The sequence below is a fragment of the Bos taurus genome, chromosome 15 (assembly GCF_002263795.3).
Source record: "Bos taurus isolate L1 Dominette 01449 registration number 42190680 breed Hereford chromosome 15, ARS-UCD2.0, whole genome shotgun sequence".
NCBI classification, from domain to species: Eukaryota; Metazoa; Chordata; class Mammalia; order Artiodactyla; family Bovidae; genus Bos; species Bos taurus.
This window is the reverse complement of record NC_037342.1, coordinates 80,780,658-80,839,635: the sequence shown is the minus strand read 5'-3', so window position 1 is coordinate 80,839,635 and position 58,978 is coordinate 80,780,658. Positions and strand designations below refer to the sequence as shown.

At 53.2% G+C, this 58,978-nt stretch overlaps 3 protein-coding genes, 1 long non-coding RNA gene and 1 pseudogene across 10 annotated transcripts; 2 read left to right on the top strand and 3 right to left on the bottom strand.

Annotated features, from left to right (window-relative positions):
- Positions 1-10,266: 10,266 nt before the first annotated feature.
- Positions 10,267-23,568, top strand: UBE2L6 (ubiquitin conjugating enzyme E2 L6). Its single transcript, NM_001098917.1, is given in 4 exon segments — positions 10,267-10,332; positions 16,400-16,495; positions 19,594-19,780; positions 22,886-23,568. Coding segments are annotated over 4 exon segments (462 nt in total). The 5' UTR covers positions 10,267-10,305; the 3' UTR covers positions 23,038-23,568.
- Positions 23,569-25,607: 2,039 nt separating this feature from the next.
- SMTNL1 (smoothelin like 1) lies at positions 25,608-39,617 on the bottom strand. 4 transcript variants are annotated; one of them, XM_024975927.2, is made up of 8 exons: positions 39,570-39,617; positions 33,558-34,219; positions 33,216-33,348; positions 32,847-32,898; positions 31,076-31,237; positions 30,809-30,923; positions 30,544-30,695; positions 25,608-25,859 (listed from the first exon to the last, which is right to left on the bottom strand). In XM_024975927.2, the coding sequence occupies exons 2-8, from the start codon at positions 34,215-34,217 to the stop codon at positions 25,715-25,717; spliced, it is 1,419 nt and encodes a 472-aa protein (XP_024831695.1). In that variant the 5' UTR covers positions 34,218-34,219; positions 39,570-39,617; the 3' UTR covers positions 25,608-25,714. The 4 variants fall into 4 exon arrangements, with proteins under 4 accessions (XP_024831695.1, XP_024831696.1, XP_024831697.1 ...); XM_024975928.2 differs by having other exon boundaries at positions 31,076-31,234; XM_024975929.2 differs by having other exon boundaries at positions 33,573-34,219.
- A 544-nt stretch (positions 39,618-40,161) lies between these two features.
- LOC100139144 (large ribosomal subunit protein uL4-like) lies at positions 40,162-48,776 on the bottom strand (annotated as a pseudogene).
- Positions 48,777-48,820: 44 nt separating this feature from the next.
- TIMM10 (translocase of inner mitochondrial membrane 10) lies at positions 48,821-51,417 on the top strand. 4 transcript variants are annotated; one of them, NM_001046132.2, is made up of 3 exons: positions 48,821-48,851; positions 49,331-49,447; positions 50,990-51,417. In NM_001046132.2, the coding sequence occupies exons 2-3, from the start codon at positions 49,377-49,379 to the stop codon at positions 51,189-51,191; spliced, it is 273 nt and encodes a 90-aa protein (NP_001039597.1). In that variant the 5' UTR covers positions 48,821-48,851; positions 49,331-49,376; the 3' UTR covers positions 51,192-51,417. The 4 variants fall into 4 exon arrangements, with proteins under 4 accessions (NP_001039597.1, XP_005216595.1, XP_005216594.1 ...); XM_005216538.5 differs by having other exon boundaries at positions 49,363-49,447; positions 50,990-51,403; XM_005216537.5 differs by having other exon boundaries at positions 48,821-49,211; positions 49,363-49,447; positions 50,990-51,403.
- LOC132342372 (uncharacterized) lies at positions 51,273-58,592 on the bottom strand. The gene is made up of 2 exons (XR_009490727.1): positions 58,086-58,592; positions 51,273-54,935 (listed from the first exon to the last, which is right to left on the bottom strand). It is a non-coding gene; the product is annotated as an uncharacterized lncRNA (long non-coding RNA).
- Positions 58,593-58,978: the final 386 nt, after the last annotated feature.

The following is a 58,978-nucleotide window of genomic DNA, read 5'->3' as shown; positions in this document are numbered from 1 at the left end:
GAGTGAAAAGGCAGAGGTCCTGAGCGTGGGGACTGCTCGTGGGAACTTGATGAGCTGCTGAGAATCTCAAGGGATCATGTGTAACCAGCAGGGACAGCCTGGTGTGTGTGTCTGGGAGAGGAGCTGGGTCACTGAGTCTCATGGAAACGTTCCCCACCCAGTGAGAGCATGCCAACTACAAACTCGCCGGGCACCGGCCTCCTCAAGGATGGAGGCACAGCCCCTGGAGCCCCTGGCCTTCAGCACCCCCTGAAAGGGGTTCAGGGAGGAGGTCAGGAACAAGGCACTCTGTGCTCCGGGAAGAACTGGCAGAACAGGGCTTCAGATAGTTTCATGTTCTCAGGAGAAGATTTTATGAGCCCAGTTATTCCTGCATCTCCTCCTATTCAGAAAAGCACTTAAATCATCAAAGGTGGCGTCTGGTGGCACATATATGTAATGGAATATTACTCAGCCATAAAAAGAAGTGAAACTGGGTCATCTGTAGTGATGAGGATGAACCTAGAGTCTGACATACCCAGTGAAGTAAGTCAGAAAGAGAAAAACACATGTTGTATATTAACACATATATAGGAAATCTAGGAAAATGGTGCTGATGAACCCGTTTGCAGGGCAGGAACAGAGAGGCAGATGTAGAGAGTGGACGTGTGGACACATCGGGGAAGGAGAGGAGGGGACGAACTGCCAGAGCAGCATTGATACAGACACCACTGTGTGCTAAACAGAGGCCTAGCGGGGAGCTGCGCGCAGCACGGGCGCTCAGCTCGCCCGTGATCACCTGGAGGGGTGGGGCGGGGTGGGGGGCTCAAGAGTGAGGGGACGTGTACACACAGGGCTGACTCACTAACACCACGCGGTAAAGCCATTCTACTCCAATTAACAAAAGAAAAAAAAAAGGAGGGGACTTCTGCTCTTCGTGGCCAGCAGGAAGCCTTTGCCAAAGTGTGTGCTTGACAGCAATACCCCCTTCGTGGAAATCACGGAGATTACTGGCTTTCCCACTGTGAGTTAAAAATATCAGGAAACAAAGGATGTGGCAGCCGTGAAACCATCATCAGAGCCACCGAACGGTGAGCCCTGAGGTGCTCAGGGTGGAAACGGCAGGCGTGACGTTGCAAGCACTCCCCACACACCCCGACGGTGCACCCTAAGGAGGCTCAGGGGGAAAACGCAGGGCACTGGCCCCAGGTAGCTGGAGTGCGTGTCAAAGGAGTGATTTCTACCCGCCCAGGTTTTGCATCTTCCCAAACACAGAAAGGGCTTCCCTGGAGGCTCAGATGGTAAAGCGTCTGCCTACAACACGGGAGACCTGGGTTCAGTCCCTGGGTTGGGAAGATCCCCTGGAGAAGGAAGTAGCAACCCACTCCTGTAGTCTTGCCTAGGAAATCCCATGGATGGAGGAGCCTGGTGGACTACAGACCATGGGGTCGCAAAGAATCAGACACGACTGAGCGACTTCACTTTCACTTTCTTTCATACATAGAAAAGCACTAAATTAATTTGCGATATCTCGTTTTCTTTCATTAACAATAACCTTTTGATGTCCCAGCTATGTGGTCTTTGTCACAAAAACTCCTGTATACCCTTCCTATCTCCCCCTTGCCTCTTTGAAGCAGTCCCTCAGAGTGATCTGAGAGTCTTGTCTCTGGGCTTGAAGTCCTCAGAATGTCTGCTGAATAAAACACAACTCTCAACTTTTAGGCTGTGGTTTTCTTTTTTTTTTTTTTTCAGTCAACACCTACCTCTTCAGAGCAGTTTCTCTATGAAATTCCATCTTTCAGGCTACAGTCCTCATTTTTTCCAGAATAAAACTGAACTCATGGGATTTCCCTGGTGGTCCCCCGTGACTTAAGAATTCTCCTCGAATTCTCCTTGCGATGCAGGGGACCCAGGTTCAATCCCTGGTCGGGAACTAAGACCCCACATGCCCTGGGGCAATTAAGCCATGACTAGAGCATCCCCATGCCATCTGATACAGCCAAATAAATAAATAAATACAAGCAAGTTAAAAAGCTTAACTCACAACTCTCACATTGTGCACTTTTTTTCCCATTGACCAGGGGATTCCATCTTTCTGATCCCTCCCCATCCTCATGTGAGTTGAAGGAAGACAACCACTCATAAACAGGAAGAGTGGGCGTTAAAGAAGCACGCCAGTGGCGCACTGGTGCCAGCTGCTAACTTCTGCTGCGGCTGGGGGCTAATGGGGTACATTCTCACGGTTCAGAATCAGACCTCTCTCCCACCTTGGAGAAGCTCTGATTCCATTCCTGGTCCACGTGATTTCCTTTCACACGCTGGTACACAAAAGAAACTCAGCAGATATTCCCTGAATGACTGGATGAGCAAGGTGGCTGGACACTGGCCACGATGGCGTCTAGCGGTTACTTCCTCCGGCACACACCCCAGGAGGCATGGATGAGCAAGGTGGCTGGACACTGGCCACGATGGCGTCTAGCGGTTACTTCCTCCGGCACACACCCCAGGAGGCATGGATGAGCAAGGTGGCTGGACACTGGCCACGAGGGCGTCTAGCGGTTACTTCCTCCTGCACACACCCCAGGAGGCGCTTTTGGCAGCTGCTACTGGGAGGCTGGTGACACCCGCTGCCTCCTTGGAAGAACTGATACGGCTAAGAGAGGGGAGACGCAAAGACGGTACACGGAGGTAGGGGTGGAGCGGGGAGAGCATGCCCTCCCCCAAATTCCAGAGAAACGGCTGCGCCAGGAGCTGTAACAATTCAAGGCCAAGGCGTAATCTCTATCCTACCCCAGCCTCGGTACTACACGCTGGAGAAGGAAATGGCAACCCACTCCAGTATCCGTGCCTGGGAAACTCCATGGACAGAGGAGCCTGGCGGGCTACGAGTCCAGGGGGGTCGCAAAGACTCAGACACGACTGAGCACGCACGCACAGCCTCCATACACATCACTCATGCTTTGCTTGTGACCGCAAGCCCTGATTGACTCGCATTTTCCTCCCTTACCAAATACGTAGACATTTAAGCATTACCATGAATCGCATCCATTTACATGTGGGCTACAATAAAAAGACCTTTTGGTAAAAAAATATTTAATGTCACAGATGGGGCTAGATCGATGCTTCCTATCCAGCCCAAACGCATTTTTAATGTCACAGATGGGGCTAGATCGATGCTTCCTATCCAGCCCAAACGCATTCTGTCATCGCTTCACCTCATCCAGGTTTTACTTGTGTTTGTTGAGGATCCAAATCTGGCTGAGTTTTTTCATTCCATCAGAAGCTCCCCACGGCCTTTCCGGCCAGGCTTCAGACCACAGAGCAGCTCGGACTAGTGGCAAACACTCCCAGCTCAAAGGCCTCCGGTCCTGTCCGCATTTCAAAGATGACCGTTTCATCTCCCGCGGTCAGTTCTAATTGCCATCCAGAGAGCTGACCCAGAAAGCTGGCTCCAAGGCTGGGTTCTGCGTTTCCCGTTAGGTCTCTGGACTCTGCCCTGGCCTCTTCTCCTGTGGGCTGAAATGGAGAAAGAACAGGGGACAAAACTCTGGGGGATGGGAGGGCCAGGGCCCTTCTTCCCAGCTGTGGAAGTGTCTCCGGATCAGGATGTGGTTCCCTGGGTGATGAGTCAGGTCTCAGGCCTTTGACACAGCCCGAGCCAGAACGCTAATTCACCCTTCTTCAAAGCTCCCTCATTGCTTTATTATTATTATTATTGTTAACAAGGGGCTGCCAGCTGGATTTCAAGAGGCTTTGTCTTTTGTTGGCCTTTCAGAATAGTTTTTAAAGCAGTGTTCTGATGGAAACAAAATCCATTTCAGACGTAATTTCCTTGTAGGGTCCTCTGCACAGCAGACTCCCCAGTCCCAAGGGCTTGGCCAGAACAGGCTGTGGGGTAAGCCCCCAACTCCTGTGCTGAATGTCCAAGGCTCAGGGATCATCCTATTCCAGGAAATCCCATGGACGGAGGAGCCTAGTAGGCTACAGTCCATGGAAGTCTGCAGGCCAGAATACTGGAGTGGGTAGCCTTTCCCTTCTCCAAGGGATCTTCCCAACCCAGGGATCGAACCCAGGTCTCCCTCGTTGCAGGCAGACTCTTGCCCAGCTGAGGCACAGAGTGCCTTGTCACAGACTGTCCTGAAGGATTGAGAAAGCTGAGGAACTCCAGTCCTGGCCCCACGCGGTTTTAATCCCCAGACCTCTCATCTGTAAAACAGTGGGCCTTTTTTTTTTGCCATATTCTCTCACCGCTGTACTAGTATGTACTTCCATATTTGCTGTGGACCGAGTTGTTTCTCCCCCGTGTGCCCTCCAAATTCATATGTTGAAGCCCTAAGCCCCAGAGTGACTGAATCTGGAGATAATCTTTAGGTGGTAAGTAAAGTTCCATGACCCACTCCAGCATTCTTGCCTGGAAAATCCCACGGACAGAGGAGCCTGGTGGGCTACAGTCCGTGGGGTTGCAAAAGAGCTGGACCCAGCTTAGTGACCAAACAGCAACAGTAAGTCCAGTGAGGGACTTCCCTGGCTCTCCAGTGGTTAAGACACTTTGCTTCTAATGTAGGGGGCTCGAGTTTGATTCCTGCTCAGGGAACTAAGATCCCACATGTCTTGAGGCCAAAAAAAGGTTCCGTGAGGCCCTAAGGGTGAGGTCTTAGTTCAATAGGACAAAGACCTTCTAAGAAGAGGCAGAGAGACACACACACACTTCCTCCCCCCGAGGACACAGAGGAGAGGGACCTCCCTGAGCATCTCCTATGCTGGCGTCCTGATCTCGAACTTCCAGCCTCCAGAACTGTGAGAAAATTAATTTATATTGTTTAAGCCACCTAGAAGAGGGAATTTTGTTAGGGCAGCCTGAGCTGACTGAGGGACTCATTTTGCTTACTTGAATACACATATATAAAAAGGACATTTGACATTGCCTCTGTACCTGGAAACTCAGGAGCCCTCACCAAAGACAGAATGAATCAGGGCCAACCAGACACGGGGCCTTGAGCCCAGAACACTTTCAGGGGTCTGTGAAAAGGCTTTAATTTTAATTTCTTTTAAAATCAGAAGGAAAAAACAGAAGTAGAGTCACAGATGTAGGAAACAAAGTTATGGTTCCCGGGGTGGGGAGCTGGGTTGGGGGTGGATAAACTGGGAGCTCGAGATGGACACACACACACTGCTGGACATAAAACATATAATTAGTAAGGGCCTGCTGAACAGCACGGGGTTCTTCTCAATATTCTGTAATAACCTATATTGGAACAGAATATAAAAAAGAGTGGATATATGTATATGGATGATTGGTACACTTTGCTGTACAGCTGAAACTAATGCAACTTTGTGAATCAGCTACACTCTGATAATTTTTTTTTAAATCAGAAGAAGAAATAAATACAATAACAAATCCAGTCTTGATTACACTCTTTTTTTTTTTTTAGCTTGCAGGATCTTCATTGCATCACGTGGGACGCTTTGTTGCCCAACACGGACTCTCTAGCTGTGGCAAACGGGCCCGGAGCGCTCCAGCTCAGCAGCTGGGGTGTGTGCTCTGAGTTGGCGCAGCTTGTGGGATCTTAGTTCCCTGATCAGAGATCAAACCCAAGTCCCCAACATTGCAAGCGGGATTCTTAACCACTGGCCCACCGGGGAAGTCCCTTGAATATATTCTTATTTATATCAAAGAAGAACAAAAAAATAGAGGAAAACAATGCAATGGGAAATCCCTCTCTTCAAGAAAGAAAGCGATCTCTTCAAGAAAATTAGAGATAGCAAGGGAGCATTTCATGCATAATAAAGGACAGAAACAGTAAGGACCTAACAGAAGCAGAAGAGATTAAGAAGAGGTGGCAAGAATACACAGAAGAACTGTACAAAAAAGGTCTTAAAAACCCAGATAACCATGATGGTGTGGTCACTCGCCTAGAGTCAGACATCTGGACGTGTGAAGTCAAGCGGGCCTTAGAAAGCATGACTGTGAACAAAGCTAGTGGAGGTGATGGAGTTCCAGCTGAGCTATTTAAAATCCTAAAGGATGATGCTGTTAAAGTGCTGCAGTCAATATGCCAGCGAATTTGGAAAACTCAGTAGTGCCCACAGAACTGGAAAAGGTCAGTTTTCATTCTAATCCCAAAGAAGAGCAATGCCAAAGAATGTTCAGGCTACTGTATAATCGGGCTCATTCTGCATGCTAGCAAGGTAATGCTCAAAATCCTCCAAATTCAGCTTCAACAGTACATGAACTGAGAAATTCCAGATGTACAAGCTGGATTTGGAAAAGGCAGAAGAACCAGAGATCAAAATGCCACCATCTGTCGGATCATAGATGAAGCAAGGAAATTCCAGGAAAACATCTATTTCTGCTTCACTGACTACACTAAAGCCTTTGAGTGGATCACAACAAACCGTGGAAAATTCTTAAATAGTGGGAATACAAGACCACCTTGCCCATCTCCTGAGAAACCTCTGCAGGTTGAGAAGCAGCAGTTAGAACCAGACATGGAACAACTGACTGGTTCAAAATTGTAAAAGGAGTAGGTCAAGGCTGTATATTGTCACCCTGCTTATTTCAGTTACATGCAAAGTACATCGTGTGAAAAGCCAGGTTGCATGCATCACAAGCTGGAATTAAGATTGCCAGGAGAAATATCAGTAACCTCAGATACGTAGATGACAACATCCTAACGGCAGAAAGCAAAGAGGAACTAAAGAGCCACTTGACGAAGGTGAAAGAGGAGAGTGAAAAAGTTGGCTTAAAACTCAACATTCATGCCATCTGGTTCCATCTCTTCATGGTAAATAAATAGGGGAAACAGTGGAAACAGTGACAGACTTTATTTTTTGGGCTCCAAAATCACTGCAGATGGTGACTGCAGCCATGATATTAAAAGACGCTTGCTCCTTGGAAGAAAAGCTATGACCAACCTAGACAGCATATTAAAAAGCAGAGACATTACTTTGCCGACAAAAGTCTGTCTAGTCAAATCTGTGTTTTTTCCAGTAGTCATGTATGGATGTGAAAGTTGGACCACAAAGAAGGCTGAGCACCGAAGAAATGAATTGTGGTGCTGGAGAAGACTCTTGAGAGTCCCTTGGACTGCATGGAGATCAAACCAGACCACCCTGAAGGAAATCAACCCAAATATTCATAGGAAGGACTGATGCTGAAGCTGAAGCTGAAGCTCCAATACTTTGGGCCATCTGATGCGAAGAGTTGACTCATTGCAAAAGACCCTGATGCTGGGAAAGATTGAAGGCAGGAGGAGAAGGGAGCAACAAAGGACCAGATGGTTGGATGGCACCACCGACTCAATGGACATGAGTTTGAGTAAACTCCAGGAGTTGGTGATGGTGTGCTGCAATCCATGGGGTTGCAAAGAGTCAGACACGATTGAGTGACTGAACAACAGCATCTACTCTCTAAGCAACTTTCAAATATAAAATACGGTATCATTAACTACTAGTCACTAGGCTGTACATTACTTCTCCAAGACTTACTTATAACTGGAAGTTGGAACCTACTTCCCCCACCTCCCATCCCTCACCTCTACCAACCTACCTGTTCTCTACATCTATGCGCTTGGTTTTCAGTTTGTTTGTTTAGATTCCACAGAGAGGTGACTTAGAGGCCTTTCTCCCGCAGCCTTTTGCTCTCTTTACAGACACACGTCTCTGATTCAATGGTGAAGACAAAGGTTGACCTCAGCCCTCTCCATGTCCTGCAGAGAGCTCAGCACAGGCCTCACAGAAGCAGGCACTGATTAAACTTTGTGGAAGAAATGAATACAAGCCAACTACATTAGAGAAAAGTAAAAACAGTTCTTCTGAAACCTTGTGACTCAGACTTGGACTTGAACCCACGGTCTTTTAGCTGAGATCACACACCTTGATTTCAAGACTTAATGAGGCTCTTGATGTCTCATCGCAGAGAGAATTTTGTGAGACAAGGTGATAGGCAGGAAGTGGATTTATTTAGACGCAGCACACTCCACAGATAGAGTGAAAGCTGTCTCAGAAGAGAGTGGCCCTGAAACCTGGTGTGGTTAGTTTTTATGGGCTGAGTAATTTCATAGGCCAGTGTCTGCAATTCACTTGTAATTCACTTTGTCTCTTCCAGGACTGCCCTTCTCTGAGCCTGGATCCAGTAACCCTCCTGCAGGCTTCCACAGCATCAGATGATTGTCTGTAGCCTAACGCTTATCACTTTGCATTAAAAATGCAGGGACTGTATTCTTTCTCCATCTCAGTAGCCAAGAACTTCTCAAGTACAAGGAAGGACCCCACGTTCTCACTGTGGTCACTGCCTGGTGCTCCCTAGTAAATGCTTATTAACTGAGATGAACAACCAGAGACGGGCTCAAAGGCCTCGGTTCCTTCATTTCTACCTATGCTAAGAGCTTGTGGACAGTGTCCCATTCATTTCTGGCAGAGAGAAGACGCCCTGTTTGGGAACTCCCTGGCAGTCCAGAGGGTAAGACTGTGCTTTCACTGTTGTGGGCTCGGGTTTGATCCCTGCTCAGGGAACTACATTTAAAAAAAAAAAAAAGAGAGAGAGAGAGAAAGAAAGAAAACAAGAAGATTCCCAGTTAAAACTCATTGAATTCAATGAAACAGAGAATAAATCATTCTGCAAACACATCCTGCACACCAGCAGAGAAGTTGTTTGGTATCAAGACACCTAGATAAACAGGAAGTGAGGCCGTGAATTCAGAACTCAAAGTATGTGCCCAAAATGTTTTCTGCCTCCTCTGAGCTGAAAGAGATGAGGGTGAGGGAGACGGGTTCACCCAGTCTCACCGTTACTGGGAGATTACTCCCCAGATGCTGCCCTGTGCTCTGGGGCTCCAAGCCCATGAGAGCCTTACCTTCATGCTGGGGAAAGAGCCCCTGCCCTCGCACAAGGGCGGAGAGCCCTGCCTGCGTTCTGGGGCACACAGTAGGCCTGCGGTGTGTACTGGACCCATGCTAAGATCAGGGAGGGCCCTGAAGTCTGTGCTGGGGTGCCACCACCCAACTGTCTCCCAGATCTGCATGTAATAGGTGCTTGTGAGCGTCCTTAGTCGCTCAGTCGTGTCCGGCTCTGTGTGACCCCATGGACTGTAGCCCCCCAGGCTCCTCTGTCCGTGGGATTCTCCAGGCAAGAGTACTGGAGTGGTTTGCCTGTGCCCTCCTGCAGGGTAGTAGGTACTTCAGTCAGTCAGTCAGTTCAGTCGCTCAGTCGTGTCCCACTCTTTGTGGCCCCATGGACTGCAGCACGCCAGGCCTCCCTGTCCACCACCAACTCCCGGAGTTTGCTCAAACTCATGTCCATTGAGCTGGTGATGCCATCCAACCATTTCATCCTCTGTCGTCCCCTTCTCCTCCTGCCCTCAATCTTTCTCAGCATCAGGGTCTTTTCAAATAAGTCAGCTCTTCACATCAGTTGGCCAAAGTATTGGAGTTTCAGCTTCAGCATCAGTCCTTCCAGTGAACACCCAGGACTGATCTCCTTTAGGGTGGACTGGTTGGATCCTTGCAGTCCAAGGGACTCTCAAGAGTCTCCTCCAACACCACAGTTCAAAAGCATCAATTCTTCGGCGCTCAGCTTGCTTTATGGTCCAGCTCTCACATCCATACATGACCACCAAATACGAAACCTAGAAAAGGACTGAAAGGCCCACCAGACCCCCGAAGCTAGAGGATGGGTCTGAGGGCGCCCCTCGGGGTGCTCTGCACCCAGCGGTCACGTGGGGGAGGCTGCCTCTCCTACCCAGTGCGGGACAGCACAAAGGACCCCAAGGGAGGGCCCTGGGGGCGGACATCGTCTCCGGTGTCTCCCAGCCATCTGTAGAGTTGGGACACGGGGCCAGAGAGGGTTAATGGTTTGCCCAGGGCGGGCTCCGGGAATCCGCTGGAGGGGCTCAGGGCGCGGGTCTGACGGTGGGGACCCCAGGCGGCCGGTCGGGGAGCTGCGCGTGCACGGCGAGGATCTCGTGTTTACTCGGGGCGCGCGCGTCTGGGGCAGAGCGGGCTGAAGACGGGGGTGGAGCCCGGCGCGGCCTCGGGCGGAGGCCGAGGCCCCGCGCCCCGCGAGTGCTCGCTGCCCGGTGCCCGGCGCCCCGCGATGCCGCGCGCTCCCAGGCCCGCCGGGCTTTAGACAAGAAAGCGCTCGAGCTCCCGGCTCCGGAGCCCATCGGGGCCCGGGCGCGCCCCGCTCCTCGGTGGCCCCGCGGCCGCGGTGGGCGGAGCGGAGCGCGGGCGGGGCCCTTGGGGGCGCGGCCCAGGGGCAGGGCGCGCGGGCCCGCAGGCCGCTCCAGAGTCTGGCGAGTCCCCCGGAGCCCCGCTCTCGGTTCTAAGATGACGGCGAGCAAGCGGGTGGCGAAGGTAACCCCTCCCGCGCGGCTCCGCGCGCCTTCCCGGGCCCCCGCTCGTCGCATCCCGCCCTCTGCTCCCCGAGCCCGTTTAGGGGATCCGGGGCCGCTGATCCCTGCGTCCCTACCCCCTCCCCGAGGACCAGTGGGGCTGCGAGAGGGGCTGCGGTTTCGGGGGGTGGGAGGACATGGACGGGGGTGTCGCCGGCTCTCTGAGCTGTGCTGGGGGATGAGCCGCCTCCCCCGAATCGGTTTCAGTTTCATTTCTCCTGCCAGAAACTGTGACAGTTACCTGCGTCCCGGGTGCGGGGCTTCCCCGGGGGCTCAGCTGGGAAAGAGTCCGCCAGCAAAGCGGGAGACCTGGGTTCGACTCCTGGGTTGGGAAGATCCCCTGAAGGAGGGAAAGGCTACCCACTCCAGTCTTCTGGCCTGGAGAATCCCATGGACTGTATAGTCCACGGGGTCGCAAAGAGTCGGACACGACTGAGCGGCTTTCAGTTTTAGGTGCGGGAAGGGTTGGTTGGTTCCTTGGCGTCTTCCTGCAGCCGGGCGCTGTGGTGGCAGGTGCCTGTTAAGCAGAGATAACCAGGGCCCCCGTGCTTTGGTGCCCGCTTTAGAGCCCGGAGAAGGGGGACGTCCCTGGCGGTCCAGTGGTTAGGACTTCCACTGGAGGGGGCACGGCTGGATCCCCAGTCGGGGAACTAAGATCCCTCAGGTCGTGCAGCGACACCTCCGCGACCCGCCCGCCCCCTCCCCCTCCCCGCCGCGCTCAGAAAAAAAAAAGTCCCAAGAAGTATGGGACGCTGAGTAGGAGTTGAGAGCAAAGTTCTCAGGGTTTTCTCCGGAAGAAAAGCTGCCAGGGCGAACCCAGGAGGTTACCTGGAGTAGATGGTGTGAGTTCATTTGGTCTACAGATGTTGTTGAACGCCTCCCATACGCTGGTTCCTGCTCTAGGAAGTACGGAGGCAGAGAAAATGAAAAAAGTCTATCTTTTTTCTGATCAGGGACACAATTTTGAAGTGAGGTCGGGAAGGATGGTGAGGGAGGGATTTTCCCCAAGAGGTGGGAAAACCCAAGGTGTTTGGGGGACTGGGGTGTGGCTGGGATTGGAGATAGATGGGGAAGGTGGGGGAGTATTCCCTGGTGGCTCAGCTGGTAAAGAATCTCCCTGACGGTGGAGCAATTCTGGGGAGGTGGGTCTGACACCCCTGAGGCTTTGAGTCTCTCAAAAGTGCCCCTCCTGTGTGCAGGCATGAGGAGGGTGAACAGGAGGTGCTACCCTCAGCCTCTGGGAAGAAAATGATCACAGGTTGGGGCACAGAGAAGGCTCAGCCCCAAAGGACTGAACTCTGGAGGTTTGGCAGCGATGAGGCAGAGAGTTTTTCCCACCAAGCAGGAAAGCTGGGAGCCAGCCTGTGTCTCCCCGGCACCATTAAATGGCAGGTAGTTTACAGCGGTCATTTCAGCAACCCTGTGAGATGAGTCCTCTACCCCATTTTACAGATGGGGAAGTTGAGGCTCACAAAGACTAAATTGATTGTCCTGGGTCACCCGGCAGGCAGTGATGGGGCTGGGATTTGAGTCCAGGTTGGTGAGGCTCCAAGCCAGAGGTTCTTTCAGCGGCTTCTCTATTTTCATTTTCTGTTCCTCTGAGTCAGGTGATTTCTAGCAGGCCTTGGGGAACAGCTGTGTCTCAACACAGCTGTTGAGACAGCTGTGGGTTTCAACACCTCCAGGCTTTGCAAAAGTCTTGACAGAACTCACGTATGACAGGTAAAGTCCAAGTTCCTTCAGTTTTGGTAAAGTTGGGAAAATGTCTCTTCCGGGGCTTTTCTGTGCACTGTGGGGCTTCCTTGTTGCTCAGGAGTCACAGACGATCCTGGAACTGGTAGCAGCAGATGCTTCTAGTTTGGGGTAGCAGATCAACGAGGGATCATAGACTCTGGGCCCTTTGTTGGCATGAACAGAGGTGGAGTGTAGAAGGATAAGAAACAGGGGATAAGGGTGTGCTTATATTTTGGGGCTCAGAGAAAGTATAGCAGGCGCACAGTGTGAAGGGTTCCCCCAGCCGTGGACCGTCTTTGGGGCCCTTTCTCTCTGCCTTTGTTTATACCAGAGTTTCACAACTTTGTCGCCACTGATATTTGACGTTGAGTCATTTTCTGAAGGATGTTATCACACCCCCGGTCTCTACCCACTGGACGGAGCAGCACTCCTCCACATGTGGCAGCCGGAAAGGGGTCTCAGTTCAGTTCAGTTCAGTTCCGTCCCTCAGCCGTGTCCGACCCCATGAATCGCAGCACGCCAGGCCTCCCTGTCCATCACCAGCTCCCAGAATTCACTCAGACTCACATCCATCGAGTCGGTGATGCCATCCAGCCATCTCATCCTCTGTCGTCCCCTTCTCCTCCTGCCCCCAATCCCTCCCAGCATCAGAGTCTTTTCCAATGAGTCAACTCTTCTCATGAGGTGGCCAAAGTACTGGAGTTTCAGCTTTAGTATCTATCATTCCTTCCAAAGAACACCCAGGACCGATCTCCTTTAGAATGGACTGGTTGGATCTCCTTGCAGTCCAAGGGACTCTCAAGAGTCTTCTCCAACACCACAGTTCAAAAGCATCAATTCTTCGGCGCTCAGCTTTCTTCACAATCCAACTCTCACACCCATACATGACCAGAGGAAAAACCATAGCCTTGACTAGACGGACCTTTGTTGGCAAAGTAATGTCTCTGCTTTTGAATATGCTATCTAGGTTGGTCATAACTTTCCTTCCAAGGAGTAAGGAAATCTTTTAATTTCATGGCTGCAATCACCATCTGCAGTGATTTTGGAGCCCCCCAAAATAAAGTCTGACACTGTTTCCACAGTTTCCCCATCAATTTCCCATGAAGTGATGGGACCAGATGCCATGATCTTCGTTTTCTAAATGTTGAGCTTTAAGCCAACTTTTTCACTCTCCTCTTTGACTTTCATCAAGAGGCTCTTTAGTTCCTCTTCACTTTCTGCCATAAGGATGGTGTCATCTGCATATCTGAGGTTATTGATATTTCTCCCGGCAATCTTGATTCCAGCTTGTGCTTCCTCCAGCCCAGCGTTTCTCATGATGCACTCTGCATAGAAGTTAAATAAGCAGGGTGACAATATACAGCCTTGACGTACTCCTTTTCCTATTTGGAACCAGTCTGTTGTTCCATGTCCAGTTCTAACTGTTGCTTCCTGACCTGCATGTAGGTTTCTCAAGAGGCAGGTCAGGTGGTCTGGTATTCCCATCTCTTTCAGAATTTTCCACAGTCTGCTGTGACCCACACAGTCAAAAGCTTTGGCATAGTCAATAAAGCAGAAATAGATGCTTTTCTGGGTCTAGACATTGCCAGAAGTGCTAGGGGCGGGTAGATAAAGGAACACCCCGGTTGAGAACCTCTGGTTTACACCCATTCAGTGTTCCAGAAAAATATGACCTGCCCTTGAATGTCTCTTTTTAAATACATTTATTTATTTTTTGGCTGTGTCATGTGGCTTACAGGATCTTAGTTCCCTCGCCAGGGATCAAACTCTGTGAAGGCGTGGAGTCCTAACCACTGGACAGCCAGAGAATTCCCTAAATGTCTTTTTATCTATTTTTTTTTAAGGTCTATTGCCAAGGGGAGGGGAAGAAGGGAGGGGCAGCGTTGAGTAGGGGGTAAGAGGTACAAACTATTAAGTATAAGATAAGCCACAAGGATATATATACTGTACAATATGGGGAATATAGCCAATATTTTATAATCACTATAGACAGAGTATAACCTTTAGAAATTGTGAATCACTATATCATAACATATAATATTGCCCAGCAACTATACTTCAATTAAAAAAAAACTTCTTTAAAGAAAAGAAAATACATTTTTGAAAAGGTCAGTTGTCCCACGAAAAGAACCCCAAATGGAGAGCGGGAGTCCTTGGTCTAATACTGACTCTGAGATGTGCTGCACACTGGGGCGCACATCGCCGAGCATGACAACGTACAGCCGAGTGTTAACGGCTTTGGAAAGTCCCTCAGGGAAGAACTCGGTTTAGCCTAGTGTTTCCCAACGTGCTTGACTGTGGAATCCTTTTCCCGTAACAACTGTGAACTTTGCACGGGACACGCTGTGCACATCTGCTCTAACTGGGCCCTGTGCCCTGGGGCTTCGCCAGCTCTCTGCAGGCGGACTCCTGTTCCTGCTGCAGGGCCCAGCTCAGTGTCACCGCTGTGAGGCTTTCCTGCTCCCCACGCCCTCCCCTCTCCTCTCTTCTCCTTTTGAGAGGGTAACAGGCAGGAAGGCCAGGGGTCTCCAAACGGAGGAAGCAGGCTGCAAGCGTCAGACGTTTTTTTATCGCTCTCTTAAGCGGCAGGAGGAAACAAACAAGTGTGGGATTTTTTTCCCTTCTCTATATTTTTCTCTATATTTTCCATTCTCTAAATTTAAAAGGAGGTTTTTCTTAAAATTCTGTGTTGCTATGACGATCCCTGGCTCCACCTGAAGTTAACTTTTCGCAAACCTTGAGTTTACCAATGCATTTTCTTATGGAAATGTTTGTCTTATGCTATGTTAACGACCTGTGTATTTACCCTGGACTCTGTCTGTCTTCAAGTCGGTTCAGCTTAAGACTCAGAACTGATAAGGGCTCGACAAACCTGTGTGTTTTACTCGTGCATTGTTTTCCTCGTTGATGTTAATGAAACTATATATTTCCTTGGAAACCTGTGTTTCTTCAGCATTCATGTCAATTGCTTTATGGCCCGGGATGACTCACCTGGTGCCAAGGTCATCTCAGAACGCACCTGTGGGTGAGGGGCCTGGTGCCAAGGTCATCTCAGAACGCACCTGTGGGTGAGGGGCCTTGTGCCAAGGTCATCTCAGAACGCACCTGTGGGTGAGGGGCCTGTGCCACTCCGAGGTCTGAGACATCTCCTGTCTCTAGTTAGCGGCCTGCCGATAGAGTGTACCATGCTGTGAAGGCTAGCAGGGCGGCACTCTTTCTGCCCTCTTCCGATGTCTATGTCAGAAGCTTTCTCTTTTCATGCTTTAATAAAACTTTATGACACAAAAGCTCTGAGCAATCAAGCCTCGTCACAGGCCTGGGATTGAACTCGGTCTCCTCCGGAGGCCAAGAATCCCGGCGTCTTTCACGACTCGGCGACCACCTTTCCGTTTCCCCTCCTATTACGCGTCCACACTTTATTCATGGAATCACAGCGTCCAGTGAAGCTCTCGAGGGCGGGCCTGTGCCCTAGTGACCTGTCCGTGGAGGACGCTGTTGGGAGAGCTCAGTGGTGCTCAGGGGACGGGCCGCCTTCCTGGAAGGCAAGTCGTTGCTTGTCCTCTGGTTTCCCTGCTTGCCGTGTGGCGTTCTCCTCTGCTGCCGTCTGCCTGAGCGGTGCCCCCTCCCCAGGCCTGCTCTGGGGCAGTCTGACGGGGACAGGCTGGCGTCTCTGCTGCCCGCCCGCCCTGCCCCGAGCACGGTGAGGGCGTGTGGCCATGCTGCTCGCCAGTGGGTAGAGGGAGGCAGGGCTTCGTGGCTCCCTAGAAGAGAGCCAGAGGACAGACGTGAAGCACCTTGGGTTCTGGAGAAAAGACTCTTCAGAGAGCTGTGATGTTGTTATTTAGTCGCTCAGTCATGCCTGACTCTGCAACCCCGTGGACTGTAACCCACAGGCTCCTCTGTCCATGGGATTCTCCAGGCAAGAATAGTGGAGCGGGTTGCCCTTTCTTTCTCCAGAGGACCTTTCCCACCCAGGGATCGAACTGGGTCCCTTGCATTCCAAGGCTGATTCTTCACTGAGCCACCGGGGAAGCCCCAAGAGGTTTACTCCCAGGTTATAATATCTAGACCTGGTGATCTGCATCATCCTCCACCTGGTACCTACCGAGCTGGAGTGAAGCTAAAATCTGGCGATTCACTAAAGGCCCTGAGCACCGGGCCAGACACACTCTGAGTGCGAAGTGAATGCCGGCTTCTGTCCTGCTTGGAACTGGGGACGGTCTGCTGTGGGGGGCGGTGGGGAGGGTGCCGGAGGAGGGGAGACTCGGCCAGCTGCCCGCTCTGTGCCCCTACAGGAGCTGGAAGACCTGCAGAAGGAGCTTCCCAAGTACCTGCGGAACCTGTGCAGCGAGGAGGACAACGTGCTGGTGTGGCATGCGCTCCTGCTGCCTGTGAGTGTCCGGGGGCCCTGCTGGGGCTGGACCACTTAGGGCAGGGGCCGGGGCAGGGAGGGCTAGACTGGGCGAGGACGTTCCCTGCCTGAGAATCCTTTCTTCTTATTTTTGGCTGCACCGGGTCTTCGTTGCTGCACGCGGGCTCTCTCTAGTTGCGGCTGGGAACCAATCTCTAGTTGGGTGCCGAGGCTTCTCAGTGGGGTGGCTTCTCTCGTTCTGGAGCGCGGGCTCCATGACCGGCACACTGCCTTAGCTGCCCCACAGCGTATGGGATCTTCCTGGGCCAGCGATGAACCTGGGTCCCCTGCACTGGCAGGTGGAGTCCTAGCCACTGGCCCATCAGGGAAGTCATGGAATTCTTTTTTCACTGGAGATGATCATTGGCAGACGGGGGTGTCTCTCTCTACATTGATTGCTTCTGAGGTGCAGGCCAACTGATGAAGAGGCTAAAAGGCTTTTGGACTTAGTTGGAGACCCCTTCTTCAAGCCAGTAGCTACTGAGCTCATCTTGGAAGCTTCAGCAGACAAAGAGCATAAAAAAAAAAAAAAAAAAAAGGCTTCCTTGTTGACTTAGTGGTAAAGAATCTGCCTGCCAGTGCAGGAGACATGGGTTCAATCCCCGACTCGGGAAGATCCCACATAGCCGGAGCAACCAAGCCTGTGCACCACTCCATTGAGCCTGTGGTCCAGAGCCTGGGTCCACAATGCCGGAGCCCACCTGCCACGACTGCTGAAACCCGAGTGCCCTAGAGCCCCCCTTTGCTGAGGCCTCACCCTTGGTCTTGCATCTGTGTCCCAGCCCCAGCCTCTGCACGTTATCGAGAACACATTTTCTTTATCTGTCCAGCATTTGCTCAGACATACCCATGACTACCACAGCTTCCTTTCTGCCTTCTGCTCAAGAAGAGGAAATTTCTTAAAACCTTGACTCTTTTTTCAAAAGGTTTATTTATTTGGCTGCACCAGGTCTGAGTTGCGGCCTGTGGGATCCGGCTCCCTGACCAGGGATCGAACGCGGGCCCCCTGCTTTGGGAGCACGGAGTCTTAGCCACCAGGGAGGTTCCACGTATGTCATCCTGACGGTCATCCTCCTGCCTTCTCTGTCACGAAGGTTTTGAAAGGGTTTGGAGCTTTCGCAACAGCCTGGAGGCCCCTGTGCGCTGTACTGGGGTCATCCGAGCCCCGGGGTCCCCCCACTAGGGGTGTGGATCACTGCTCCCATGTGGAACAGTCCAATCGACCGTGCTGAATCCCCATCTGGGCAGTGTTGCTGTGACCCTGGGCAGGTTACTTGTATGCACTGAACTTGTTTCATCTGGAAATCCTGATGCTAATACTATGAGTTCTCAAAATACTTACCCTAATAGCTGACACATATGGAGTGCTCGCCATGTGCCTGGCCATGTTCTAGATCCCTAACGTGAATCAGCGCAGGACTTCCCTGGGGGTCCGGTGGCTAAGACTCTGTGCTCCCAGCGCAGGGCACCTGGGTTCCATCCCTGGTCAGGGAACTAGATTCCACATGTTGCAACTAAGACTCAGTGTAGCAAATACATAAATAAACAGTAAAAAAAAAAAAAAAAAAGAAAGAAAAGAAAAGAAAAGCTGGTGCACTCTTCATTACCTTAAAAGAAAAGTGAATTGACTCATTTAATTGCCGCCCAAGCCCTGTGGAGAAGGCTGTGACTCTTTCTGTAAGGAGAGCACAGAGACGTTCGGCTGCTCGTCTAAGGTCGCACAGGCATGGGGTTGACAGAGCCACGACTCACACTCCAGCCACGTGGCCCGAAGACCACGTAACCCCTACACCCTGCTGCGTGGGCTAATGCGTGTCAAGCCCTTAGCAGCAGGCAGCACAGAGCGGATGCAGGAAAGCCTTCCAGTTGCTCAAGTCTAGAGGGTCTTCTGCTGGCTCTTGGCAACGCTTAGGCACTCCAGTTCCGAACTGTTGTTTTAAGATGGTAGAATACCCATAACAGTATGTACCCTCTTAACTATTTTTTTTTTTTTTGGCTTTGCTGGGTCTCTGTCGCTGCAAAGGCTTTTCCCTAGGTGCAGTGAGCAGAGGCTACTCTCCAGTTGCAGGCTTCTCGCTGCAGTGGCTCCTCTTGTCATGGAGCACGGCTCTAGGGCGAGAGGGCTTCGGTATTTGCAGCTCCCGGGCTCTAGAGCACAGACTCAGTACTTGTGGCGCACGGGCTTAGTTGACTTCCCTGGTGGCTCAGACGGTAAAACATCTGCCTGCAATTCGGGAGACCCAGGTTCGATCCCTGGGTCCGGGAAGATCCTCTGGAGAAGGAAATGGCAACCCACTCCAGTACTCTTGCCTGGAAAATCCCCTGGACAGAGGAGCCTGGCAGGTTACAGTCCATGGGGTCACAGAGTTGAACACGACTGAGCAACTTCACTTTCATGAGCTTAGTCGCTCTAGAACATATGGGATCTTCCTGGACCAGGGATCAAACCCACGTCCCCTGCACTGGCAGGCGGATTCCTAACCACTGGGCCACCAGACACATCCTAGAAAAATGGTCAACAAAGTAAATCCTAAAGGCTTTCATCACAAGGGGACATTTTTTTCCTTATTCTTTCTCTTCATTATTTTATATGAGAAGATGGGTGTCAGCTGAACCTATTGTGGTAATTCACAGCATATGTGAATCCAACCATCAAGCTCAACGCCTTAAGTTTAGTGATGTGTATCAGTTATTTTTCAATGAAACTGGAAAGATGTTAATTACCGATATAATAAAAAGAAGCTAAGGTGGTCCTGAGGATGCCTCCAGTCAAATTGCACCCATTTTTCAAGAGAGGAAACTGAGGCTTAGGGGTGGGAGGCAGCTGGCCCTCAGGCGCACAGCAGAAGCCAGGATCTGACTCGTGTGAATACCAGGCCAGGGCGCTCTGACCCACAGCCCAGTTGCTAAGTGAATGCACGTGCAGTCTGTGTCCGCATTCACGGTCCTTGCTCGGAGTGGAGCAGAGGAAGCCTGGGCCCCTGGGGCAGGGCGGGGAGGGCGGAAACCAGGCCCAGGTCCTGGGGGGAGGAGGGCAGCTGTGCCTCTGCCCAGAGCGTGACCCCTTCTCTCGCACAGGAGAGGCCACCCTACAACCTCAAGGCCTTCAGGCTGTGCATCAGCTTCCCCAGGGAGTACCCGTTCCAGCCCCCGACGGTGAAATTCACCACCAGGATCTACCACCCCAACGTGGACAGGGACGGGAGGGTGTGCCTGCCCATCATCAGCAAGAAGAACTGGAAAGCCAGCACCAGGACCTGCCAAGGTGGGGGGCCCCCCTGGACGGGGCCCTGGACTGAATGGGTCGGAGGGGGAGTCCCGGGACCGCTTTTGTGTCGGTTGCTCCTGTTTACTGTCGCTCAGTCGCTAGGTTACGTCGGAGTCCTTTGTGACCCCAGGGACTGTGCCCCAGGCTCCTCTGTCTGTGGAGTTCCCCAGGCAAGAGACTACTAGGGCTTCCCTGTAGCTCAGACGGTAAAGAATCTGCCCGCGACGCGGGAGACCCGGGTTTGATCCCTGGGTCGGGAAGATCCCCTGGAGAAGGACATGGCCACCCACTCCACTGTCCTTGCCTGGAAAACTCCATGGACGGAGGAGCCTGGTGGGCTACAGTCCGTGGGGCTGCAAAGAGTCAGACGTGACTGAGTGACTGAATTCGTTGAATTCCCTTGTCTAACTCAATGAAACTAAGCCATGCCTTGTGGGGCCACCCAAGACGGAAGGGTCATGGTGGAGAGGGCTGACAGAATGTGGTCCACTGGAGAAGGGAATGGCAAACCACTTCAGTATTCTTGCCTTGAGAACCCCATGAACAGTGTGAAAAGGCAAAATGATAGGATACTGAAAGAGGAACTCCCGAGGTCAGTAGGTGCCCAACGTGCTACTGGAGATCAGTGGAGAAATAACTCCAGAAAGAATGAAGGGATGGAGCCAAAGCAAAAATACCCAGTTGTGGATGTGACTGGTGATGGAGGCAAGGTCCGATGCTGTGAGGACAGCCGAAGGGGCGGGCCTAACAACGATAAATGCATCGCTTCATTAGGCACTCTGACCCTGCACTAAAAGCATCACACGGTATCTTTTTAGTTCACTTTTTTTTTTTTTTTTTACTGAAGTATGGTTAATTTTGAGGGAAGGAAATGGCCACCCACTCCTGTATTCTTGCCTGGAAAACCCCATAGACAGAGGAGCCTGGCAGGCTATATAGTCCATGGGGTCGCAAAGAGTCGGACACGACTGAGCGACTTGGCTTTACTTTTATGGTTCATTTACAATGTTGTGTTAGTTTATGGTCCACAGCAAAGTGATCCGGGTATACACGTGTATATGTATTCTTTTCATACTCTTTTCCACTGCTGTTTATCACAAGGCACTGAGAACAGGTTCCCGGGCTGCACAGCAGGGCCTTGCCGTCTGCGTCTTTTGCGTACGGCAGTCTGTATCTGCTCACCGCAAACTCCCCGCGTAGCCCTCCTCTCCTGCTTTCCCCCAGGTCTGTAAGTCTGCTTCTGTTTTGTAAATGAGTTCACTTGTATGTTTTTACGATTCCACATGTAAGTGATATCATATGGTCTTTGTCCTGCTCTGCCTGACTTCCTTCACTTCCTTTACTTGATACGGAGATCTCCGGGTCTATCCGGACGTTGCTGCAGATGGCCTCTGTTCACTGTTGTTTGTGGCTGAGCAGTATTTCCCTGTACGTGTCTGCCACATCTTCTTTATCCCCTTGTCTGTCGATGGACATTTAGGTTGCACTCGTGTCTCGTCTGTTGTAAATGGTGCTGCTGTGAACGCTGGGGTACACGTAGCTTTTTCAATTAGCGTTTTCTCTGGGTATATGCTCAAGGGTGCGATTGCTGGACCATTCAGCAACTCTACTTTTAGTTTTTGAAGGAACCTCATGCTGTTTTCCAGAGTGGCTTCACCAATTTACCTATCCCACCAACAATGTGGGAGGGTTTTCTCTTCCACCCACCCTCTCCAGCATAAAAATTCACTTTTTTCTTCCGTATGGTATTTTTGGTATACATCCATGGATGGCCAATTGAAATTATAATGGATTAATCATAATTCAGGAATACAAAAATGGAGCTGGGTGGCCCTTGAGGACTTGGTCTCACATACGTCCCTGCACCACTGAGAACCTGAACTTTCTAACCCAGGCAACCAGCCATTTTTAACACACCAACCTCATTCAGTCCTCCTAGAAGCCCCTTGAAATAGTGCTCTCATCGGCCCCATCAGGACACAGGCGTGTGAGAGCTGAGCTCTTACCTGAGCTGGCAGGTGGTAGAGCTGGGATTCGAGGCCTCCCTTGGCCGGCTCTGAACCTCGCGGCTCAGCAGAACTTTCTTCAGTGATGGAGTCGGTACATAGCAGCCGTGTCCAATGCCGCAGACGCTGGCCCCATGTAGGTTTCAAGCACTTGAAGTGTGGCTGTTGTGACCGTGAACTGCTTTGCTAATTGTCGTGAATTTCAATTAATTTAAATCAAGATGACCACACATGGCTGGCAGCTACATGTCGGGCACCGTGGCCCTAGTCTATGGACGTAATCAATATGTGATCAGTCCTGTTTCTGGGGACTTGCCTGGTGGTCCAGTGGCTAAGACTCCACACTCCCAATGCAGGGGGCCTAGATTTGATTCCTGGTCAGGGGACTAGATCCCACAAGCCGCAACTAAAGATCCATAATGAAGACCCAGAAAGGCCAAATAAATAAATAAATGCTTTTTAAAAATATCCCACCTCTGGATCAGCCCAGGAGTTCTTAACCCTGGAAACAAGAGTGCTGGGAAGAGAGGGAGGCGTGGTCCTTGGTGAGCACCAGAGCTCTGCAGAGCGCCCCGAGCCCAGGGCCGCACGCTGGTGTGTGTGCCTACGGGCACGGGGGGAGGGGGACACTGTCTCCGCCCAGTTCCCGAAGTCACCCGTGAAAAATTTCAAGCCACAGGGCAGGAGTGGTTTCCAGTCTTGAGCCTCAGAACCCTTTTTCCCCAAATAAAAAATTTTGGAATCCTATTACTGTCTCCATGGACATGAATTTGAGCAAACTCCAGGAGATAGTGGAAGACAGAGGAGCCTGCGTGCTGCAGTCCTCAGGGTCTCAGAGAGTCAGACGCAACAAAAGCAGAGCGGTTCTGGCTGAAAAGGGAACAGAACCCAGAAACCATGTTGATCTCACCAACCCCCGCGACGGGGGTTGTGACACGGTGTGAAAACCACTGACTGCCATCTGATTTGCTCGTAGAGCCGTCCTCAGGCGTGGGTTGGTGTGGGTTTCAGGGGGATCTGGGAGTGGGCAGCATCGCTTCCTTCCCAGGAGTTTTTTCTCTCCCTCCTGATGTCCTGATCCGACTTTTCTCCCCAGTCTTGGAGGCCCTCAACATGCTGGTGAATCAACCGGAGCCGGGACAGCCCGTTCGGCTGGAGCTCGCGGAGCAGCTGACACAGGACCCAGAGCTGTTTGACCAGATGGCCCAAGAGTTCACCCTCCAGTTTGGAGTGGACCGGCCCTCCTAACCCAGCTTCTGAGCCGCCTGCTTTCTGTGTGACGGATGGACGCCCCTCGTGGATGGGGGACCAGAGCCTCTTTGCGATTTTGCACTTGCTCATGTCTTCCAAGATTTCCTTCTTAGGTTGCATGTGTGTGTACGGGGAGGGGACTGCCATTATGAGTGTGGACCCACTGGCCACAGATGTGCTTTCCCCAGCCCCTTTCTCTGCCCCGGAGCCAGAGGCATTTACGTTTGCAGACTCAAAATCCAGCTCTCCAGTGCTCCGTGATGGGGGTTCCTGGTCCCACCGTTGGTCCATCTTAGAGACTCAGGCCACCTTCCCGGCCAGATGAGCAGCCAACCCGAATCCCCACCCCCCACAGAGCCCTGCTTGGGGGGCAGCAGATAGGAGGGGGCCGGGGGAGGAGGGACTCTTACCACTAAGTACTCTGGGGATGGAGTGGTTGAATCGTAGACTTGTATAGATTTAGGTGCAAAACCTTTCCGTTTCCACTGATGAATCATAAAGTGAAGAATCTCCTCTCCACCCCAGAAATCTGACTGTACGGTCTTTCGCTTTGTTTTTTTTGGCCGAGCTGGTATCGTCACTGCTGGCTTTCCTGTAGTCTCGGCAAGGGGGAGCAACACGCTAGTTGCAGTTCCTGGAGTCTCGGCAAGGGGGAGCTCCTCGCTCGTTGCAGCCCCCGGCGTCCCATCGCACGTCCGCTCTTGCCGAGAGCGGACTCCAGGACGCAGTAGCTGCAGTTCGTGGGCTGGGTAGTTGTCGCACGTGGGCTTAGTTGCTCTGCGGCCTGTGGAATCTTCCCCGATGAGGGATGGAACTGGCGTCCCTTGCACTGCAAGGTGGAATCTTAACCACTGGGCCACCAGGGGAGCCCTGACTACATGGTTTTTAACCCACTGCTGTCCCGTTCGGAGGCCGGTTCCTAGCGTCAGCTTTATGCACGGAGGGGTTTCCCTTCCAGCTTGAGTCCAGGGGGAGCCAAGGAGACCGTGCGTTTGCTCAGCTGTTAAGCACAAGGGTCCACCTGAGCGTTCACTGAGGGGGCAAGTGGTTCATCAGGAGGAGGCTTGTTTAGCTGCAGTCGAATGAAAGATGCCTGCTTCCCCATCAACGGAGGGCTCGCAGGGCACGGAGCCTTGTGTGACCCCAAGCGCTGTGGGGAAAGCTGGCTGTGAGGGACCCGGCCACCCTCAGCCAGAGGGGTCGTCGACCCACCCACAGGAATAACGCCCCCGTTTTATACAGGAGGCAGCCAAGGCTAACCGAGCACTCCAGTGGGTTGCCACGTCCACTCCGCTGACCCGGGCAGAGTCCACACCTCTGGCCACAGTGCCGAGCTGGCGGGCTTTCATTTCTGTGTTTTTCCTGAGCTGTTCTCATCAGCGCATATGCTCCCAATGGCTGATAAAGCCAGACAGGACTGTTAGCAGGACATTAGGGTCAGCTCCGGGCTTCCTTGGTGGCTCAGCGGTAAAGAATCTGCCTGCAAGACAGGAGATTCCCCCTGGAGGAGGGCATGGTGACCCATTCCAGTATCCTTGCCTGGAGAATCCCATGGACAGAGGAGCCTGGCGGGCTGCAGTCCACGGGGTCGCACAGAGTCGGACATGACAGAAATAGGCAGCTGCAGCAGTGTACTCAGCTCTAGGGCTCATCTCTAGTGAGCAGCAGAAAAACGGAAACAAAACCTCAGCCAGAGTTCAGGGATTACCTCAGCACAAAGGAGGAGCTTCTGGAGGAGCTTCTAAAACCACTGGCCTTTTTTTTTTTTCATTTTTTTGGCCGCACCACACAGCATGCAGGATCTTAGTCCCCTGACTTGGGATCGAACGCATGCCCCCTGCAGTAGAAGTGTGGGTTCTTAACTACTGGACTGCCAGGGAAATCCCCAAACCACTGGCTTTTCAGAGACAGAACATGGAGTATCTTAGAGTCAAAGAAATCACCTCCGGGTCCCACGAGCCTAGTTTGAGTGAGAGTTCTAGAGAATCTTCTATTCCAGTCCCTGTCCTGGAATTCCCTAATCTAGAAGTGTGGAAAGAGGGGAAAAGATGTGGGAAAGTGCCACCCGTGGCTGGAAACGTGAGGATGCCGTCACCTTGGCCACTGCTTAGAGAGCGTTTACGTGGCGGCCCCGGCCGGGCCTTTTGTCCTTCGTTGCCGTGTTGTTAGTCGCTAGATGGCTAAGTCGCGTCTGACCCTGACCCCGTGGACTGCAGCATGCCAGGCTCCTCCGTCCCCCACTGTCTCCCAGGGTTTGCTCAAAATCATGACCACTGGGCCGGTGATACTGCCTACGTAATCCCATTTAGCCCTCACAGCACCTGTGGGATTTTGAGCCGCTATTATCCCCGTTCAAATGGTGAACTGAAGCTCAGAGAGGTTCTCTCACTGGCCCAGGGACGCACAGCTTCTTGGCGATGAGACCCAGTGCACTGTCCTGTCCCAGATGCCTGTCACGGTTGTTGAGAAAATCACCTCAGGTGAGGAAAGCAGGCGGCTGAGGCTGCTTATCCCAGAGTGAGAGAGGTTCCCAGCAGGGTAGGGAGGGAGCCCCGAGGAGCCAGACAGGATTTTACAAAAGAGCCTTTAATGCAGGTTAGACTGGGGCCACCTGCCCAGCCCCGCCGCCTCCGTGGAGCTGAAGGGGGCCTCCGGGCCAGCACCGGCCAGCCCCTCACTTCTTCTTGGTCTTCACCAGCCCCTTCTGCACGAGGCTGCGGTACAGCTCCTGGATGTAGGTGTAGACGCACTTGGAGTCGGGCACCGCCAGCCGCACCATGTCATCCACCTCCAGCAGCTGGGCGCAGTCGGCCAGTTTCCTGAGGGGCAGACGGGGAGGGGTGAGAGGTAGGGATCAGCTGTCAGGGGAAGAGGTGGGGGTCTAAGGGACGGGTGGGGCAGCCCCCCAAGGATGAAGCCCGCAGGACTGTGTGCAGCAGCGCAACTATCCCACTGTACAGATGAGACAGCTGAGGCCCAGCAGAGTCAAGACTCAGACTCAGCGTGGGTTGATTCCAAAGCCCGTGTTTCCACTGCCCCACGTGTCATCACGGGGGAGTGGGGCCCTCCGGTGTGGGGTTCCGAGGTAACCCACCCATCTGTGTGCGCCTGTGTCTGTCCTCTGGAAGGACAGGCCCCACAGGAAGAGTGAAGAGCACAGAACGCTAATCCCGGCTAGAGTGCAGGCTTGCAGCCTCAACTCTCCAGCCTCAGTCAGGCTCTGTGCATGCACTGAGGGGTGCCACGTGCTAGGTGTTCTTCCGGGGAGTTCAACACTGAACAGAGTAAGAATCCCCCATTCTCATCAACGTTCTCGTGGCAGAACACAGGCAGTCGTCAAGTAGAAATTGATGGTACGTCAGAGGACGAGCGATGCTACAGAGAACAATAAGGCGGGGAACGACTGGACGTGTTTATGTTCAAGGGGATTTGCTTTTGTAATATGTTGGTGATGGCATTTATTTATTTATTGTCAGTGCCTCGCAGCTTCTGGGATTTTAGTTCCCTCACCAGGAATTGAACCTGGGCCCTCAGCAGTGAGAGCACAGAGTGCTAACCACTGGACTGCCAGGGAATTCCCAAAGAGAGAGAGAAAGAGACAAGTCGTTCAGTCGTGTCCAGCTCTTTGCGACCCCATGGGCTGTAGCTGACCAGGCTCCTCCATCCATTGGATTTTCCAGACAAGAATACTGGAGTGGGTTGCCATTTCCTTCTCCAGGGGACCTTCCCGATCTAGGGATCGAACCCGGGTCTCCCACACTGCAGGCAGACTCTTTACCATCCGAGCCACCAGGGAAGCCCGGAGTTCCCCTAGGGGATTTTTAATAGGAAAAGTTCTCTTAAAGAGTACTTTTAAGCTCAGGAAAGTAAATCGGGTGCATATTTGCAAGAAGGGGGTTCCAGAAAACAGCAGGTGCAAGCGTCCTGAGGCAAGCGAGCTTGAGCAACTGCGCGGAACTTAGCAGCAAGTCCTGTTTCTCTAACTTCCCAGCTGCTCTTTGGGACCACGGGCTACTCCTGGCCTCGCTGAGGCTGACCATCTGATCGAAGCACTGTTGGGGCCTTGCCACCACGTGCCAGGAGCCTTATCAAGTGTTTCTCTCTCCCCTCTGTTTTTTTGGCCACACGGCACAGCTTACAGGACCCAGCTCAGCCCAGGGCAGTCAAAGCCTGGGATCTAAACCACTAGGCCAGCAGGGAGCTTCTAAATGCCTTCTCTTGAATGCCCTCATTCACTCCACTCCTCTGTGTTCAACCGGCAGAAGGGGAGCCGGAGACTCGCAGCATCTTGGTGGTTTGCCCAAAGTGAGCGGCACAGCTGGGACTCCACCGCAGGCCTGCTGGACGGCCTGGCACCCTGGCCCTGAAGCCGAGCCCCGGAAGGCTCCGCCACCCAACCGCGCGGGGTGCCGGCGGGAGGGGCCACCAGGGTCCCCTCGGGCATCCTCTCAGGGCTGAGTCAGCTGGACCAAGAGCCGAGCCAGATGGGCCTGGGGGCAGGTGAGGAGCACGGACCAAAGGGCTTCAAGGCCCCGAACGAGCTCCCCGCAACCAACGCCGCCATGCTGCCGGCTCCTGGGTGTGGCTCGAGGTGCGGTTTCCACCCAGGAGAGGCGAATGCTTCATTCCCACCGGGCCTGGGGAGCCGGGGCAGGCTCCTCCAGCAGCTCACTAATCAAGCCCCCCAGGGGCCCAGCGCTGGGCTCCCGGGGAATCAGAGGAGCCTTCTAGAAGGGAGCCAGCTGTGGCCAGGCCCCTTACTTTGCACACTTCATCTTCATACCCAGACCTAGGAGAGGTTCTATCAGCTGCCAAGGGTCAGAGAGCGAGGGAAGGGGACTTTCCGCGTGGTTCAGCGGTCAGGGCTTGGAGCTTCACTGGCAGGGGCGCACGTGTGACCCCTGGTCTCCCGTGGTCAGAGAACTAAGATCCCACATGCCTGATGGCACGGCCACACACGCACAGCCTGGCAGCCGCAGGAGGACAATGACCCCTGGCCCACAGGCCAGGGACGCCTGGTCAGGGCCAAGCCACACGCCCTTCTGATGGTGACCGAGAGCTCACAGCCCCGGCCAGGAGTTTCCCTTTCCAGGGCCGGGTTGGCCACTGCCCTCCTGCACCAACCTCCCATAACTCCCTGCTGGCAGCCACACAAGCATCGTCGTGACCGTCAAATCAGACAATCCAAGGGAAGCACTTAGCAGGACGCCTGGCATCTGGTCACGCTTGGTTCACGTGGCTTGTCATGGCCCTTAAAGGTGCTTCCGAGCTCAGAGCAGGACATGGGGCTCCCGACCCCTTCACCGCCACCCCCACCCCCACCCCAGGGCAGGATAATGTGAAACTGGAAGGGGCCTTACAGAGCACCAACTCCGCATGCATGCCTGTGTACCCAGTCGTGTCTGACTCTTTGTGACCCCACGGACTCTAGCCCTCCCAGGCTCCTCTGTCCATGGGATTCTCCAGGCAAGAATACTGGAGCTGGTTGCCATTTCGGTAAAGAATCTGCCTGCAGTGCAGGAGACCCGGATTCAATCCCTGGGTCGCGAAGATCCCCTGGAGAAGGAAACCGCCACCTACTCCAGTATTCTTGCCTGGAAAATCCCGTGGATAGAGGAGCTTGGCGGGCTACAGTCCGTGGGTCTCAAGAGTCTGACACGACTTAGAGACTAAACCACCACCTCCAGGAGATCTTCCTGACCCAGGGATTGAACCTGGGTCTCTTGGTGTCTCCTGCACTGGCAGGCAGGTTTTTTTAAATCACTGAGCCCCTGGGAAGCGATTCTGGAGCACCAAGTCTGGGAGTTTTCAGATGGCATCCTTGGTGCCCGAGGGCCCAGGAGATATGCTTCAGGATCATCTTAGGAAGGGGGTTGGACACTGATCTGGGGTGCTCCGGGAGCCCCTCCAAGCCTACAAAGGCCACCCTTAAATCTGTTTACTGTGTTGGGCATCCTCTTACTGTTTTGTTTGAGGAAGCTGCCGGTGGGGTGAAGGACCCATTTGAAAAGCACCGGTCAGTATCAGCCATCTGATTTTGCCGATGGGGACACGCAGACCCAGAGAGGGGAGGGTGGCTGCCCCAGGCTTCTCCACGGGTTGGTGGCCAGGCCTGAACTCGCTCAGAGGGCTCGGCCTCCCGGACCGAGACGCTGGCAGCATCCCCAGTGACTTGCCCCATGCTCCGGGCCTGCAGAAATGCCCTCAGCCATCCCTTCCCAGGCCTCAGAGCTGTCCTGGAGGACGACACCCTCTGCCCAGACCGGGTGGCTCAGAAGCCTCCCCCAGGCAAGAAAGGATGCGTGAGCCAAGTATGAGCCCCGGAGAGCCTCAAGGCCGCTGGGGACTGGCCGGCCTCTCCGGGGACAGAGGTAGAAGCCTTTGGCCCAGTCCGGCTTTGGGGCTTTGGTGTGGAGACTGCCTCCGCTCCCCACTGCCCAGCAGCCTTGTGTTCGCCTCTCAGGGTCTTCCCTGGGCCCCGCTGCTCCTCACGCCCCTCCTGTCTAGTGCACCCCTTCCCCATCCCTCTGCGGCCCAGGCACCCAGCTGTGTAAACCTCAGCAATAAATCTCCCTCCGGGTCCCACAGGGGATAACAAGTATCATCACAGGGGCTTCCCTGGTAGTCCTGTGGTTGGGAATCCGCCTGCCAGTGGAGGGACCATGGGGTCAGTCCCTGGTCTGGGGTGATTCCACATGCCTCCGGGCAACTAACTCTGTGGGCCAGCCAGAGTCTAGAGCCTGGACAAAAGAAGCTTGAGCACCACACGAAAAACAGTCGCTGCTGTTCATTGCACCTGGAGAAAGTCTGTGCAGCCAAAATTAAATTAATTTTAAAAATATGTATCAATTGTGATATCATTCATTTTAGTATAGGAACAGCAACTAGGGGTTTTGTTTTTTTTAAATGTTTGCCATGGGTTAGGCACTGTGATAGGGCCTTTAATTATTAATTCTCATCACAGCCCTGCCGAATGTCACGCCCATTTTAAAGGTCAGAATATAGAGGCTCAGAGAGGTGAACGAGACTACCCAAGATCACACAGCTGACAAAAGTCAGGGTCAGAATCTGGCCCCAGGTCCCTGCAAACTCCCAGTCTTCCCCTCCTTTCTCTCTCACCCGCCTGCATTTTCTCTGCCTGTCCCCTCACATTTAATTCCGCATGTGTGTGTATTTGCTGTCTGTCTCTTTAGAGTGTGAGTCACGGGACTTTGCTGGTGGGCCAGTGATTTAGACTCTCTGCTTCCAACGCCAAGAGTGAAGGTTTGATCCCTGTTTGAGGAACTAAGATTCCACATGCGACGGGACACGGCCGAAAAGTAAAATAATATAAAATAGAATAGGAGTCACAGGCAAGCGGGGATTTGGTCGGTTTCACCCACTGCTCCGTCCTCCGCCAGTTCCCCGCATCTGAGAAGCACCTGTCGGATTCAAGGAGATGTGGCCATGGGCTCGGCCTGACCGTCCTTCCCCGGGCCCCTGCGGCTCGGCCCCCGGGCTTACTCTGCGGTGGAGAAGGCCAGCGTGAAGTTGTGGCGGCGCTGCGCGGGGTCCAGCGCCGCGTAGTCAAAGGCGTCGGGGAAGAACTTGTGGATGAGCGCGCAGAAGGCCATGCCGCTGCCCCAGCTCGAGGAGAAGTTCTGGATGTCCACGTGCTGCGGGGCCGGAGCCGCGTCAGGGGCCTGCGCCCAGCCCCGCCGGACCCCAGCCCAGCCCCGCACGGCCGCCGCCCGCCCCCGGCGTGGCCGCCTGCGCCCGCCGCGCGCACCTCGTAGCTCCTGGTCATGGCGCGGCACCACTCCAGCAGCATGTTCCGAACGCCGCCCACCGCCGCGCCCGCCGCCTTGGTGTTCCGGAACAGGGCCGTGGGGCCCGCGGCCGCCCTGTGCAACGGGGCGGGAAGGGGGGGTCCCATCAGTCGGCAGTCCTCCCGGGTCGGGGTAGGGCCCATCAGATGTCCCTCTGGGGCTCGGGCTGCTCCTCCGCCCCATCCTCCCACCAATTCAGCCCTGCCAGCCCCTCGCCCGAATCCTACCCCCCGAACTTGTCCACGATGGCCTTGCGGTTCTGAGCTCGGGGTCCCCGGGGCCGGGTAGGAGCGGACACTCTGCGCTCTGGCGCCTTCTCTTTCTTCTTCTCTTCTGAGGGAGGGGGCTCCGTGGGGCTCTGGGGCACATCGCTGGGCGAAGAGTCACTGCTTGGAAACGTTCAGAGGAGCATGAGGGGGGCTAGGACGCGCCTCTACAGGGAGGAGGCTGGCTGGGCAGTGGTCCCTGCGGGCCCAAGAGGCTACAGAGCTACAGTCCCAGCCTCACACACGTGCCTCCAGGCCCAGCACTGGGAGGCGCTGGGGAGAAAGAATGAGGTTCAGTCTGACTGCGTAGGTTAGAACAAGGGCACATCTGAGGTCTGACCTAAGTTCCAATCCTACCTAGGCTTCTTATTTGCCATCTGATCTTGGGACTGTCAAACCAGTCCATCCTAAAGGAAACCAACCCTGAATATTCACTGGGAGGACTGATGCTGAAGCTGAAACTCCAATACTTGGGCCACCTGATGCGAAGAGCTGACTCACTGGAAAAGACCCTGCTGCTGGGAAAGATTGAGGGCAGGAGGAGAAGGGGACGACAGAGGATAAGATGGCTGGATGGCATCACCGGCTCAATGGACATGAGTTTGGGAAAACTCCACGAGTTGATGATGGACAGGGAGCCCTGGCGTGAAGTCCATGGGGTCACAAAGCGTCAGGTGCGACTTAGTGACTGAACAGCAACTTGGGACTGTCAGGTCGCTTCTATGAGCCTCAGCTTCCTCGTCTGTATAGTGGGGACAGTACCTGACAAGGTGGGTCTGAGGCCTCTGTAAGAAGGGGAATGTGAACGCTCACCAGGCACCTTTCCCTAAGGAGGTCACACGGAGGTGACTTTCAGCTTGAAATAAAGAAAGGCTTTTCTAACGACAAAATTTGTGCCCTGGCAAGAGGAGGGCTCTCGTGTTATCCAGCATCTTTCAGGCACCAGGCGTCAGGCTGAGTGCTTTATACACAGACGTCATCTGAGCCTCACAAGAAGCCTATGAGGCAGGTACCCTGACTGTGTCCACTTCCCAGGGGAGGAGGGGGAAGTGATACGATCAGACAGCGGGGCTTCCCCAGTGGCTCAGTAGTTAAAAAAAAAATCCGTCTGCCAAGGCAGGAGACGCGTGTGCCATCCCTGGGTCGGGAAGATCCCCTAGAAGGGGAGATGGCAAACCCACTCCAGTACCCTTGCCTGGGAAATCCCACGGACAAAGGCGCCTGGTGGGCTACAGTCCATGGAGTCCCAAAGAGTCAGACAGGAACAACCTAGCGACCGAGACAAGTGGCAGTGTCGCTGTCCAAACTCAGGCTTTCTGCTCACGTGTGACTGGTGACGCTGAGACTGCGGAGACAGACAAGACTGGGGCTCCCATGAAGAGCCCTGGGGTGCTGGAGAGGAGGCTTCTCCAGCAGTGGGTGGGAGGCCAAGCAGGGATGCCCCACTGCCCTTTGCTCCCCGCTCCAGCTCTCCTCGTTTCCCAGGCTCTGCCCTGAGCTGCTGCTGTTAAGTCGCTTCAGTCGTGTCTGACTCTGTGTGACCCCATGGATGGCAGCCCACCAGGCTCCCCCGTCCCTGGGATTCTCTGGCTTGCCCTGAGCTAGGGGGCAGCAATATTCCTGGCATATCTCGAGACTAGACACTGGAGGCCCAGTCTCAGGGGACAGCAGGCTTCAAAGGGAGCAGGTTGTGGTGTGGAGGGGGAGCTGGGGCTCCAGCGTTTGACATTACCTGGCTGAAGGACCGAGTTCTTCAGAAGCAGCGGTGTCTGGGCTCAGCCCCTCTGAGGGAGAGGAACAAGAGGGAGGGAAGCGGGGCGACCCCGGCGTGCCCCCTGGGCAGGGCCTACAGCAAGGTGGGCTCCTGGCCCCCTCCCCCTCCAAGCCCCACAGGGTGGCCCCTGCAGCAAGGTGGGCTCCTGGGGGCCCCGCATGACCCCAGGTGGGCAGTGCAGCAGGTGGGCTCCTGGCCCCCCTCTTCCACCCAATGCCCCCCTGGGGTGGCCCCTGCAGCAAGGTGGGCTCCTGGGCCCCTCCCCACCCCCAACCCTCACCCCCGGGGCGGGCCCAGCAGCAGGTGGGCTCCGGGGCGCCCCCTCACCTGGGCTGGCACTGCCACCCTCCTCTGTGGGGCTCTCGGGCCATCCCTCCGGGGAGCTGGGAGGCCCCCCTGCCCCGTCCTCAGCCTCTGCCCCCGCGCCCTGGTCCTGCTCCTCATCAGGACTGCCTGGCTCCTGGAACAAATGCACCCTGGGTGGGCTCGTGCCTGCCTGAGGCTTCAGAAAGATCTGGAAGGCAGTCTGGGGCCAAGCACGGCTTCCGCCACCTGCTGCCACCCAGGCTCTTGGACTTACCCCGAGGAACAAAGCGGGACAGGGGCTTACTTGGGGGAGACTCTGGACTGCCGTGGGGCCCCCTCCCTCCTCTCCACTCCCTCACTCACCACCCGCTCCGTCACCTCCTCCTCCTGTGGCTCGGGCTTGGCCTCGTCCTCCACGGCGGCCTTCGGAGAGTCAGGCTGGGCCGCTGGTGCGCCGGCTTCCTCCCGGGCTTCAGCCTGGGGCTCCTCGGTCTTGCCGCCCTCCTCCTGAGGCCCTTCAGCCTCCCCGCCTCCAGCCTCGGCCTCCTGCGCCCCTGAAGCCTGCTTTGGCTCAGCCTGGACCTCTCTGCTCGCGTCGACTGTCTCCCTCGACCCCAGCCTGGCCTCTTTCTCATCAGCGCTCTGCTCCTCAGAGGCCGACGCGGTCTCCCTGTCTCCCTCAGCCCCCGCGGGCTCAGAGTCGGTCTGGTCTTTCCTGTCGGTCTTCCCATGGGCCGCAGCGGTCTCTCCCTGCCCCGGGTCTTCCTGTTGAAGCTCAACCTCCCCTTGGGATTCCGCCTTGACCTCACCCAGCCCATCTGCCTGGCATTCAGCCGAGACGGCGTCCTCGGCCGGGGCCCGCTCCTGCTGTCCTGCCGTGGCCGGCCCTGCTCTAGCGGCACTCTCAGCGGGGCCTGCAGTCTCCTCCTCCGCAGAGCCGCCACTTCCCGCGGGCTCCGGGGCCTCCGCGGCTGGGGGGACAGTGGCCCCGTCCTCGGAAGACTTCCCCGCCTTCTGCTCCATCTCTGGAAAGAGAAGACAGACACACCCAGTCATGCCCCCTCTCTCCAGGTGAAGGCCCTGGAGTCGGGACGCCTTCAATTCAGTCCCGGGGCCCCCATTGCTTGGACGTGAGACACCAGCACGCACTTTCCGTCTGGTTAAATGAAGGGGGAGGGCACCACTTCCCCCAAAATGGGGTGTTGGGCCAGCTCTGTTTACTTGATGTCCACCGAACGGTTCTCTGTGGGTTGTGACTTGGGCTTTAAAGAACACTGGGTCAGGACTTGCTTGGTGGTCCCGTGGTTAAGAATCTGCCTGCCAATGCAGGGGACATGGGTTTGATGCCTGGTACAAGAAGATTCCACACGTGGAGGGGCAGTTAAGCCCTTGGACCACGACTACTGAGGCCCGAGAGCCTCACAAGAGAAGCCCTGGGCATCGCAGGGAAGAGTCGCCCCACTCGCTGCCACTAGAGAAAGCCTGGGCACAGCAGCAGAGACCCAGCACAGCTAAAGGCAAATAAATAAACACACTTTAAAAAAAAAAAAACAGAGTCACATAATGCCTTTTCAGTGATTTGGCCCCTTTTTGAATAAGTCAGCGAGGTGGTTACAGTTTGACACTCGCATCCCTGGACAGTTGCTCCTCTTCCCTTTTGATGGAGATAGCTGTCCGCAGGGCCCGCAGGCTCAGAGCCCAAAGCAGACAGGAGTCTCTAGATAGAATCAAATAAGACTGCTTTTATTCCAGTTGGATTTATTTTTACAGTTACGTTCTATTTCTGGCCAGTGACATGGAGTTTCCAATAGTGATATAAAGTTTCTTTTATAAATGCATTTATTGAAGTTAAAATCAGCTAATTCGAAGGAAGATATTCAGGAAAGCAGGATACGAGATACCTAAGCCGCGGAGATGGCGTAAGGATGCCTGAGATTTGGGGAGCCCTGGGCCTGCATGGGGTCTGTGTCTCTGCCAGGCTGTGTGTGAGTCTCCGAAGAGCTGGCCCTGGGCCTGGCAGAGTTCCCTTTGGTGAAGAACAGATATGTGCTCTCCCTGATTAACCTCCGCAGGGAAGTCTGATCCTCCAGCTGCCGGGGGTGGGAGGAAAGGGAGCGCGTGACACTTCAACGTGAGGTTTCCTCTTCAAGCTCCGTATGTACAGTCAGCCTTCCATGTCCTCGGGCTCAGTGGATTGAACCAACCTCGGATGCAAAATGTTTGAAAAAAAAAAAAAATCCAGAAAATTCCAAAAGGCAAAACTTGAATCTGCAGCCGCTCCAACTATTTACGTAACATTTACATTGTTATTAACAATTGTTTACATAACATCGTCATTGTACAGGGCATTACAAGCGATCTCGAGCTGACTTAACGGTATCAGAAAGGACTGTGTAGGTTATAAGCAGACGCTGCCCCATTTCATGTGAGAGACGAGAGCATCTGCAGATCTTGGTGTCCACCAGGGAGGCTGGGACTGCTTCCCCACTGACACTGAAGGATGGTTGTGCTGTCCCATCTACGGAAATAGCTGGGTAGGGGGACAGAGCCAGCTCCTTCTGCCCTTCTTGGGGGGTCTGTTTACAGAGAAAATAATCCCCGAATAATGTTTAGGGCATGACTCAGGCAGTAAAAGAAGCAGACGTTGCTGTCACTGGCTAAAAATACCTCCTGCCCCCTGCAGGGCCGTCACTCTGGGTACAGTACCGCTGGCACCTGGGCAGTTGGGACGGAGGCAGGAAGACGGGCATACGAGGGCCAGGGCCCTGTCCCTGCCAGCCATTCGGGTCCTGGGGGTCCCCGGTTCAGTCTCCCACAGTTTCCCCAGGAAGCGGGCTGGGATTTTCAAAGATGCTCACGCTGCCCTTCAATTCCATCACTCCCACTACAGCCCATGGTTCACAGCTCTGGCAGTGAATTAAAGCTGGAGGGAAATCAATGAAGCCGGGAGATGGAACGCCCATCGGCAAGGAGCTAGGAGCTTGTCCTGACCTCAGCCCTGAGCCTGGGACTGGAGCGAGTCTCCTTGCCTCTCTGGGGAGTCTTCACTTCCAACACAGACGGGACCGGTCTAGATCGAGTTGGCAAACTGTGTTCTGTGGAAAACTGTGCTGTGCTCAATCGTTCAGTCGTGTCTGACTCTTTGCAACCCCATGGACTGTAACCCCCCAGGCTCCTGTCCATGGCGATTCGCCAGGCAAAAATACTGGAGTGGGTTGCCACGCCCTTCTCCAGGGGATGTTCCTAACCCAGGTCTCCCGCATTGCAGGCAGATTCTTTACCAGCTGAGCCACCAGAGAAGCCCAAGAATACTGGAGTGGGTAGCCTAACCCTTCTCCAGGGAATCCTCCCAACCCAGGGATCAAACCCAGGTCTCCCTCCTTGCAGGGGGATTCTTCACCAGCTGAGCCACCAAGGAAGCCCCAGAATAGTGGAGTGGGTAGCCATTCTCTCCTCCAGGGGATCCTCCTGATGCAGGAAATTGAACCGGGGTCTTCTGCATTACGGGTGGATTCTTTACCAGCTGAGCTACCCCGGGAAGCCTGTGGAAAACTAGGGCCTCCTAAGACGTTAATAGGGCTTTCCAGGTGGTGGCAGTGGTAAAGAACCCGCCTGCCCATGCAGGAGGCGAAAGAGACTCGGGTTCGATCCCTGGGTCTGGAAGATCCCCTGGAGAAGGAACTGGCACCCACTCCAGTATTCTTGCCTGGAAAATTCCATAGGCAGAGGAGCCTGGTGGGCTACAGTCCATGGGAGCTGCAGTCCATGGGGCCACAAAATCGGACACAACTGAGTGAACAAGACATTAATGAGGGCTTCACTGGGGGCAGGAGGGTGTTCACTGGCTAAGATTGTTCCAGAAACAGCCTACTCTTAACCCTTTTAGAGTCTTACAGCTTCATTAGCACTTAGAGTCCAGATACCCCATGATAAAGAAATCTTAACTTTGTTTAGCTTCCTTTAACTCATTTTTCTCCAAACATATTTTCTTCCTTTAACTCATTTTCTCCATATTTGGCCTTGGGTTTTCTTTTTCTTGCTTTCTTTTCATTTTGCTTTGTCTACCCTGAGGTAGTCTCTGCCCCGAGTCTCTTTCTCCTCCTGCGTGGGCAGGCGGGTTCTTTACCACTGGCACCACTTGGGAAGCCCGATTAATGTCCTGCTGCTGCTGCTGAGTCGCTTCAGTCGTGTCCGACTCTGTGCGACCCCAGAGACGGCAGCCCACCAGGTCCCCCATCCCTGGGATTCTCCAGGCAAGAACACTGGAGTGGGGTGCCATTGCCTTCTCCAATGCATGAAAGTGAAAAGGGAAAGTGAAGTTGCTCAGTCGTGTCCGACTCTTTGCAACCCCGTGGACTGCAGCCCACTAGGCTCCTCCGTCCATGGGATTTTCCAAGCAAGAGTACTGGAGTGGGGTGCCATCGCCTTCTCCAGGTTAATGTCTTAGGAGGCCCTAGTTTCCACAGGCTTCCCTGGTACAGATGTGAGAGTTGAACCACAAAGAAGGCTGAGTACTGAAGAATTGATGCTTTTGAACTGTGGTGTTGGAGAACACGTTTGAGAGTCCCTTGGACTGCAAGGAGATCCAACCAGTCCATCCTAAAGGAAATCAGTCCTGAATATTCATTGGAAGGACTGATGCTCAAGCTGAGGCTCCAATACTTTGACCACCTGATGCGAATAGCTGACTCATTGGAAAAGACCCTGCTGCTGGGAAAGATTGAGGGGCAGGAGGAGAAGGGGATGACAGAGGATGAGATGGTTGGATGGTATCACTGACTCAATGGACATGATTTTGAGTAGACTCTTGGAGATGGTGAAGGACAGGGAGGCCTGGCGTGCTGCAGTCCATGGGGTCACAGAGAGTTGGACACGACTGAGCTACTGAACAGCAACCCTGAGGCGCATCTACCGCCCTCTTGGGCAATGCCACCTTTAGCAGAAGAAAGTATAGTGAATGCTGGTCTAAATGGTCAACACGCCCCATCCCTGCCTTGCGCTCTTGTTTGGAAGGTGCTTTGGCGAAATGGTGAAAATCACTGATTCTTCAGCTTCCTACAAGGGGATTCCCAGCTCCCACTGTGACCTTGAGCAAGCTTCTTACCCTGCCTGGGTTTTGCCTTCTGGAGATAAAAATAGGTCTCACCTCATAGGGATGGTGGAGGGTTAAGAAAGCCAACGCATAGAACGTATTTGGGGGTGTTTCTGGCACGGAAGGAGGACTCAGCATACATCAGCTTGTACGGTGTAGGTTGGCTTCCGCCCTGCCCTGGGCCAGATTAAGGTCCTGACTCAGCCAGGAGGGCATTTAGTTGGTAAGACAAGGCAAAGAGAACTGAACACCGGTAAGATGAGGAGCCGTTTTTATGCCTCAAAGTGTGGCAGTGATAGGCTAAGACATAGCTGAGCCCTGCAGCCATCTTACCCTACATCCACGCGCCACAGACACAGCACGGTGGAGGGGAAGGGCAGGTGTGTACACACACACACACACACCAGCACTAACAATTGTACACCTTGCACTGTGGGCACCCTCCTATACCTCCCTGCTTCCTCACTCTAACCCCTCAGAATAGGCGTTATTGGCCTTGTTTTACAGATGGAGGAATTTGAGGCTCGGGGAGTGGAAGTCCCTTGACTACAGTGGTGCTTAGGACAATTAAATGGCCAAACTGTATGTAGAACCCAGGTCTCCTGACGACCAGCCCAGAGCTTCTGCCGGAGACGCTGCCCCCAGTGGCTCCTCAGCCAGGGCCCCGTGGAAGGCGCCCAGCGCGGGTGAGGGGGACCCCAGGAGGGCAGTCAGATGTGGCTGAGGAGGTCGGCTCTCGCTTCCAAGTACGTGGTAGCCTCCTTCCCCCTGCCCTGCCCGGGAAGCCTTCATTCTGCCCTGGTTTTGTGTCCGCCGTGGCAGCTCCTGTCTCTTCCTGTTTGCCTTGGCAGACGGGAAGGCAAAGTAGCCAGGAGCCCAAGTTCCAAGCCCCACATAGTGGAGACGGTGCTGGGAGGCTCTGCTGACACCTCCACAACCTCTGCCGCTCGGTCTGCCTTCCTGTGGTCCTCCAGCCAGCCACATCCCTCGGAGATGCCCTCCTCAGCTGCTCAGAGACGCCGCCTCCCACCCCAACTGGACTGGGAAGTCTCCGAGGCCCTCTCTGCCCATCAGGTCCTGGTGGGTGGCCACCTGGGGGCGACTCTGGTAGACACCCCAGGGTCTCCGACCTCCAGCTCAAAAGAGTTGACATAGTGATGGAGAGAGTCAGAGAGGATTTCTCCAACCGGGGGGCGCAGCTCAGAGGCTCCTGCCCTTGGAGGTGGGCAGAGGGGTCGGCAGATGAAGGGGCTGCTTGGAAAGCGGTGCAGGGCTTCGCCTACCTGGGGGGCCTCTGTCTGGGGTCCTGGAGCCGTCTCCTTCCTTGAGCTGAGCGGTGTCTCTCCCGGGCTGTCTTTAAGCCCCTGGGCTTCTAGCCCCCACCTTCCCCCCACCTGCCCCCCCACCCCCCCACTTCAAGGGCCTGGGGCCACGGACCAGCATTGTTTACTACCCTGTTGGTACAACACTCCCCCTGGACCCGGAGGCTCGGGTTTCCCGTGGAGCGCCGACAGGTGGCACCTTTCAATCACTGCCGGGCCCTCCCGCCTGCCCGGGCTGCATCCATCCTGGGCCCGTTTCCTTCCCTGCGTCCTCGTCCTCGCCTGGCCCGGGCAGGCCCCAGGGGCCCTGTGGAGCATGGTCGCCAGCTGTCCGGCCTCCCCTGCCCATCCAGAGCCCAGGTCCTGCACCTCCCTGCCCTCCACCCTCTGTTAAACAGTCCCTTTACCCGTCCTTGGACTAAAGCAGCTGCAGGAGGTTGGTGAGGGAGGGGGTGAGTGGACAGCTGCCATGCGGACCTGTCTTGGGGGCCCCCCGATGGATGGGGTGGGGGAGGGGCAGAGAGAAGGGAGAGGGTCCAAGCTGATGGCTCACGAGTCCAGATGATACAAACCGAGCTCTATTTTGTGCTGAAGTGACCGGGACACGGTAGGCTCAGAGCAAATTTTTGCACTGAATTGAGATTTTTGCTCCCCAAAACAGAACATCTTTCTTTACTTTCTCCAGGGGTCCTGTGGTCTAAGAAGGGGACTGCTTTCGGAGAATGCGTGAGGGGGGCTGTGACTTACAAAGCTGGGGCTCCCCCAACCCTCCCCCCGCACCATCCCCACCACTTCAGCCATCCTGGCCTCCTTCCAATTCCTTCAATAAATTGCCTCCTTTCCGTTCTCGGGACTACCACCGTTCCCCTCCTGCCCTTTGTAAGACTGACTTCTACTCTGAAATGTCATTTCCTCCTAGAGGCCTCCCATGACCTTGAGTTCCTCTCCATCATCTCCGCATAGTTTATTTCCTTCTCGTATATTTATTGAAATCCAAAATCACCTCATTCATCACTGGAGTTTCTCTCTAGACTCTAAGCTCCAGTAGGGCAGGGGCTTTACCTTCCTGTTCATGGCTATATGCCTGGGGCCTAGCAAGTTGCCTGGGTCAGATGGGGTGCTCACTAGATAGATATTAAATGAGCAAATACTTTAGTTAGCTTAAATATGGAATGAAAACTCAGGGGCTTCTGCCTGGCATGATCTGAAAGCCTGGTTTGGGTACCAGTGGTTGAACAGTGCAATGTTGCTGATTGCCAGCCGTACTTAGTGTGAAGACGTCTATAACTTTAAGGGCCTGAAAATTGCAATGTGGAAAAAAGACCTCATCTGTTAGAGATACAGTTAGATGGAGAAAATACGGCTAAATGCTGACAACTGTCAAGTCCTGGTGATGGGTGATTAGCATCTGAGAATTCAGTATGCCGTGCTCCCCACTTTTCCGGACTTGTATTTACTTATTTTTCATGTTTCTCCTTGCCTCTCTGTTCAGGTCTTTATTCAAAATCAGCTGCCCCAGATGAGTTGGTGTTTATGGAATAAGCAAACGTAAGTGTGCGCAGCAGCCTTCTTTCCCTCTGGGGTAGCCTTCTTTCCTGCGGGCTTCTTCTCAGCTGCTGGTTTCTTGGTGCCCTGCAGCCTTTTTTCCCACCACAGGTTTCTTGCCCCGAACCCCCTTCTCATCTGATTTGGTGTCTAGTACTGCTGCCGCCTTATCCGGACGGACTCTGGTTCTTGGCCTGTTGAAGAAGGGCATTCTGGTGCGTGGTCTTTGCGTGTGGGTTAAGCTTCAACATGAGTCTCAGGGTTTTCAGTGCATTCTTTCTCAGGACTCTGCGATGAATCTTCTTGCGTGGTGCTCAGAGTGCTCTTTGGATTTCTGGGCTTTTCAAGAGGCTGCTGAGGTCTGTATTGAGCATCTTGTGCAGGGGGAGATTGTAGTTACTCTTGAGGGAGGCTGCTTGATGCCAAGTGCCATACAGCTCATCTGGCTTTCGGAGAGCGCTTTAAGTCCGAATGCAGAAACGCCCCACATGACCATCAGGAGCAAGTTTCAAAATGTTCAGCTTGCTTCCATTAATTCCAGGGATGTTTCTGAAGGCCCTGATGATACCACTGTCTTCGTTACAGATGAGGCTGGGTCCCCTGCGCTGGACACGGCGAGGGTTTCTAATTTTACCTCTGCCAGCTCTCATTCGCTGAGAGGCGTAGACCTTTCTGATGTCATTCCGGGCCTTCAGTTTCTTCAGAAGCAAAACAGCCTGCTTGGTCTTCTTATAGCCTTCAACTTTATCTTCAGCCTCCAAAGGAAGTTCAGGAGCTTCCCCTACACAATGACCTTTAGGCATGACCAGCAGTGGCGAGGCCGGGGTGGCTGGCGCAGAGCAGATGGAGCATCGCTGCTGCTCTGTACTCGCTCTGCGGTGCCAACGTCGTCAGGTCCTGGTTGGTGCAAACAGGTGGCCCCCACGACACGTATTTCCAGAAGCACCCTGGCCAGAACGGGGAGTCCCGCCACCTGGAACCCTGGGAATTCGAGCCACAGCTCTGCCGGTACCCCGACACTCGGCACGGGTTTGATGACCTGCTGATCGACTGGCGGCAGAGGGCTGTCTGTTGCTTTTGCGCAAGTTGGTGTGAACCTAGTTCACACTATCTGGTCGAGTGGGAGCCTTGAACACAGCAGGCAAAGTGACATTTCTGCCAGAGGAGCCCCCTTTTCGGAGCACACTGGGGTCAGTGGACAAGCGCACGCCGTGGCGGGGAGAGGAGAGCAGCGCCCACAGCAAATGTCTTCTGTACTTTTAAACTTTGCCCTAATAAATAAAACTCCAAAAAGAAAGCAACATTTCATTGTTATTGAGCAACTGTCATGGATTAGATACGCTATTTTTTCTGTTTGTTGTATAATGATTTTTAAAACTTCATTTTGAAATAATTATAGGTTTATAGAAGTTACATAAGTAGTACAGAAAGGGAACTGAAGGTTACATTTTACTTAAGATTTATCCATGAAAGCCAAATCTTACATAACTTATGCAATATCAAAACAAGGAAGCTGGCCTGGATATCATGGCTTGTATGGTGTTATGACAGCTTAGATTTGTATAAAACCTCCACCCACAATCAGGACATGGAACCATTTCACCCACACAAAGATCTGCCTTGTGTTATTCCCTTAGGCACACTTCCCTCCCTCTCCCCACCAAATCTAACCCTAGGCAATCTCATTAATCTTTTCTCTCATCGCTATAATTTTGTCATTTTCAGAATGTGGTTTAAATGGAATCATACAGTTACACAATCATTCATAAAATCTGATTTAAAAAAGTCCCGTCTAGGGAGCAGATTCTTCTTGCAAGAACCCATCTTCTTTTCCATGTAATTTCTTAATATTCCATATATTTATAATGTTTTCAAAAGCAAAAACCAGGATCACATATGTACAATAATATACATCACAGTATTATCTCAATAGACAAAACTGGAAACAACCCACAAGTTCATCAACAGGAGCATAGATAAATGCATTACAGCTGATTTATACAATCAAACACTCGACAGCAATAAAGAAAAATGCATAAGAGATACACACGACAGTATGGCTGAAATCTCACCAATGCTACGTTGAGCTAAAGAGGTGAGGCACAAACAGAAAGTAATGTATAATTTTGCTTACATGATGTTCAAGAGTAGGCAGAACTAACTGATGCTGATAGAAGTCAGAATAGAGGTTCACTGCAAGAGAGGGGATATTGACTGGGAAGGGACATGAGATAACTTTTTAGGGTGCTGGAAGTATTTTGTATCTTGATCTGGGTAATGGTTATAAAAATGAATATCTGTTTAAAAATTAAGATTCTGCATGTTATTACTTTACTGTCTGAATTTTATACCTCAGCTTAAAAAATTTATTCATTTTTGGTTGCCCTGGGTCTTTGTTGCTGTATGCCGGCTTTCTCTAGTTGCAGAGAGGGTAGGCTCCTATCCATCGCGGTGTGCGGGCTTCTCATTGCAGTGGCTTCTCTGTTGCAAAGCATCTGCTGTAGGTGTGCAGGCTCTGTGGCGTGGCTCAGGGCTTATCTGCTCCAAGGCACGTGAATCTTCCCGGACCAGGAATTGAACTCGTGCTATCTGCAGTGGTAGGCAGATTCTTATCCACTGTGCCTCCAGGGAAGTCCTATACCTCAATTTTAAAGTATCAGGGCATAGGGTTTAGCAGAGGTTGAGTCCTTACAGCAGTGCTGTAATGAGACCCAATGTTTAAAATCATGGCTTTCCCAGGAAAGTACATCGTGACCAACCACATAAATTGTCTGGCCCACCTTCTCCTACAGGCAGTGTACCCTTGCATCATTAACTTGCATCTTTAAATTTCGTTCACTGGGATGTCCCTTGAAGTATCCAGGATTGAGGTGGATTTTTTCTTGGGGTCAGGGGAGGAGGGCAGGGAGCAGGAGACAGGCATGCAGAGAAGCACATTGTCTTGTTCCCTGGTGGCTCAGACAATGCGTCTGCCTGCAATGCAGGAGACCCAGATTCCATCCCAGGGTTGGGAAGATCCCCTGGAGAGTGGATAGTCTACCCACTCCAGTATTCTTGTGTTTCCCTGGTGGATCAGACGGTAAAGAATCTGCCTGTGGTGTGGGAGACCTGGGTTTGATCCTAGGTTGGGAAGATCCCCTAAAGGAGGGTATGACAACACACTCCAGTATTCTTGCCAGGAGAATCCCCACAGACAGAGGAGCCTGGTGGGCTACAGTCCATGGGGTTGCCAAGAATTGGACATGACTGAGCAACTAATACCCTTCACACTCACACACACTCACAAATACCCTTCTTCTTCACCCAAACATGCTAGGATGGCTCTGGTGGCAGCTGCAATGGCTGCCTAATCATCTTTATGAAGAGATGGTCTGGGGCATCTACTTCAGTTCAGTTCAATCGCTTAGTTGTGTCGGACTCTTTGCGACCCCACAAACCACAGCACGCCAGGCCTCTCTGTCCATCACCAACTCCCGGAGTCCACCCAAATCCATGTCCATTGAGTCGGTGATGCCATCCAACCATTTCATCCTCTGTCATCCCCTTCTCCTCCTGCCCCTAACCCTTCCCAGCATCAGAGTCTTTTCCAACGAGTCAGCTCTTCCCATCAGGTGGCCAAAGTATTGGAGTTTCAGCTTCAACATCAGTCCTTCCAATGAACACTCTGGACTGATCTCCTTTAGGATGGAGTGATTGGATATCCTTGCAGTCCAAGGGACTCTCAAGAGTCTTCTCCAACACCACAGTTCAAAAGCATCAATTCTTCTGTGCTCAGCTTTCTTTATAGTCCAACTCTCACATCCATACATGACCACTGGAAAAACCATAGCCTTGACTAGACGGACCTTTGTTGGCAAAGTAATGTCTCTGCTTTTGAATATGCTATCTAGGTTGGTCATAACTTTCCTTCCAAGGAGTAAGCGTCTTTTAATTTCATGGCTGCAATCACCATCTGCAGTGATTTTGGAGCCCCCCCAAAATAAAGTCTGACACTGTTTGCACTTTTTCCCCATCTATTTCCTGTGAAGTGATGGGACAGGATGCCATGATCTTAGTTTTCTGAATGTTGAGCTTTAAGCCAACTTTTTCACTCTCCTCTTTCACTTTCATCAAGAAGCTCTTTAACTCTTCTTCACTTTCTGCCATAAGGTTGGTGTCATCTGCATATCTGAGGTCATTGATATTCCCCCCGGCAATCTTGATTCCAGCTTGTGCTTCCTCCAGCCCAGCGTTTCTCATGATGTACTCTGCATAGAAGTTAAGTAAGCAGGGTGACAATATACAGCCTTGACGTACTCCTTTTCCTATTTGGAACCAGTCTGTTGATCCATGTCCAGTTCTAACTGTTGCTTCCTGACCTGCATACAGATTTCTCAAGAGGCAGGTCAGGTGGTCTGGTATTCCCATCTCTTTCACAATTTTCCACAGTTCGCTGTGATCCACACAGTCAAAGGCTTTGGCATAGTCAATAAAGCAGAAATAGATGTTTTTCTGGAACTCTCTGGCTTTTTCGATGATCCAGAGGATGTTGGCAATTTGATCTCTGGTTCCTCTGCCTTTTCTAATACCAGCTTGAACATCTGGAAGTTCATGGTTCACGTATTGCTGAAGCCTGGCTTGGAGAATTTTGAGCATTACTTTACTAGCGTGTGAGATGAGTGCAATTGTGCGGTAGTTTGAGCATTCTTTGGCATTGCCTTTCTTTGGGATTGGAATGAAAACTGACCTTTTCCAGTCCTGTGGCCATTGCTGAGTTTTCCAAATTTGCTGGCATATTGAGTGCAGCACTTTCACAGCATCATCTTTCAGGATTTGAAATAGCTCAACTGGAATTCCATCACCTCCACTAGCTTTGTTCATAGTGATGCTTTCTAAGGCCCACTTGACTTCACATTCCAGGAAGTCTGGCTCTAGGTGAGTGATCACACCATCATGATTATCTGGGTCGTGAAGCTCTTTTTTGTACAGTACTTCTGTGTATTCTTGCCACCTCTTCTTAATATCTTCTGCTTCTGTTAGGTCCATACCATTTCTGTCCTTTATTGAGCCCATATTTGCATAAAATGTTCCCTTGGTATCTCTAATTTTCTTGAAGCCATCTCTAGTCTTTCCCATTGTATTGTTTTCCTCTATTTCTTTGCACTGATCGCTGAGGAAAGTTTTCTTATCTCTCCTTGCTATTCTTTGGAACTCTGCATTCAAATGGGTATGTCTTTCCTTTTCTCCTTTGCTTTTCGCTTTCCTTCTTTTCACAGCTATTTGTAAGGCCTCCTCAGACAGCCATTTTGCTTTTTTGCATTTCTTTTTCTTGGGGATGGTCTTGATTCCTGTCTCCTGTACAGTGTCAGGAGCCTCCATCCATAGTTCATCAGGCACTCTATTAGATCTAGTCCCTTAAATCTATTTGTCACTCCCACTGTATAGTCATAGGGGATTTGATTTACATCATATCTAAATGGTCTAGTGGTTTTCTCCACTTTCTTCAATTTCAGTCTGAATTTGGCAATAAGGATTTCATGATCTAAGCCACAGTCATCTCCCAGTCTTATTTTTGCTGACTGTATACAGCTTCTCCATCTTTGGCTAAAAAGAATATAATCAATCTGATTTTGGTGTCAACCATCTGGTGACATCCATGTGTAGAGTCTTGTGTTGTTGGAAGAGGGTGTTTGCTATGACCAGTGTGTTCTCTTGGCAAAAATCTATTAGCCTTTGCCCTGCTTCATTCTGTACTCCAAGACTAAATTTGCCTGTTACTCCAGGTGTTTCTCTTGACTTCCTATTTTTGCATTCCAGTCCCCTATAAGGAAAAGGACATCTTTTTTGGGTGTTAGCTCTAGAAGATCTTGTAGGTCTTCATAGAACTGTTCAGATTCTTCAGTGTTACTTTTTGGGGCATAGACTTGGGTTACTGTGATATTGAATAATTTGCCTTGGAAACGAAGAGAGATCATTCTGTCGTTTTTGAGATTGCATCCAAGTACTGCATTTCGGACTGTTTTGTTGACTATGATGGCTACTCCATTTCTTCTAAGGGATTCCTGCCCACAGTAATAGATATAATGGTCATCTGAGTTAAATTCACCCATTCCAGTCCATCTTAGTTCGCTGATTCCTAGAATGTCAACGTTCACTCTTGTCATCTGTTTGACCACTTCCAATTTGCCTTGATTCATGGACCTAACATTCCAGGTTCCTATGCAATATTGCCCTTTACAGCATCAAACCTTGCTTCTATCACCAGTCCCATCCACAACTGGGTGTTGTTTTTGCTTTGGCTCCATCCCTTCATTCTTTCTGGAGTCATTTCTCCACTGATCTCCAGTAGCATATTGGGCACCTACTGACCTGGGGAGTTCATCTTTCAGTGTCCTTTCTTTTTGTCTTTTCCTACTGTTCATGGGGTTCTCAAGGCAAGAATACTGAACTGGTTTGCCACTCCCTTCTCCAGTGGACCACATTCTGTCAGACCTCTCCACCATGACCTGTCCGTCTTGGGTGGCCCCACATGGCATGGCTTAGTTTCATTTAGACAAGCCTGTGGTCCGTGTGATCAGATTGGGTAGTTGTCTGTGATTGTGGGGGAATCTAACAGGAGGTGAATAAAACATACTGTATACTTGACTCCTCTTTCTATAAGAAGGCGCCTCGCTGGTCTCTGCAACCCCAGAGACAGTTCAGGGATCTCCGCACAGCTGTACTCACCCGAAAGCCCTCTTGAACTCTGGCTCTCAAACCTGCCCGCACAGGGAAATCGCAGGGGAATTCTACAATGGACCTGTTACGTAGTTAGAACAGGAAAAAGGAGCCCAGAATGGCGGTGGCTAAAACACAAGGAATGGGAAAGCCCAAGAAAACAGAACAAAGGAAGGTCTGAGGACCAGAGTGAGGCCCTCAGGTAGAACAAACAGCACTCCTGGCGAGCCCAATTTACATAGGGCAGGCCCAGGGGAGGGAAAAAACATATAAAAAGAGGAGCCTAAGGGCTGGGGCGCTGTCTCTCCCCCGTCTTCGCGCCGTTTGGGTCGGCATTCCCTCACGCCTGGAAGATGTATTTTCCTTTATTTTCTAAATAAAACAGAACTGTAACACGGAGCTATCCAAGGGTTTTAACCTCCGTCGCTTCAAATTCTTGCTGACGAGACAGAACCGAGGAAATTACACACTCCCACGACATACCGATGTCTGGGTCCTAGCCTCGGGGATTCTCATTTATTTGGTGCGAAGTGGGCCCTGGACACGGGTGATTTTAGGCGGCCCAGGTGGGGTTACATGCATCTGAGAACTTCAGTTTGAGGACGTGCTTCCTTCTCTGCATCAGACCTGCACTCCGACGTCAGCCCCTCCCCGCTCCGGGGGGCGGAGGGTGAGGTTCACCGAGCTCGGTACCCCTGCCCCCTCTGACAGAACCGATAAACTCAAGCCGCTCCGCCATCCCCGCTAGGGACCCTAACTCTACCTGCTGCGGGCGCTCTACGGCCCGCCGCAGCCTCTATGGTACCCTGCAGTCCTCTCTAGCACCTGGAGGACTCCCTCACCTCCGACGGGAGCCAGCCACTCCCTCTCTATGGTGGCGGATTTCCCGGCGCCGCCCGCGGCGGGGTCTTCACTCCGGAAGCGCGGCCTGAGCGGAAGGGAGGCGGGACTTCCCGCCGGCCGCGCCCCACGTGCTTCCGCCCTGCCCCATCCGCGCGCGCGGTGAGTTTGTGGCCTGTGCCCGACGTCAGGGGCCCCGGGGGCGCGGGGAGAGGCCCGGGCCTCGGGGAGAGGCTTGGAGCGCGCGGCGACCCCGAAGACGGCGCCGCCGCTCCAGGGCCGTGGCCCCGGGCTCGGCCCCGGAGGGCCGCGTCGCATCGGATCCGCAGGGCCCCGCGCGTTCGTGCCGGCCGTTTGGGGCCCCGTCCCCGATCCCCTCCTCTTCTCCCGGAGAGACGCCACCTTGAGGGGCTGGGCGTCAGGGTGCCGGGACCCGCTCTGCAGGCCTGCCGTCGCCGGCTTTGCGACCTTGGGCGGAGCCTCGGTTCCCAGGTCCGACGCTGGGTGCTTGAGCTTGCCGAGGTCAGCGGCCCCTCCTGGTCGGATGCCCTTGGGATTCCTCCACGTCCTGCAGCCCCTGGACGGGAAAGCGGCTGGGAGGGCTGGGTGCTGACCGTGATGTCTCCCCCGCCCAAACCCAGGAACTAGGAGGCCCGCACGTGATCTCTTCCAGGGCGCAGGGCTAAGATGGACCCACTCAGGGCCCAGCAGCTGGCCGCAGAGCTGGAGGTAGAGATGATGGCCGACATGTACAACAGGTAAGGCCGGTCCTGCCCCTCACGTCTTAGAGAATGCTCCCAAGTCATCCTCTCCAAGGGCAGAGGTGGGCGACTTCCGAAAAATCTTCCTCTTAATCTAGGATAAACTGAGGTCCATACTTAGCTTCCCAGCACCCACCCCCACGTAAGCATGCCCAGTGGCTGAGTCGTGTCTGACTCTCTTCCATCCCTTGGACTGTAGCCGGCCAGGCTCCTCTGTCCATGGCATTTCCCAGGTAAAAAGACTGCAGTGGGTTGCGTTTCCTTCACTCACCCCCATGGTTAAGGGCTAATGCAGATGCAGTGTGGACTGACTAGAAGGACTTTGACATTGGGATTGGGATGGAATTGATGGAGGAGCCGAACAGGAAGAGAAACGAGGCTCTGGTTGGGTTCTGGGGACAGTAGAGCAGTTGCCTTTTGACAGATCCTGCGTAACCCGTTTAGCAATGCTGAGCACTTTATAGGCATTATCTTTTTATAATCTCCACTGAGTTCCCTTTTCCCATTTTTAAGGTGAGGACATTGAGGCTTGTAGAGGTTCAGCAGCTTTCTCAGGGTCCACAGCTCGTCAATAGCAGTGCCAGGACCAGGACTTCAGTCTGACTCCTAATGAGTCATCGGGCAGATTTGGGAACAAATCACAGACACATCAACCACCACTACTGTGGCCTTGGGCAAGTTACTTGGACTTGTAGACTGGTGGTTATCCCAGCTATAAAGTGGAGTTCATAATAGTACCTTTCCCATAGAGACATTATAAGTATTAAATGTTAAAATATAAGACAGACTTATCAAGCCCAACACAGGTAGGCAGTCAACAATTATCTGCTCTTTTTATTGGCTAAAACTCTCCGGTATCTTCCTTTGATTAGTTGGGTTTGTCTCGAAGGCTATATGTGAGAATAATTTTCTGAAGTAAGCTGTGAAGTCAGGCTTCATGCGTGCGTGTAAGTTGCTTCGGCCGTGTCCAAGTCTGCGACCTCATGGACTGTAGCCCACCAGGCTCCTCTGTCTGTGGGATTCTCGAGGCAAGAACACTGGAGTGGGTTGCCATGCCCTGTTCTAGGTGCTGTTCCCCGCCCAGGGATCAAACCCACGTCTCTTACGTCTCCTGCATTGGCAGGCGGGTTCTTTACCACTGCGCCCCCAGGAAGCCCCCAGTCAGGCTCCCTGGGGTCGTAGCCCAGCTTTATGTGATCCTGAGGCTCCCTGTTCCTTCACTCCCTCATCTGTAAAAAGGGGGTAACGATCGTGCCAACTGCATAGAGTCATTCTAAGGACTGCGTGGCAGAATCCACGTCACGCACTTAGCGTGATGTCCGGAACGTAGCCAATACTCAGCTAACGGTTCCTGTCTGATGAGTCAGAAACACGGGGTGACCATGGGCTCAGACAAGGGCCTCCCAAGACGGTGGAGGCGCAGATTGGGGGTTCACACTGCCTTCCTGGCGGGTGAGATCAGGGTAGCAGGGCAGGAGTGGTCGCGAGTTCCTGGTTTGCCACAGCAGGCTGCTGATCCGACCTGGCCCTTCTTTCTAGAATGACCAGCGCCTGCCACCGGAAGTGCGTGCCTCCCCACTACAAGGAAGCAGAGCTGTCCAAGGGCGAGTCCGTGTGCCTGGACCGATGTGTCTCCAAGTACCTGGACATCCATGAGCGGATGGGCAAGAAGTTGACAGAGCTGTCTATGCAGGATGAGGAGCTGATGAAGAGGGCGCAGCAGAGTTCTGGGCCTGTGTGAGGCGAGGCAGCACACCCTAAGGTGCTCCCCCTCACTCCCCACCTGTCTCCTAAACGTGCCCCCCGCTGGGCGTCATCTGTGAAGACTGCCAGGCCTGGACTCCTTCCGGAGGGTCTTCAGGAGCTGGGGTATGATGGAGCCCTTTCCCAGGCGGGCCCGTGACTGTGTGTGTGTGTATATATTATATATTAAAACAAATCTGTTGGCATGCACAGTGTGCAAAGCAGTGTGCCTGGCACTTGGGAGTGAAGGCGGCAGACACAGCCTCTACCAGCAGAGGGAGTCTGACGTGTTTAAAAGCAGAGACCGGTCCTGTGGCTTAAGTGGGCAGTCCCCATCAGCCGCTCGCTGTGTGACCCTGACCTCACCGTGCTTGGCTTCCTCATCTGTAAAGTCGGGGGACAGTCATAGGGCTGGGTGAAGGTAAAGTGAGTTAATGTGAATGAACCACTTGCAGTAATGGCTGGGCCACAGAAGGTTCCCAGGATACTTCTGGTTTTGTAACAAGCATGTGCTTTGTTTGGTTTGGCTGCGCTGGGTCCCCGTTGTTGGGCGCGGGCTCTCTCTGGTTGCGGTGTGCGGGGTTCTCGTTGTGGAGCACGGGCTGTAGGCACAGGGGCTTCAGCAGCTGCAGCTCACGGTCCCAGTTGCTCCGCGGCAGGTGGAATCTTCCTGGACCAGGGATCAAACCCGCATCTCCTGCATTGGCGGGTGGCTTCTTCACCACTGTACCACCAGGGAAGCCCAGCTTTTTATGTTTAACAACTGAAGTGCAGGCAGGCACATCATTTTCCCAAATAATGGAAAAGAAATGATTTAGAGGAGTGGGTGGAAAGCAGGTGGAACTTAAGTAGCCACAACGTCTTGGTTCTAAACGGCCATAGCGGAACACGTGAAGGGACCCAGCGTCACGCACGGTGTGTGTGATCAGGGGAGGGCCTGAGTGTAACCGCCATTAGCCATCTGGGGTCCACGTGAGTCCGCACTGCGGACCGCTCTCCTCGCCCTTGGTGGGATCTGCAGTCCGATCCACCCAGCAGGCTAGAGGCCATCTTAGGAAACGGGGGCTCCGAGAGGTGGTTTCTGGGTTACAGGAGAGGAGCGGTAGCCTGGAGGCCAGGACGGACTGCACGAGCTGCCTCGCAGAGGGGAGGCCGCAGCGACGCCTGTCCTGACGGTGCCCTTGGAGAACTGTGGCTCAGAAAGGGCGGCTCGCTGCGCCGGGAGCTCCGGTGACCCCAGTGCTGCTGTGGTAGCAGAGCCTTCAGAGCAGAGGCTGGCGTCCGGCATGTAACCTCACCGGGCCCTGGGCGCGCAGGACAAGTAGAGGCAGTGCATGTCAGGCTTACAGAGGACAGGCTCAGGGAGCTCCCTGGCCGCCCAATGCTTGGGTCGTGTCACCTTCACTGCCAAGGGCCCAGGTTCATTTCCTGGTTGGATAACTAGTATCCCACAGACTGCACGGAGCATCCGGGAAAAAACAGTCCAGATCAGGTCAGACCGCCTGGGGTGAAAGTTTCAGTCTGTGTGCTCCTGGGGAGGCATCTGATGGCTCTGTGCCTCAGCTGAGTGCGTGCTCAGTCATGTCCGACTCTTGGCGACCCCATGGACTGCAGCTCACCAGGCTCCTCTGTCCATGGGCGTCTCCAGGCAAGGAGACGAGTGAGTTGCCATGCCCTTTATCAAGGGATCATCCGACCCAGGGATCGAACCTTCGTCTCTTCCATCTCCTGCACTGGCAGGCAAATTCTTTACGGCCAGCACCAGCTCAGTCACCCTGTGATAAAACCAGTTCATCGAGTTGTCGTGAAGATTAAATGTGTTAATCATAACTAAGGCACTTGGGAAAGTGCCTCCCTTTCCCATGTTAAATACTCATAATGTTACCTTTTAAAAAAAAATTGTTAACTTGGATGTAAGGAGACATGAGATAATACCCCCAGAAAAGTTAAAAAACCGTTGTTAAAAATCACCTCCAGGCTGGGCTGAGAGCCCGTGTCCAGGTGCTGCAGTGCTGGTGTGGGCCAGCAGGTGGCGCCGTCCGCCCACGGGAGTCCGCCCGCTGGCGCCGGTCCGCGGGCATTCCTCGGGTCCTCAGTGGGGGTTGTGCTAGGAAGGGTGAATGGTGAGGAAAACAGACTGTGCCTGCCCTCAGGTTTAGCAGGAAGTGTCAGGAGTTTCCAGGGTGCATCGCCGAAACATATTAGAAGCAAGGGCGGTCGGGGTGGAGAGAAGAGGTTTCAGCTACAGACAGCACTGCAGAAAAGCTCACGTTGGAGTGGGATGGGATGGGAGGTGGGTGGTGGAGAAGAGACCTGTCTGAGGCCGGGCCGGCGCAGCTCCACAGAGCCTGAAGAGCTGTGTTAAAAGGCTGGGTGTTCTCTGAAGGGCATCAGCAAACTGGAAGGAGGTGAACCCTGGCGGTGAAAATGACAAATCTGCATTTTAAAGGCTCCCTCTAGCTGCCAGCCGGGTGGATGGCGGTAGATGGATGACATGGATTCAGGGGAGACATGCCAAGGATCCAGTGAGGAAATGGGTGTGTGTGTGTGTGTGTCTGTGTGTGTGGATTCGAGTACAAGTACCTGTTGAGGGCTTCCCTGGGGGTCCACAGGTTTAGCGTCCACCTTGCAATGCAGGGGACGCTAGTTCGATCCCTGGTCCAGGAGGATCCCACGTGCCATGGGGCACCTAGAGCCCTCATGCCACAACAAAAGGAGCCACCGCGATGAGAAGCCCGCGTGCTGCAAGCAGAGAGGAGCCCCTGCTGGCCGCAGCTGGAGAAAGCCTACACGAGGCCACGAAGAGCCAGCACGGCCAAAATGAACAAGAAATTAAAAAAAACCTATTGTTGCCACATCGTGCTAGTGAGTATATTATTTCATTAAGATCCGATAACAGCTCTGAGGCAGGTACTGTGGTTCTCATAGATGAGGAAGCTGAGGCTCCCAAAAGTAAGTAACTTGTGAAGGGTCCGAGATCAAGCAGGTGGCAGGACTGCAGCTAATTCAGAGCCCACTTTCACCCACTCCTCTGGGTCGAGGTGAGGGTGGACTTGGGGAGTCTTCCTTAATATGTCAGCAAAGTCGTATCTCATTCAACAATATCTGCTGTTGCCTTGCCACGTGCAGAGAGCTATAGAAGGTGTACAACGTGAATTAGCTGGGTCCCTGCCTTCAGTGAGGGCTTCCCAGGAGACGCTAGAGGTAAGGAATCCCAGTAAGAGATGCAGGTTCAATCCCCTGGAGGAGGGAATGGCAACCCTTTCCAGTATTCCTGCCTGGAGAATCCCATGGACAGAGAAGCCTGGCAGGCTACAGTCCATGGGGTCGCAAAGAGTGGGACATGGGGTGGCAAAGAGTGAGTTGGCATGCGGGCTGCCTTCAGTGAACAATATAGGGGGCGGGAGGGGAGGCCTGGAGAGGTGAACAGACCTGTGAAGGGTGGTGGAATAGGCGAGGCCCGCCTTCTCGGCTGAAGAGAAGGGTCAAAAACTCAATCCTCGTGTGCGCTCGCTAGACTGTCAGATTTACAAATTGAGTGTCTCGTGAAAAACCAGGACTTTGGCTTCTTTTGAAAAGTTAGAAGGTCTGACACATCTGCCTCCTTTTCTGCGTGGCGGGGGTCTGCTGGAGGACGGGCGGAGGCTCCGCCGTCCAGCGAGCCTTCCCTACCCCGTGTCTCCCCTCCTCCTCAGCGCTGCACCATGTGCTCCCTGGGTTTTCAGCCGAGCCTAGCCGGAAGCTGAATGAGAAAACACGAAAACACGTCATCCGGTCGTCCTGTCCAGGAGCGAGCTGTCTCCAAGGTGGCTTCTAACGACCCACCCACTCTGCTCACTGCTGTTCATCCCCAGTACAATCTCCTTCCAATGTGCACCTGACCTTGAGAGAGGCTTTTGGTTGTTGGATTTTTTTTTTTTTTTCCTTTTTTAAACTTTTTATTTTGCATTGGAGTATAGCTGATTGATGGGCTTCCCTGGTGGCTCAGCAGTAAAGAATCCGCCTGCTTATGCAGGAGATGTAAGTTTGATCCCTGGATTGGGAAGATCCCCTGGAGAAAGACATGGCAGCCCACTCCAGTCTTCTTGCCCAGGAAATCCCATGGACAAAGGAACCTGGTGGGCTGTAGTCCATGGGGTTGCAAAAGAACCGGATGTGATTTGGCAACTAAACAAAACATAGCTGGTTAACAATATGATAATTTCAGGTGAACAGCAAAGGGACTTAGCCATACATATACACGTATCCATTCTCCCCTAAATACCCCTCGCATCCAGGCGGAGTTCCATGTGCTATACAGTAGGTCCTTGTGGGTTATCCGTCTTAAATACAGTGTTCACTCCTCCTCGTAGAGGCTTGCATCTAACGAACAGAACACGGCAAAGGTGATGAACACTGCGACCAAGGCCCAGGCACAGAAGAGCGTAATGGCCGTCCCTGTAGCGTTCCTCTTGCCCCCACCATCCCCTCTCCTCTCACTTGGAAACCCTCAGGAGGCGGGCTTCCATGTTGTCAGCTGCCCTAGGAAGAGACCCGCATGGTGAGGACCTCAGGCAGCCTCCGGCGCACAGTCAGCGCGGAACTGAATCCCGCCAGCACCCACCCGAGTGAGCTGGGATGCAGGTCCTTCTCCTGTATCAGATGACACCAGCTCTGGCTGGCACTTTGCAGCCCTGTGAGAGCCCCTGAAGCAGAGGACTGAATGGACCTGCACCCTGACTCCCAGCCTAGGAAGCCGAGATAATAAAGGTTGCTTTAAGCCATTATTTTCTGGGGTCATTTGTTACAGAGAAAGAGTTAACAACCACTAACAGTTCTCACAACCGTTAACGGTTGTCAGAGAATATGCTCGGTCATTCTACACCTGTGCCTGGAAGGATCGAGGCGCCGTTCCAGGCATCTGCGGTTCACCATGGAACAGGACAGGTGAAGATCCTTGTCAACCTGGAGTTTACATCCTAGGGCAACGGTTTTACATAAACCTCATGCTGCCATCTATCGGGTCGCACAGAGTCGGACACGACTCAAGTGACTTAGCAGCAGCAGCAGCAGCTGCATGCTGTTTTGAAGGAAAGAAGGGAGAAAGTTCTTAACCTTTCAGCTCTTGGACCGCTCTGAAACTCCCAACAAAAGCCACAGACTGGTTCTTTGGAAAACTGTATGCGCACATAGGGTTTTGTATGCAATTTCAGGAAGTTTCATAAAAATTCTTGTGGGCTGACCTGAGGGAAATCTTGTGACAAGCATCAGTTTGAATGCTGGGGCAAAAAGAAGCAAGACAGAAATTAAAGTACCTGGGGAGAGATAGGTACTAAAATCAGCCACTTTTAAAAAGTAATTAAGCTGCACCAGGTCTTAGCTGCAACACGCAGGATCTTTCTGGTGCGGTATGTGGACTCCTGCTGGCGTCATGTGAGGTCTAGTTCCCTGACCAGGGATTGAACCCTGGGCCCCCTGCGTTGGAAGCATGGAGTCTTAGCCATTGGGCCATCATCAGGGCAGTTCCATAAAATCTGTCCCTCTTATAATTGTGATGAGTGCTATGTAAAGGGATGACCCCCTCCACCCCAGGTCTGAGTGCTCAGAGAAGATGGTCACCCTGAAAGCGATATGCGTGAGAGACACCTGAAGGTTGGGTAGGAATTTGCAGGGGGACGGGTGGGGGAGGGGGGTGGCTTCTGTGCTAAGTCACAGGTTAGTGTTAGTGGTGGGGGCGGTGGGCGCTGGTCCCTGCCCGCCAGCCCACACGGACCATCAGAGGAGACACACATCGTGATGAAATGTGCCAAAGGGCAGCTCAGATACCGCACGAGTCATATAGCAGAGGGACTTATTGTTGGAGTCAAAGAGCCTTCCTGTAGGAAGTGACGGTTAAGTCAAAATCTGGATGATCAGTAGATAGACCAGGACAGAAGAATGTTCCAGGCCCAGGTGGGAGAACACGGGGTGTTGCTGGATAAGGCCAGGTCACCCCGGTGAAAACACAGAGGGGAGATGCCAGAGGGGGAAGGGGGCGGCAGGAGGGCCCAGATGGGCCCGGAGGCGCTGCTGGGAGCCTGGACGCTAGCTCCACAGGCTCGGGAAACCACCAAGGGGAGTGGCCTGTAATTCTCCCTGGAAGGCAGACTTGGATCTATGAGTGGAATCCGGAAGGTCAAGGTGGAAACGCTGCAGGAGCCCAGGTTGGATCTGATGAGGCCCGGGCTTGTGGGACAGCAGTCGATGGAGAAGAGATCTCTCTCTCTCTTTAAAAATAAAAAAAAGTTTGTCCATGTCACTCATGACCAGGGATCGAACCCAAGCCCCTGCAGGGGAAGTGCGGCGGGGGCGGGGGGGGCGGGTGGTCTTAGCCACTGGACCGCCAGGAAGTCAGGCATCAGAGGTCGGAACCGCAGGCTCACCAGTAGGTTGGATGTGGAAGGCGGGGCTGGGAGCAGAGACCGGATTACTCCAGTTTGGGCTTAAACGACTGCGTGCAAGGTGGCGCTTTTACAGACCCAGGCAGCAAGGGAGAAGAGCGAGGGAGGGGGGAGGAGGGTCATTTTCCGTCGTCACTGAGCACTCATCGTCTTAGAGGATCCCGTACAGCTGGCCTGTCTTTACTTTCCAGCTGCAACCTCTCGCCACAGCCCCCCTCCGTCTACGCGCGCTTCGGTCCGGGCGCACCGTCAGCTCCCACAGTGGTTCAGCGTCCTCCTCGGCACTGTGTCTAGTCGCTCAGTCGCGTCTGACTCTTTGCGACCCCACGGACTGTGGCCCGACCCAGGCTCCTCTGTCCTTGGGGTTCTCCAGGCAAGCATACTGGAGTGGGTTGCCACTTCCTTCTCCAGGGGAATCTTCCCAACCCAGGGGTCCAACCCGCGTCTCCCGCATTGACACGTGGGTTCTTTACCGCTGAGCCGCCTGGGAGGCCCGTCCTCCTTTTCAGCGCGGATAAGTCAGACGCGGGAAGTCTTCCATAGTGCGATCTCGGCACCGCAGCCTCTGCAGGGACTCCGTCCTGCCCTCTAGTCTAGATCACCGCCCTCCCGGGTGACGCGTGACAGCACAGAATCTCTGTCCCGCACGGCACTTCCTTTAGACGCAACTGCGCTTGCCACGCCATAATTTGATTTCTCGCTGCCTCTCCTCCAGCGGACTTCATGTTCTCTGAAGATAGACTCTGTGTCTTATTCATCCTCCAATTCCCTAATGCCTGATGCTTCTGAAAGTATTTAAAAATTTCTTTAAAACTGAGACATAATTCACATGATGAGAAAATCCACTCTTTTGAAGTGTTCGCTTCAGTGAATGCTAGTACATGCACAAAGCTGTACAATCACCACCACTATTTAATTGCTCATTTTCTTCACACCCCCCCCCCATTTCTCCCTCCCCTGTTGTTACTGTTGGTCCTTGTTGGTTTCTTTTTTTTTTTTTTCCCCCTTTTTTTTTCCTTGTTGGTTTTTGACGACTAACCTTCAGTCTCAAGGTATCTGCCCGTTTTCGGCATTTCGTATGCATGCAGTCCTATAATATGCAATGTTTTGCGTCTGGCTTCTTTCCTTCAGCATGATGTTTTCAACTTTCGTCCATGTTGTAGCATATATCAGGACCTTTTTATGACCAAATAATAATACGTTGAATATTACTTATGCATTTTTTATTTTAGTTTAGTTTTGGTCACCGTGCAGGGCGTGTAGGATCTTAGTTCCCCAACCAAGGATCAAACCCAGGCCCTCAGCAAGGCATGTCCTAACCACTGAACCCCCAGGGACTCCCGCGACACACATTTTTATTTGTCCA

Excerpts from the sequence above, each read along its gene's own strand:
- SMTNL1 (XM_024975927.2), bottom strand. The coding sequence starts at position 34,217 with ATGGAGCAGAAGGCGGGGAAGTCTTCCGAGGACGGGGCCACTGTCCCC. Across the intron at positions 30,696-30,808 it reads CCATGACCAGGAGCTACGAG|CACGTGGACATCCAGAACTT; the intron begins GTGCGCGCGGCG and ends CCGGCCCCGCAG. Across the intron at positions 25,860-30,543 it reads CTGGCCTTCTCCACCGCAGA|GAAACTGGCCGACTGCGCCC; the intron begins GTAAGCCCGGGG and ends TCTGCCCCTCAG.
- TIMM10 (NM_001046132.2), top strand. The coding sequence starts at position 49,377 with ATGGACCCACTCAGGGCCCAGCAGCTGGCCGCAGAGCTGGAGGTAGAG. Across the intron at positions 49,448-50,989 it reads ATGGCCGACATGTACAACAG|AATGACCAGCGCCTGCCACC; the intron begins GTAAGGCCGGTC and ends CCTTCTTTCTAG.